Here is a 72,089-nt window from a genome sequence, read left to right on the forward strand (position 1 = left end):
CATTTGCTTCCTATATTCTCTTTGTTGCACGGTCTACAGAATTAGTTAAAGGGGTTGGCCACTATATCTTTATCAGATGTGTTGGGGACAATGTGTTGTCCATTTACTGTACTATTATATACTAGATATGACAGGTTCTGTCTTAAGGAGATACAGTAACTGCTTATGGAGGGATGTGTGACCAGACCTGTCCATCAGTGTGCGCCAGTAGACAAACACCTCACATGGGAAAGCTGCTTTTCTATTGGAGGAAACTGATGGACGGGATTGGTTACGCGCTCCTTCACCAGCAGCAATTTTATGGACAAGAGATGTGTGACCTAGGAGAAGGGCAGGGTGGCCAGTGGGGAGGTCCGAACCTCCTACTTGGGGTCCAACACAGCGTTGTTTCTTGCAGAAGTATTTGGCCACGTTAACACGTTTAATATTTAGTCAGTTTTTTACATCAATATCTGTAAGCCAAAACCAGGTGAGGAAGTTAGAGGAAAATTATAATAGAAACACATCACCCACTCCTGGTTTTGGCTTACAACTACTGAGGCAAAATACTGAATGTCTGCATGTTGCCTAAGTGTCTTTTATTACTTTGGTACAAGAAACTTGCCTGCCACAGGCGTGTTACAATGTTACAAGCTAACAGATTGGTCAGACAGTAGTGTTCAAAATAGTAGCAGTCCGATATGACTAACCATATTAATCACTGTTTTTGGTATAAATTATTTTACCACATGTCAAACAATTTACTATTTGGTGCAGTAGATTCTAAGAAAACTAACAGACGCCGCTCATGATCTGCAGGATTTTGAGTCTGTGCATTAGAATAATTAATTGAAAGGGGGTGTTCAAAATAATAGCAGTGTGGAGGTCAATTAGTGAGGTCAATCATTCTGTGAAGAAACAGCTGTGAATCGGGTGGCCCTTATTTAAGGGTAAAGCCAGGACATGTTGTACATGCATTTCTCCTTGAAAGCCTGAGAAATATGGTTCATTCGAGACAATGTTCAGTAGAACAGCGTACTTTGATTAAAAAGTTGATTGGAAAGGGTAAAACTTATAAAGAAGTGGTGCCAATGATAGGCGGTTCAGCTAAAATGGAAAGCCAAACTAGAGAGACGTGGAAGAAAACCGAAGACTACCATTCAAATGGATGGAAGAATAGCCAGAATGGCAAAGACTCAGCCAATGATCAGCTCCAGGATGATCAAAGACAGTCTCAAGTTATCTGTGAGTACTGTGACAGAAGATGTCTGTGTAAAGCTAATCTCTTAGCAAAAAGGTCCCGCAAAGTGCGACTGTTAATAAAAACAAACAAACAAAAAAAAAACCCAACATGTATGGATGCGGATACAATGTGCCAAATGACACATCAACTAGCCTAAAGAGAAATTGTGGACCGATGACAGTAAAATTGTTCTTTTTGGGTCCAAGGGCAGCAGACAGTTCAGACGACCCCCTAACTCTGCATTCAAGCCACAGTACACTCTGAAGACAGTGAAGCATGGTGGTGCAAGCATCATTATATGGGCATGTTTCTCTTACTATGGTGCTAGACCTATTTACCGCATACGAGTGATCATGGACCAGTCTGCATATATTAAAATACTTGATCAACAGACAACAACCCTAAACACACCAATAAACGAGCAAAATCTTGGTTCCAGTCTAACAAAATTGAAGTTATGGAGTGGCCAGCCCAATCCCCGGCCCTTAATCTGATAGACCACTTATGGAGAGACATCAAAAATTCTGTTTCTGAGGCAAAGCCAACAAATAATAAAAAATTGTGAGATGTCATCCAAGCATCCTGGGCTGGAATAACAGGTGCCAGAAGTTGGCTGACTATGAAACAAAGATGTGAAGCAGTTCTAAAAAAAAACTGTGGGCATACAACTAAATATTAGGTTAGTGATTCACAGGAATGCAAAATCCACACAAAAAAGTACATATTGTGAGCTTGTAAAGACAAAAGCAGACACTGCTACATTTTAGAGCCGCCCAATGTTCATTTTTTATTTTCTGCAAAGTAGATAAAAATTATATACATTTCTCTTAATGTTTTGCATTAGAAAACAGTGTGCAATGTTCCCAATGCATGGAAATAAAAACTAATATAGTGATTTTATATGCTATTATTTTGAACACTACAGTACTTAGGGATAACGGCTGTTAGAGCATAACACGACTGTCAGCAAAGTTTTCTCTGCAGATCTTTGCACTAGTAGAATAAAAAAAAAAAATCAATAGTTCTGCAGGAAACAATGCTGTGCTGGACTCCTTTTGTAATTCCAGCATGAGTAGTCCTACATTATCCAAGCACACACCAGTCCTACAGGCAGATCTCTAATAGTGATGAGCGTACATGCTCAGATAAGGTTTTATCCGAGTATACTTGGGTGATAACCAAGTGTCTTCGGCATTCCCAAAAAGTATGTTCAGGTCCCCACACAGCCCCAACACATGGAGGGATTGTCTAAGAAACCGGAGCAAGACATGCAGCCATGGGGACTCGAACATATTTTTCGAGCACACCGAAGACACTCGGTTAGCACATGAGTATGAGCACATTATGAACCTTTTTCCCCGCATTTTAAGATTAGCAACCCACTCCCTTGCTGCCAAGCGTACTAACACGACATTATGGATACCGGGAGGTAGTGGGAGGTTCAAGATAGAATCAATAGGAACTTGAAGTGTCAGGATTATCAGTAACCTCTCCTGACACTTCTCCTTTTGATTCTCTCAGTTGGTACATTATCTGAGCAGATATTTGTCCTCTTGCATGTGAACCATTTTATTTAATTTATTTTTGTCCAGTAAGTGATTTTGTGGTGTTGGTGCAGTTTAGCCAGCATTTGCACTTACGTACAGAGTCCAGCACCTGAGCTACCTGTGTTTGCCATATTACTTTTAGCGCAGCAATGTCCATCTGATCATCGAACACAAACAATTGTGTCCCTAAGTAAATGCAGTATTTACATTGTGTGACTGGATCCAGTCTTAACGGTTCCTTTAGCACAGGATTGAAACCCATTGTTTCTAGCCATAAAGACCGCTAATATAAACACGTGGTCAACATTGTTGGTACCCCTCATTTAATGACAGAAAAACCCACAATGGTCACAGTAATAATCTTACAAAAGTAATAAGTATAAAAATCTATGAAAATGAACAAATGAAAGTCAGACATTGTTTTTCAACCATGTTTCCACAGATTAAAAAAAAAAAAAAAAAATATCATGAAATAGGTCTGGACCTATGATACCCTTAATAGTGATGAGCGAGTGTACTCGTTGCTTGGGTTTTCCCGAGTATTTGTTAGTGTTCGGAGATTTAGCTTTCATCACGGCAGCTGAATGATTTACAGCTACTAGCCAGGCTGAGTACATGTGGGGGTTGCCTGGTTGCTAGGTAATCCCCACATGTAATAAAGCAGGCAAATAGCTGTAAATCATGCTGCTGAGGCGATGAAAACTTAATCTCCGAGCAGTCATAAATACTTGGGAGACCACCCGAGCAACGAGTACACTCGCTCATCACTAACCCATAACTTAATATTTTGGTGCACAACCTTTTGAGGCATTCACTGCAATCAAAAGATTCCTGTAACTGTCAATGAGACTTCTGCACCTCTTGACAGGTATTTTGGCCCACTCTTCAAGAGCAAACTGCTCCAGTTGTCTCGTGTTTGAAGGTTGCCTTTTCCAGACGACATGTTTCAGCTCTTTCCAAAGATGCTCAATAGGATTTAGGTCAGGGCTCATAGAAGGCCACTTCAGAATAGTCCAATGTTTTCCTCTTAGCCATTCTTGGGTGTTTTTAGCTGTGTGTTTTGCGTCATTATCCTGTTGCAAGACCCATGAGCTGCGACTTAGCCCAAGCTTACTGACACTGGGAAACACATTTCTCTCTAGAATCCCTTGATAGTTTTGAGATTGCATTGTACCCTGCACAGATTCTAGACACCCTGTGCCAGATGCAGCAAAGCAGCCACAGAACATAACGGAGCCTCCTCTATGTTTCACAGTAGGGACAGTGTTCTTTTCTTGAAATGCTTCATTTTTCGGTCTGTGAATGCCAAAAAGTAAAATATTTGTCTCATCTGTCCAAAGGACATTCTCCCAGAAGCTTTGTGGCTTGTCAATATTTAGTTTGGCAAATTCCAGTCTGGCATTTTTATGATTTTTTTTCAACAATGGTGTTCTCCTTGGTCATCTCCCATGAAGTACACTTTGGTTCAGACAATGACAGATGGTGCTATCTGACACTGATGTTCCTTGAGCTTGAAGTTCACCATTAATCTGTTTAGAAGTTTTTCTGGGCTCTTTTGTTACCATTCATATTATCCGTCTTGCCTTGTGCAGGCGTGTACTATGGAGGACATAGAATGAACTTCAATCCAATATTGCGGCCAGCATGCAGCCAGAGGGTAAGGAAAGGGTGAATCAAACACCCGAAAACTCCGCCCATATGACCAAAAACCGGTCCCGCCAAATTCAGGTGACAGGTTCCCTTTAACATGTTTGTCTATAATTTTCTTTCTAATCACCTGAGACAACTTTTTCCTTCGAGTCCTTGGCCCATGTTGAGTGTGATACACACCATGTCACCAAACAGCACAGAGAGTACCTGTAGCCCTATATACAGGCCCACTCACTGATTCCAAGATTGTAGACACCTGTGATGCTAATTAGTGGACACACCTTGATATAGCATGTCCTTTTTGTCACATTATTTTCAGGGGTACCATCATTTCTGTCCAGGCCTATTTCATGAGTTTTATTTTTTTTTTTAAGTTCTGTGGAAGCATGGTTAAAAAGCAATGTCTGACTTTCATTTGTTCATTTTCATAGATCTTTTATTTATGATTACTTTTTTCAGATTCAAGTTATTTCTGTGACCATTGTGGGTTTTTCTATCATTAAACGAGGGGTACCAACAATTTTGAACACGTGTGTATATATATGTAAATGCAGCTCGAGATGGTTTCAGCCAAGTTTTACAACCATCATCTTTTTCTTGAAAGCAAAGATTGGGGTGGCACTGATCTACCCATAAGTGGCATCTCTAAATAATGACTGTCGTTCTAGATCGTACAAAACATTTAAAGACCGCTATACACATCATATTTCTGTAAGAGTTCACAAGAGTGAAACTCATGTGATTTTACACTTCTGCCACTTTACAATCGCCCCAAAACCATTGGGATCTGAGACCACCACTAATCACTAAAATTAAGAAGCAGTCAGCAATGCCCTTCATTTCTGATTGCAGAAACGGTTAAGTTCAGTAGACCCAATCAGTTGAGTTCTCAAAACTCTGACCCCCCCATCAATCAAAACTTTTACACTAATTTAATGTGTTTTCAAGTTTTGCTAAATGAGCAGTACTACACTTAAGGGAATAAGTGATATGTTATCACCCGATTTACCCAAAACAATGTTCTGGGTCTATTAATGCAGATACAGAGAGACTGAGGCACATTAAATAAAATAGTATCGTTGTTGAAGCACAAACATAGCGCAATTGACCATATCCACAGTTATCCCTAATTTGTGGAACTTCCCATAAAACATGGGCTGTAAAGAAAAGTGAAAATGCAATAAATAAAATATGTCTGAGCAAAATATATGTAATGAGTCATTTTTCCATTGGAAAAACATTTAAAAAGTAAATACAGTTTTTAATAATCACAGGAAAAATGTACCTGTTTTATATATTTAAACAAAATTAAAACTTTCTTTGTCACTTCTATCTACAAGTCAAAGGTGCATCAAATATACAGTCCTTGTTGTTCTGCTGCATGCTTTTGCATATTCGCATGCTTATATAATAAATAATAAATACCAGAATCAAAATGAAGCCACAAAAGATTTCACGGTAGCTTTCCTTGTATTCGTAATCCATGTCCAAATCAGATGAAATTAACAAACTAAAAAGGAGAATTTGAGGTAACAATGGAGGGCCAGCCACCCTTCAAAAGTTTCATATCTAAAAGTTCTGGAAGTATTCAATAATTCAAGTACAGCTTGAATGTTTTCAAATGGGCCACAAAAAGGTGCAGCTTTAATTTTTTTTTTTGCTAATCCAAGAGTCGGCGTTCACAGAGTTCTTTGTATATCATCTTGCGGATACGAGGCATGTCATCTTGGGAGAACTGGAAAGGCTTTTCTTGAGCGAGGCACTTGCAGTACTGAAAAGAGCGAGAAGACGTCCGTTATTGCTAAAATATAAACCTATATAAACAAACCACCGACAGCATGAATCAGAGCCTGGCTGCATGACTGCAGTTAAGTACATTTTTTCTGAAACACACCGACATTTTAGAGACTATAGAGTTAACAGATGTGCTATGGAAGAGACCTGTCAATCATCTGGAGAAGCGCTGAGAGGAGGTGCCGGACTAGTCTTGCCTCTGGCTATGGACGGTTCCCATCAGATCTTCTAACTATATACCTGGGTGCAAATCGAGCAGCCAGGCTCGGAATCATTATGCCCGTGGTTTGGACAGATTGAATCAACTGACAGGTTCCCTTTAAATGTCATTTGTCAGCAGGATTGTTATCAAATTGTCTAAACCTGACCGGGTAAAGATCTGGACTGGAACACATACAACGCTACTGCTGCAAGTAACTGTTGTCAATCAACAGAAGCCAACCGTTTATGTGGTTGGCCATGTTGCTAAATGTGCCACGTATTCTGTATGCCATATACTGTGATGAATCCATGGCATTTGTTTCTAACTGACTGATACACAAATATTAGGTTGTTTATGGAAAAAAGGCTATAGACTTACCTGAAGCAAAAACACGCCACAGTCAAAGTCATTCTTCTGTTGTGGAATGCACTGGAAGAAAAAAAAAAAAATCTAATGTGAGAAAACACGGGTATTACACACCTGGTAATGTGTTTTTTCATGAGACATGACAGCACCCCGAGAGAGGGGATCCGCCCATCAAGGACAGGAAACCTTCAAGATAAAAGGGGCGGCTCCTCTCTCCACATCAGTTGTTTTACAGAGTACGAGAGGAACTCCGCCGGTTAGTGTACACATAAATAATACATCCTATACGGTTCTATTCACCGACACCCGAGGGAGTGTATAATACAAATAATGCACCCAGCTAATGACGTGATTAAAAGGGTGGGAATATAAGGGTGCCATCATGTCTCATGAAAAAAAAACACATTACCAGGTATGTAATACCCGTGTTTTTCCATCATACATGACGGCATCACGAGAAAGTTAGAGATTTGTATTCTTTTTAGGGAGGGATCACTGCTTGTAACACTCTTCTCCCAAATGTGAGATCAGAGGTAGCAGATTGGTCTAGCCTATAATGTTTAAAAAATGTAGACGGAGAGGACCAAGTGACCGCCTTACAGATTTGGTCGATGGTAGCATCTGCTCTCTCCGCCCACGACGTCGCCATGGCCCTCGTGGAGTGGGCTTTCAGACCCTGTGGAACAACCCTGCCTGCACTACTATACGCTAGAATAATGGTCTCTCTCACCCATCTAGCGATAGTTTGTTTTGAAGCTTTAAAGCCTTTGTTGACCTCTGGAATGAAACAAATAAAGCCCTCTGTTTCCTCCAGAATCTTGTCATTTCTAATACTGTAGGATACATATCCTGACATCTAGGCAATGGAGTCTCCCCTCTTTCTTGTTACTAGGATTGGGACAGAAAGAGGGTAGGGATATATATCCTGAGCCCTATGGAATCTCGATACCACTTTGGGGAGATATGCCGGATCTAATTTTAATACAACCCTATCGTCCATAATTTGTGTGTAAGGGGGGTCAGCTGACAACGCGTGTAAATCCCCAACCCTAGGGCCGATGTAAGTGCCACTAACAAAGCTGTCTTTAATGTTAGTACTTTATCTGATGTTGTATTTAACGGCTCAAAGGGGCTTTCTGTCAAAGCTGTCAACACTAAATTTAGATCCCATGGTGGAGGAGTAGGGGGATGGGACAGAGTCAGCTCTACTACAGGCTCGGATAAACCTCATCTCCCATCTATGGCTTGCCAAGTCACAGTTGAATAAGGCTGCTAAAGCTGAAATGTGTACTTTGAGGGTACTAACAGCTAATCCCAGATCTAAGCCCTTTTGCAGGAACTCCAGTATTGCCACCATCGGGACTTCCCCTTCCCGTATTGGCCCTGAGCTGGAGAGGAATTTCTTCCATATTCTCCCATAGATCTTGGTCGTTACTGGTTTTCTACTACTGAGCAAGGTGGATATTAAACCAGCTGAGAACCCTTCTTTCTCTAACAACGACCGTTCAAATGCCAGGCTGTCAAATGTAGCCCAGAATTCTGCGGGTGGCTGAAGGGACCCTGTGTTAGAAGGTCCTGGTCCTCTGGGAGTACCCACGGGTTCATCACTGACATCACTCTCAGCCAGTAAAACCATGGTCTTTTCGGCCAAAAGGGAGCTATTACAATCACTCTGGCCTTGTCCTCCCTGATCTTCTTCAGAACTGCTGGAATTAGACATATCGGTGGGAAGGCATACAGGAGTCCTGGCGTCCATTCTATGCTGAAGGCATCTACTGCCAACGGCCTGTCTGCTGGGATCAGGGAGCAGAACTTTTTTGTTGGCTTTTGAGGCAAAGAGGTCTACCCCACATGTGCACTATCCGTTGAAAAATGGACTTTTTTAGGGACCATTCCTCTTGCCTTAAGTGGTTCCTGCTTAGAAAGTCTGCCTTTATGTTGTCCACACCTCGAATATGCAGGGCCGATAATGAAAGGAAATGTCTTTCGGCTAGAGTCATGAGTCCCTTGGTTATGTGCATCAGTGACCGAGAACGGGTGCCCTCCTGGTGGTTCACGTATGGGACCGCTGTTCGGTTGTCTGATAGGACTCTCACATGATGCCCTGTCAAGTGTGGAAGTAACCTCCTTAGCGCTTTTTCGATTGCTAGGAGTTCCCACTCGTTTGAGGATAGATTTTTCTTCTCTTGAGCCAAGGGGTCTTGGACCCATAGTGTGTCTGAGTGAGCTCCCCATCCCCATGGACTGGCATCCGTTGTGATTACTTTGGAGGCTGTGTATGTCCAGGGAACTCCTATTGGAGATGACTATCTGTAACCACCATCTGAGTGACTGGAGTACAGAGAGCGGGTGAATGAGCTTCTGCTCTAGCTGCCTCTGAAGTTCCAGGTCGTTCTGCAGCACACACCATTGTAGTTCTCTTGCATGGAACTGAGCCCATTTTACTGCCGTATGCAGGAGGTTAGGGACCCCAATCCTTGTAACAAATCAACGTGTGCACAACCAGGGAAGGTGCACGGGTAGGTTCCCAAACCGTAAATCACAAGTAATACAAAACCCGGCACTCAACTTTTTGGTGAGAAGAAGTAGATAATTTATTGTATCCCAAAGCAAGTTTCGGTCACACAAAAGGACCTTCGTCAGTAACGTATACTGGGATAGAGTGTGAGTGCTAGTGGCTATAGAGCCTGCCAATAATGCCTCGAGTGTTGCGTTGGATATTAGGGGAAGAGAGTTTCAGCCTGAAGGATGGCTGGCATTGCAGTGTCCACCAGTGTTGACATCATACAGCGGTGGACACCGCAATGGCAGCCATCCTTCAGGCTGAAACTCTCTTCCCCTAATATCCAGCGCAACACTCGAGGCATTATTGGCAGGCTCTATAGCCACTAGCACTCACTCTCTATCCCAGTATACGTTACTGACGAAGGTCCTTTTGTGTGACCGAAACGTTTATTGCTTTGGGATACAATAAATTATCTACTTCTTCTCACCACAAAGTTGAGTGCCGGGATTTGTATTACTAGGGACCCCAATCCTGACATGGCTCTTCTTAAAGTCATCTCTGGTTTTTTTTTTTAACGTTGTCATAATCATTTGTTTGATTTTTTTCTTTTTTTCCTCTGGGAGGCGACACTCCTGCGCCACGGAGTCTACCGTTATCCCTAGGAAATTCTGGACCATTGCTGGCTCTAGTTTGGATTTTTTGAGGTTCAGTTGCCATCCTAGTGTCTGTATAGTGTCCATTACTATTCTGACCTGCTCCTGACAGTGAAAAAAGTTTTCCCCCACTATCAGGAAGTCGTCTAAGTAGGGTATTATCAGAGTATCTTTTTGTCTGAGATGTGCTGTGACCTCCGCAATCAGTTTTGTAAATACCCGTGGGGCTGTTGCTATCCCAAAGGGAAGAGCCCTGTACTGAAAGTGATGCAACTGGGACCCCATCTGAACTGCCACTCGGAGAAACTGACGATTTTGTTGTCTGATTGGGACGTGGTAATAAGCGTCCTTTAGGTCTAGGACCGCCATGTAACACCGAGGATATAGGAGCTTCACTGCTGATTTTATTGTTTCCATTTTGAAAGATGGAATTATTAGGTATTTGTTGAGGCCTTTTAAATTTATTATTATCCTCCAAGAATTGTCCGTTTTTTTAATGAGAAAAAGGGGGGAATAAAATCCTTCCATTCTTTCCTCTTTTGGAACTTCTTCCAAGATGTGCTTGTCTAGGAGTGATGTTACTTCCCCTTCCAGACTGTCTTGTTTCTCTTGGGAGGACTGTATCGGGGACTGCATGTATCTTCTTGGAGGCCAGTGGTAGAATTTTAATTTTAGGACTGATCCTATAATCTGTCGGATCCATAAGCTGGAGGAGATCCTCTCCCAGGCTGGAAGGAAGTGAGAGAGCCTCCCTCCCACCTGAGAAGGACCGTCACTGGGAGGGTTTCTTGGTGTCCCTGGGGGACTTGCCAAAATAGAAGCCTCTTCCTCCCCCTGTATCGCTTGTCCAAGTTGCTCCTGTCTCGGTCTCTAAACTGCTGCCTTAGGAATTTTCGGCCTCTCTGAAAGGAGCGCCGAAAGGGCTGAAATGGCTGCTTTGGAAAATTTTTCTTTTTATCACCGACTTTTTCCAACACCTCGTCTAATGCCGGACCAAAACAGGAAGTTCCCCTCTCATGGCAAAGAGCAAAGTTTCATCTTTGCCTGTGTATCTCCTGGCCAGCATTTAAGCCATACCGCACGGCGTCCCGTGTTGGCTAAAGCTGCTGACTTTGCTGCCAGTCTAGCAGAGTCTGCTGATGCTTCAGCTAGAAACACAGCCGCTGCTCTCATGGTTGGTAATGCCTCTAAGATAGTTTCTCTGGGAACTTTTTGTTCTACCTGTTCCTCCAGGTTGTCTATCCAAATTTTTAGGGATCTGGCTACACAAGCGGCCGCGATAGCTGGCCTTAGTGACCCTGCTGAGACTTCCCATGCTCTTTTCAGGGAACCGTCCACTTTTCTATCCAGAGGTTCTTTTAGAGAACCTAAATCCTCAAATGGCAGGGAGGACTTTCTGACAACTTTTGAAATTGCCACATCAATTTTTGGGGCTCTATCCCAAGATGAGGACGCCTCCTCCTCAAAAGAATATCTTCTCTTTAGGGAGGTGGTTATTTGGGACCTTTTTTTTACGGTTTTTGCCATTTCCCTTTTAATCAGTTCTTGTAGTTGTTCATTAATAGGGAATGACTTCCGTTTTTTCTTTTGCAGACCACTGAACATAAGTTCTTGGGCTGCCTTTTTTGCCTTCTTGTCTACCAGCCCCATGGTAGAGCGAACAGCTTTTATAAGCTTATCCGTAAGCCTCTGCTGGAAATGCATCTTCCTCCTCTGAGCTACTATCTGAGCAGCGAGCTGTATCTGAGTCCTCCTCTGACTCCGAGGAATCCCTCTGGGATGCTACTGAGGGGCTGGATCTGTCCCTAGATCTGGCATCTGTGTCGGATGTCTGTAACACTTTTACAGACCTAGAGACCTCTGACTGGATCAGAGATCTTAGGCTCTCCGTAAAGGAGGGTGTTTCCTCCGCCACTGTCTTGTTGATACACTCCTGACACAGTCTTTTACCCCAAGATGTCTTTAAAGGCTTTTTACACAAGGGACATTACTTATTTTTAGCTTTTGCCGTATATTTTTTGGGGACCTCCTATACTCCACTCCCAAATGTATGTAAGAAAAGAGGGGAGAGATGGAGATAAGAGAAGAGAAAAGAACAGACATTAGCGTGCTGGACTTTCTCACAGTTCACTCACCACTCGGACGTTTTCAAAGTACGGGTACCGGATCCGGAGGTTGACTGGTTTTCTCCATGTCAAATGAGACCAGGGACCCCTCCTTGGTTTGGCGATCCGTCCGTATGCTGTCTGAGCGGCTTCTGCTGCTGCCATGGCGTATCTGACTCTTCTCACTTGAGCGAGACCGCCTCTCCTGCACCTCTTGCTGTGGCATTAAATGTTCTGGTGAAAAGCTCTCCATCTTACACACTACCACGTAACAAGAGTAGTCACCTTCAACCTGGCCTGGTTTAGTGACACAGGGCAGCACTTCTGGTTCGTTTAAATAGATTCACTTTTTTTTTTTTTTTAATGGATCACCTGGTTGATCTTGCCATTACTGGTCGCTTCAGTGGTCAGGTGCATGTGCACACCTGTCATGATTAATTATCTGGCTGATCGTGCCTGCACCACTTCCGGTGTTCATAGATGCAATCAATCACCTGGTTGATCCTGCATCTGCCGGCCGCAAGCGCAACGCCTGCGCTGTATGACTATGCCAGAGCGCACACCCGGCAACCACTTCCGGTGCGCGCTATTTGATCCACCATTCACCTGGTTGATCCTGTCTCTGTCCAAGTGCTGTCGCCGGGTCCTGCGCGTGCACACGGCCATTATTTCCGATGCACGCTCCTTCAGCGCCCATGCGCGCTTTACTTCCAGGCGCACACCCAGCCTTTACTTCCGGTGCGCGCCGAAGATTCTGGCTCCCCTGCCCGCATCAAACGTTCCACCAGGTATTGTGCGTACCTCCATTTCCGGGTACCCGGCGCCGGCTGGAGGGAGGCTTTCAGCGCCGGGAGTGCCCACGCCACGGATGTCAGGAAGGCAACGCAGCACTTACCCTCAGCGTCCCTCAATGCTGCCAGACACTGCTCCATACTTCTCAGGTACCGACCAGGAAGGAAGAAGGGAGGGGGAGACCTGCTCTTAATTCTCGACAGGGTGGCCCCCAACCTACGAGACTTACTCAGCCCGGGCACCGATGTGCCTTACGGGCTGCATGGCCACCTTTGGTCAGCGGGGGGGGGGGGGGGGGGGGGTTGGGCGGGGTCTGGGGGTGGGCACCGTGTAATGACCTCCGAGGACAGCAGGATTTTTAATCAATAGGGGGGAAACGCCATCTGCGGCCCCCGAGGATAATCTTTACCCGGGCATTGCCTCGCGGGTTGTGGCCACGCTTCGCTCAGGGGAAGGCATGGAATACATGACCCCCGAGGCGACTACCGGTACCTGGTGACGGGTGCAGCAGACCAGCGCCTGCCCAAATCCACCCGACCCAGGTCTAGGCATCCTCTTCTGTCTTCATCAGAAGTCTTCATCTTGAGGGTTCCCCGTCAAGGACAGGAAACCAATTGATGTGGAGAGAGGAGCCGCCCCTTTTATCTTGAAGGTTTCCTGTCCTTGATGGGCGGGTCCTCTCTCTCGTGGTGCCGTCATGTATGCTGGAAATTTTTTTTTTACTTTTTACTACTTAAAAGCACAATAAGAGAATAAAATTAACTAAAAATTCTGAGTTATGACCAGATATTGTCAACTTCCCACATTGATACTGTTCTCATACAGAAAGCACGTATAGTTATAGGCATGTATATAATAGTTTTCTTGCTTTTCTTCCTATTCTCACTATAGTGAAAGGGAATAACCTCAAACCCCCTAAAAGGTGCAGTAACTTTTAGCATTAGCATAAAAGGTTGTGGAATCACAGACCCTACTTTTCCACAACAGAGAATAATTAATTTTTTTTTTTTTTGCACGTGACAATGACTGAACTTTTCACCTTTTTTACAGTAGTCTGCCAACACTGAAGAAATTCAGGATGATTCTTTTCCTTGGCTTCTGTCATAATGTACTTGAGGATGTTCTGCAGGAAATTAAAATAAATAATAAAAGTCAAGTGAGTCAACATAAACCACCTTATAAGAAATAGTTTTCCTTCCTTGTAGACAACACAACATTGGTAAAATGAATATTCTACCTTTATTGTGCACTTGTTTTGCAACGTTATGGAGTAGATTAGAGACTCCTCAGAGCCACTGCTCAAGCCCTACTGTGCCCAGAAGACCACAAGATATTGTGAAAAATGTAAACTAGACCTTGCTCATTCTCAAAGTTCAGCCAAGTTAATTTTTATCATTGACTAATTGCAATGCAGCAGTGTTCAAGCGTAATAACTCATATGTCACAGAAAAGGAACTAGGGACATTATGTAGAGCTCTTTATTGTAACTTGGTCAACCTTTTCTTATACCTTTGGGCATGCACCTGGTCACATTATAAGAGGTCTATATTCCGAGTAGCAGTAGGAATGTATGCCAGTCTGAATACGCTCCTGCCTATAGAAGAGCATATCGCTTTGCCCGAACACAGTCCAGGTCCGTAGCCTCTATCTGTGGACAGGATCTCGCATATTTCCTTATCCTCCAGCATCCAGGCTTGGCTTAAGGTACTGTCACACTAGACGATATCGCTAGCGATCCGTGACGTTGCAGCGTCCTCGCTAGCGATATCGTCCAGTGTGACAGGCAGCAGCGATCAGGCTCCTGCTGGGAGATCGCTGGTCGGGGAAGAAAGTCCAGAACTTTATTTCGTCGCTGGACTCCCCGTAGACATCGCTGAATCGGCGTGTGTGACACCGATTCAGCGATGTCTTCGCTGGTAACCAGGGTAAACATCGGGTAAGTAAGCGCAGGGCCGCGCTTAGTAACCCGATGTTTACCCTGGTTACCATCCTAAAAGTAAAAAAACAAACGCTACATACTTACCTACCGCTGTCTGTCCCCGGCGCTGTGCTCTGCTCTCCTCCTGCTCTGGCTGTGAGCGTCGGTCAGCCGGAAAGCAGAGCGGTGACGTCACCGCTCTGCTTTCTGGCTGCCCGGCGCTCACAACCAGACCAGAGAAGCACAGCGCCGAGGACAGACAGCGGTAGGTAAGTATGTAGCGTTTGTTTTTTTACTTTTTAGGATGGTAACCAGGGTAAACATCGGGTTACTAAGCGCGGCCCTGCGCTTAGTTACCCGATGTTTACCCTGGTTACCGGGGACCTCGGGATCGTTGGTCGCTGGAGAGCGGTCTGTGTGACAGCTCTCCAGCGACCAAACAGCGACGCTGCAGCGATCCGGATCGTTGTCGGTATCGCTGCAGCGTCGCTATGTGTGACGGTACCTTTAGGATTTGCGGACTGGTGAGACATCACTTGTGTGCTTCACAGATAACATCACACCAGGTTAAATCAGCTGCCGTGGAGTCAAACCCAAGAATGTGTGAGCACCAAGCATCTGGGTCAGGTGGCTTCCTAGAAACAAGTTCTGTGCACATCAAGCTGCTTTTCAACCCACTTGCATTTTGAAGGTGAAGATGGTTGCCACGTACCTCTGTACAAAATTTTAAATGTAAGCCTTGGGAGTCATAGAAAGAAATCATCTTATTTGGGATGTTCACAGCAACTAGGGCCCAGTGGACTTGTAAGTGTATTGGAATCAAAAGCAAGGTCTTCTTAAAAAGGTCCACCTAGCAAAAACAGAAAATGAACTCACTAAGTACAGCAAATCAACATAAAAGAAGAAATCGGTTATTACTCAGAAAATAATGGATGGCAGCGCATCACTGAACACTCGAAGGCTGGTTTCACACTTGCGTTTGGCTGGTCTGCGTACATCCTCCGATAAGCTCCACCTACTTCCACGTGCATCCTGCGTACCCATCTTTAACATTGGGTAGGCAGAGACATGTGTTGTATGCAGATGTGTCCACATGTAGCGTTTTGATGTGCCCGCCAATCGTACGGGAACGCAAAAAGTTGCGTTTTCGTGTGGTTGGCGGGCACGTCAAAACGCCGCAAGCGGACACATCCGCATACAACGCATGTCTCTGCCTACCCAATGTTAAAGATGGGTACAAAGGATGAATGCGGAAGTAGGCGGTGCGTGGGCGGAGATTAATGGAGGATGTACGCAGACCAGCCAAACGCAAGTGTGTACTTAGCCTAATAGAATGCGCACCTACCGCTCACTCTTCTTTCACCACATCACTGATACAAGTGGAAAGAGATCATTAAAGATACAATCTTTATTATTCACTGAAAACATTCCAGACATAAATCCACTGGTCATTGATATTACTGACTACACTCTGAATTATAACTCGCCCTTATTACCGTATTTTTCGGACTATAAGACACACTTTTTTCCTCCAAAATGTGAAAACGCCCATGGGAGTGGAATGCGGTGAATATTCTTTTCTCTTAAGTAGTGGGACACGTGACCGCCGACAGCAGCAGGAAGCTGACTGCTGACACTGTGCTCGCTATTAAAGAGCAATGAATACTCACTGCCAGCAACGCACACACAGTAAGTATTCTGGCAGCTGTCTTTCGGCTTGCAAGCAGCACATGACGTCCCTGCCATGCCCTGCTTACAAGCATAAAGCAGCTGCTGGTATTGGAACAAAACGCTGCGAGGGAACACATGAGGGTAAGTGTAATGGTTTGCTTTTTTTAAAATGATTTCTTATGGGGCCATACATACCAGGATAGGGATGAGGGAGCCATACATACCAGGATAGAGGTGAGGAGCCATGCATACCAGGATAGGGGTGAGGGGGCCATGCATACCAGGATAGGGATGAGGGAGCCATGTATACCAGGATAGGGTGAGGGAGCCATGTATTCCAGGATAGAGGTGAGGAGCCATGCATACCAGGATAGGGGTGAGGGGGCCATGCATACCAGGATAGGGATGAGGAGCCATGCATTCCAGGATAGGGATGAGGGGGCCATGTATACCAGGATAGGGATGAGGGAGCCATGCATACCAGGATAGGGGTGAGGAGCCATGCACACCAGGATAGGGATAAGGGAGCCATGTATACCAGGATAGGGATGAGGGAGCCATGTATACCAGGATAGGGATGAGGGAGCCATGCATACCAGGATAGGGATGAGGGGGCCATGCATACCAGGATAGGGGTGAGGGAGCCATGTATACCAGGATAGGGATGAGGGAGCCATGCATACCAGGATAGGGATGAGGGGGCCATGCATACCAGGATAGGGGTGAGGGAGCCATGTATACCAGGATAGGGTGAGGGAGCCATGTATTCCAGGACAGAGGTGAGGAGCCATGCATACCAGGATAGGGGTGAGGGGGCCATGCATACCAGGATAGGGATGAGGAGCCATGCATTCCAGGATAGGGATGAGGGGGCCATGTATACCAGGATAGGGATGAGGGAGCCATGCATACCAGGATAGGGGTGAGGAGCCATGCATACCAGGATAGGGATGAGGGAGCCATGTATACCAGGATAGGGATGAGGGAGCCATGTATACCAGGATAGGGATGAGGGGGCCATGCATACCAGGATAGGGGTGAGGGAGCCATGCATACCAGGATAGGGATGAGGGGGCCATGCATACCAGGATAGGGGTGAGGGGGCCATGCATACCAGGATAGGGGTGAGGGGGCCATGCATACCAGGATAGGGGTGAGGGGGCCATGCATACCAGGATAGGGATGAGGGAGCCATGCATACCAGGATAGGGATGAGGGGGCCATGTATACCAGGATAAGGTGAGGGAGCCATGTATTCCAGGATAGAGGTGAGGAGCCATGCATACCAGGATAGGGGTGAGGGGGCCATGCATACCAGGATAGGGATGAGGGAGCCATGTATACCAGGATAGGGATGAGGGAGCCATGTATACCAGGATAGAGGTGAGGAGCCATGCATACCAGGATAGGGGTGAGGGAGCCATGTATACCAGGATAGGGATGAGGGGGCCATGCATACCAGGATAGGGGTGAGGAGCCATGCATACCAGGATAGGGGTGAGGAGCCATGCATACCAGGATAGGGATAAGGGAGCCATGCATACCAGGATAGGGATGAGTGAGCCATGCATACCAGGATAGGGGTGAGGAGCCATGCATACCAGGATAGGGATGAGGGAGCCATGCATACCAGGATAGGGATTAGGGAGCCATGTATACCAGGATAGAGGTGAGGAGCCATGCATACCAGGATAGGGGTGAGGGGGCCATGCATACCAGGATAGGGGTGAGGAGCCATGCATACCAGGATAGGGATGAGGGGGCCATGCATACCAGGATAGGGATGAGGGGGCCATGCATACCAGGATAGGGATGAGGGGGCCATGCATACCAGGATAGGGATGAGGGGGCCATGCATACCAGGATAGGGATGAGGGGGCCATGCATACCAGGATAGGGATGAGGAGCCATGCATACCAGGATAGGGATGAGGGGGCCATGCATACCAGGATAGGGATGAGGGGGCCATGCATACCAGGATAGGGATGAGGGAGCCATGCATACCAGGATAGGGATGAGGGGACAATGCATACCAGGATAGGGATGAGGGGACCATATTTACCAGGATAGGGGATATTAAGTACAGAATTGACCACATTTTTTGCTCATTTTTTTGCCCTAATTTCCTCCTCTAAAACCTAGGTGCCTCTTATGGTCCCAATGCGTCTTATAGTCTGAAAAATATGGTAGTTAGAGAGAACCATAAAAAGAGGTGAAGGGCACTAGACAGCAGAGAGCTAGACAAAAGAATAATGTTCTCCCTTAATATATATTCACTACTGCTACACTGATACAATGCTACAGTGGGGGGGGGGGGGGGGGGGGGTGTCTAGGTTAACCAGTTTTCCATGGATGTGGAACACATTAATCAGTCATCACAATAAGCTACTCTGTGTCTAAATGCATATTCTCCCAGTGCATGTACAGTCCTGCTCATCAAGATTGGCACCTATGAAGTGCAAGTACATAATGTGGAATATCTCCTGAGAAAAATGAATCAAGTGAAACCATTTTTTTTGTATAGATAACTCGTGTTAGATACAAAAAGAACCAACTATAAACAATAGTTTAAAACAAAAAACAATGGGAGGGAAACATAGAAAAACCTAAAGCTTGCTGTGACACTGGCATTGGCTCCCTTTACACAAATTTAGGATAGAAACACATTTTGACTGAGCTGTGGTAAACCACAAATGAAAATCACCTGTGATCAATTATCGGTGCCCATGTGACATGAATTAGCGAATGAATGAGGACTTCATTGTTTTAAAAAGCCACATGACAGGCCCTGTTCCTTTGTCACAATGGAGACAAAGAAGCTGTCTGAGGACATCAGAACTGTAATTATAAGGCTACTTTCACACTTCCGTCGGGCCGGCGTACCGACGGACGTTGTGAAATAACTGCAAGACGTAGGCAGCGGATGCAGTTTTTCAACGCATCCGCTGCCCATTCTGCAGTCTGGGGAGGAGGGGGCGGAGTTTCGGCCACGCATATGCGGTCGAAAATGGCAGACACGTCACACAAAAAAACGTTACATTGAACTTTTTTTGTGCGTCGCGTCCGCCAAAACACAACGGATTCGTCGCACGATGGATGCGACGTGTGCCCATCCATCACTAATACAAGTGTATGGGCAAAAAACGCATCCTGCAAGCACATTTGCAGGATCCGTTTTTTGCCCATAACGACGGATTGCGACGGAGGACAAAAGACAGAAGTGTGAAAGTAGCCTTTGCAAACAAGACTTTCAAAGGGTAAAAGGCCATCTCCAAAGACCTTGGTAGCTCAGTTGCAATAGGGTGCAATGTTATTAAGAAGTTTGCCAAGTATGAAACCGTCAAGAGGAAAATTGACAAAAGAGGAAGGTTGGTGCAAATGGTGGAAAAAACATCATGTCAAACATTTAAAGACCTAAAGGCCAATGTGGAACAGTCTATGGTTTCAATAAGTACCATAATATGTACAATTAACCAAGCAGAGCTTTATGGGCGCAGGCCAATGAAGATAGAAAGGAACAACTGATATTTGCCAAATAGTATCTTGACAAACCACAATCCTTCTGGGAAAATGTTCTGTGGACCGAAGAAACAAAAACAGAGCTTTTTTGCAATGCAAAGCAACAGTTTGTTTACAGACAGCGCAATGAATCTTACAAGGAAAAGAACACCGAACCAGCAGTTAACCATGGTGGGGGATCCATAATGCTGTAGGGTTGCTTTGCTGTGTCTGGTACTGGAGGCCTTAAGGGTACCACAGGAATCATAAAATCAGTATTATCAAGAGATTTTATAGCGAAATATCCTACCCAGTGTAAGAAAATTTGGTTAGAGTCTAAGATCATGGGTCCTCCAGCAACACAATGACCCAAAGGCATACATCCAGAAGTACACAGGAATGGTTCAAAAAGACAAAATGGACTCAATCCCATTGATAATATTTGGGGTGAGCTGAAATTTGCCATTGTGAAAAAGAACCCTGCAAACATTCAAGAGCTTGAACAAACTGCAAAGGGAGAGTGGGAGAAAATACCAGCTGAGAAGTGCAAGAAGCTTACAGATTCTGAATCATTTGGAGATTGCCATCATGCCAAAGAGTGAACAACCAAGTATTAATTAGGGGTGTCTTTATGGTGGTATTCTGTCTCTTCTTTGAAATTGCAACATGTAAGTTGAAAAACAATGTTTTATTGTTGTATGACTTTGTACCACTAATTAACAAATCCCGAGGATATAATTTCTATACATTTATTTCTGAAGATATTGTATAGTCTATGAAAAAAATAAAAATAAAGGGGTGCCAATAACGGTGAGCAGCACTGTACACATCAGTAGGTTTGGTCAGTACCACATAACCAGTTTTGGGTGGAAAACACTACATACAGTAGATACTAGAGCACCAATGGTGGACTTCCCAAGGCATTGATGCAAGTTGTACAAGGTCCCCAGCCATACCATACTAAATGTATTGGACTGCAAACTCCCCCGTCCCATCCACTACTCAAACTACCCCTTCTCAATCTGCACGTTTTCCTCCAGTAAAATAACAATGGCACCCAATCAGCGCTGGCTTTACGCTCCCTGCTCTAGGACACATCAGACATCAAGAGGATGTGAGCGGCCAGCCACAGCTCTGGCTTCCTCTTGAGGTCACATCTGTCTAAAGGCACAGGGCTCAAATGACAATGTGATATAAGACCTCGGGAGAGCGAATACCAACACCGCTGAAAAAGCGCTGGCGATGAGTTTAAGTGTTATTTTACTGGGGGCAAACATGGGGATTGAATAAGGAGCTGCCCAATACCCTTTAAAGGGAATCTGTCACTCCCCCTTGGGACGTATAAAACCTGTTAATATGGACATACAGGTGATAATGTTAAAATAGTCATACTTGTATTATTAGAGCACCATTTATTCCATGGCGCTTTACATGTAAAAGGAGGTATACATAACAAAAAAAACAAGTACAATAATTTTGAAAAAAATGAGACACCGACTGGTACAGGAGGAGAGAGGACCATACTCGCGGGTGCGCACAATCTACAAGGTATGATGGATACAGTAGGTGAGTGTAGAGTTTGTCGTGCAGAGGTATGGTGGAACGAGGGGTACTACAGGTTGTAGGCTCGTTGGGAGAGGTAGCTCTTCAGGTTCCTTTTGAAGGTTTCCATGGTAGACAAGAGTCTGATATGTTGGGGTAGAGCGCTTCAGAGTAGGGGGGATGCGAGGGAGAAATCTTGTATGCGATTGTGGGAAGAGGAGATGAGAGGGGAGTAGAGAAGGAGGTCTTGTGAGGATCGGAGGTTGCGTGTAGGTAAGTACCGGGAGACGAGGTCACAGATGTATGGAGGAGACAGGTTGTGGATGGCTTTGTATGTCATGGTTAGGGCTTTGAACTGGAGTCTCTGGGAAATGGGGAGCCAGTGAAGGGATTGACAGAGGGGAGAGGCCGGGGAATAGCGGGGGGACAGGTGGATTAGTCAGGCAGCAGAGTGTAGGATAGATTGGAGGGGTGCGAGAGTGTTAGAGGGGAGGTCACAGAGTAAGAGGTTGCTGTAGTCGAGGTGGAAGATGATGAGGGAATGCACTAATGTTTTTACAGATTCTGGGTTGAGGAATGTACGGTTCCGGGAGACATTTTTGAATTGTAGTCGGCAGGAAGTGGAAAGGGCCTGAATGTGTGATTTGAAGGAGAGATCAGAGTTAAGGGGTTCTGGTTAGTAAGAGGTGATAACGGGTCCAGAGAGCTAGATCTGTGTGTCATCAGCATAGGTGATACTGAAAGCTGTCCCAGGCCGAAGGGGTAGATGGAGAAGAGAAAGAGTCCTAGAACTGAACCTTGGGGGACACCGAGAGATAGGGGATTGAGATACGGAGGTGTGGTGTGTGAGTAGGAGAAGCTGAAAGTCTGGTCTGTTAAGTATGAGGAGATAAAAGACAGGGCCAAGTCAGATGTCAAGAGATGAATCTGTATGCCTTATAACTGCAATCTTAGGCTAGGTTCACATTGCATTAGTGCAGTCCGTTCAACGCATACGTTAAACGGACTGCGCTGACGCAAGTTCCGGCGTTTGCATCGCGCTAGCGGTGACGGACCCTGAAACGCTGCAGCGTGCGTCTCAGGTCCGTCACTCAATGTCGGATGCATCGCTAGCGCACGCCCATTGTGGGCGTGCGCTAGTGATGCGTCTGACATTGCATTCAATGGCGCTGTTAACGGACTACGTTACACCGCGTTATGCCGCGGTGTAACGTAGGCCTTTAAACGGAGACACTGAACGCAATGTGAACCTAGCCTTATTAAAGAAGAATCGTTTTTTTTAATGCTAATAATTTCTTCCAGGCTCTGGCTGTGCGGTGTCTGGAATAAATCTCCACTTCCTGTCTTTATTTGCTTTGTGAACCACCTCCTCCCAACAGCGTCCCACTGCCCTGCAACACTGGAGGTCTCTGCAACGGAAGAAGCAGTGAGCCGCCTGCGCAGAAGAACAAAGAAGCCAATGCCAACAGAAGGGCGGAATAGGTACGTATAATTGTGCTACATCAGGGTGCAGGCGAGTGATCCGGGTCCTCCATTAAACGTCACAGAGCACTGTGATGTTGATTGGTTGGGGGGTACGCAAATGAAGACAGGAGGCAGAGATTACTTCCAGGCACCGCATGCTCCAGAGCCTGGAGGAAATAAAATGCGATTTCTCAGCAAGACCGCAAATATGGCATACAGGTAGGACCATATTAATACTTCTATCTTCTGTGTCCCCATATTAATAAGTTATTTAATATGTCCTATGTCCCAGGGGGTGACAGATTCCCTTTAAAGGACATGTTATGCCATAAGTGATTAAGATTTGTACACAGGGGTCATACTGTCAAGCTAGGCACATGAACCTGTATCCCCTCTACATACGGGGGACGGCTGCGTTACTAATATGTAAAGCCATGACAAGAAGTTACCAGTCAATGTGTGCGGCTAGACTGGCTACAAGCTTTGTGTGATATGACAGACAGCAAAGGTTTTTCACTTATACCCATATGTCTGTACTGCATTACAGGAGCGTCATGTCACAATAACGATGGTGGGCAGGCCTGTATAGCTGGTGCGTGCGCCACAGTCACAGGTATTGATGGTAGGCTGTGCAGCTTGCAGTTGTGACGTTACCTACCGGGGCAGTCCCTTGTGCAGCTAGAATCCACCATCAGGGCTCCAGTACCTATACAGTGTTCTGCACCTGGTTACGTTGCACTGACAAGGCCTCCTGATATGCCCAGTGTACACACATTGGGAGAAACACATTGAGGCAACAGAAAAGCCATAGTCAAGAATAATAGAATAATGACCTACAATATTAGCGGATTTATAGCTGAAATGTTGGACGTGAGCAACAAAGATTGATCTCTTTCCCCGACACATATCAATAATCATATACTGAATAAAAGAAAATTAGAACTTGCCTTTTTAGTCCATCGTTTCACCCCATCATATCCTTTGGTCACAAGTTGTTTATGAAAAAATGTGTTAAAGAAGTGAATCTGATAAAACAAATGGAACAAAATTAATATCCATGTCTGCAAAGAAAAATTGTAAAAAAAAAAATAATAAAATTTCTATTTAAAAGTAAGACAGTAATTTTATATGAATTCTGTTTTTATAAAATTGCAGTTTTAACAGCAGGAGATTCTCACTAAAGGACTAGTAAACCTGCTGCCAGGTATTCCTCCTCCATATTCACAAGCTCAGCATCATCCCTCACACGCCACTGACTGGCAGATTTCTGCTTATGCACATCGTACACAAAAAGCTGCCATCAATTGGTTATACATGGCTTAGTATTCAACTAAAACCTGTTCACAGATTCTCTTTAACGTGCGTTTTTTCACTGCATGATTATTAGGAATGAGCGTTTTGGATTGCTGAGCAGGGTACACAGGCTGCCAATCACCCAACGAAGGGGCAAAACACTAGTTTGTAGGATGAAATGATCCTTTGGCAGCAGCTTAAGAGATCATCATTCTCGACAGCACATTTCTGTGTAAACAGGACCTGTGCTGCTGAGAATAATGGTCAGCATTTGAGCAAAGAACAAACAATTACTAATAGTTCCGTGCGCATATTATCATGCCGTCTCGTTGTCTAACCAAGCTATTAAGTGACTGCCGATTGGCACATATTTGCCATTCATTGCCGGAGATCGCGTAATGTAAACAGATACTTAATCTGCAAGTTATTAACCATAAATTGTGGAAGAATTTTGCAATTCTTCACAAATACTTTGTTGCTAATCAGCTCTCCAATGTGATCATATAACGAGGAACACAGAAGGAATATCTAAAAGGCTAGACAGAAAAGAACATCCAGCCAAATACACACCTTGTCTGGTGCAGTATCCATAATGAGATCACCGTACATGTTAATGACCTAGATATAAAGAAAGAAACACTAAAAAAGGTGAAGACTTTAATGGATTACTGATTGAAATGCATCTATATGAAGACATACATGCATGTGGTTTTATTTCTCACATAGCCTTTCAGAAAAGGATTTAAAAAAGAAAGTTCATATTCGTGTTTCCAAACCTGGTCATTGAGCCACTGCTGCTCATCGAGGGTAACAAGATCATCCAAGTAGAGCGTGTGTCTATTATAGCAGATGCGGAAACCACAAGTTTTGGCTCGAAACTTTGCCATTTCCTTGCAAATGAGAGGTATCCTGAGAGAGAACACACGATGAAAGAAATGATCATCTATAACTGTGTTTATTTATTCGACGCAGGTACAAGAAGAAGCAATAGACAAGTCCCTACGAGTCTTCTAGGCTACGTCATCCTGGTGACGGGTCTAGAAGATATGTTTAATTAGTTCAGACTTACATAATGCAATGATGCCCATGGTTTGCCAACTGCTAATTCAGTACTTTTACCAACTACCAAAAATGGACCTACCATAATATTTAGTATGACTATAGCTAAATGACACTAATCGAGAAAGTGGGCAGGAAGGAATGAAGATGATGGCTAGAAATCCAGAGGTGGCCTCAACACCAAGGAATGATTTCCCAACAAGTACTTTATTCTTACAGGGGAAAACAGAAATAGGTGTGATAATCTGCATATTACCACAATATTACCACGGGATTTAATCCTGTGAAATGGTGAATTTATGGCTCCAGATTAAGGCTCAGGTAATCTAGAGGAAGCAGGTCCGGTGTCAAACACAGTAGGGCACAAGACCGCAGCGATAGTCACGTACAGAATAGAGTCATTGGCACTGCCAATTCTTCTATTGTAATGTTAAAAAAAAAAACACACAATCTGGCAGAGATCAATGGGTGAATAACGGACTACAAAGTTGTGTCAGCACTGTATCCGTACTAATGGATCCTTACTGGACATATGAACTTAGCCTAACCCCCACCGATCAACAAGTTATCACCTTTCCTGTGCATAGTAGATATGTTGTTTTCACCAGACAATCCCTTTACAGGACTATCATACAAAATACATGAGAGCAATGCAATCCAGGCGAGTACTGAACATTAAAAAAATAAAAATAAAAAATGACGAAATAGAATAAACGTCTATTTAGTTGCCCGCCTTACACCTGGGAGCAGGGAAGTGAAGCAGACAGGAAGACGCAAGTAAAGACTTCCTGTGAGGCGGACTACTAGTCTCTGGAGGGCACTCGGCACCAGAGAACTGCAGACTGCAGTAAATGGCAGGGAAGAAAGTCAATACTCTGATCATGATGTTTCCCTATTGCTGAAGATCTGCATGATGGGTATTAAATGTCACACCTGTGGGAAAAGTCCTGGTTAAAAACCTCCTTTAATCGAGTAAGGACTTCATTTTCAGTCAAAGGAATCAAACTCCCATACTTCTTCACTACTTCATTCAGAAGATCTAGAAAAAGGTGCAAAAGAAGAAGCAGATAAAATATAAGACACAACAAATCTTTATGACAGATTTACTGGGAACCACATAGTCATGTTAATGTCCAGACATAGTAAAGTTATAAAGTCCGATGAGGCCACCTGTTGTGTTTCAGAGCTACACTATCCTACTAGAGTCAGCACAGGCTTAGTGAAGTAGCCAGAAAGGCAGCACATTCATCCAAAAGCGGGGACACACTAAGCATGCATGTGTTCTGTATGGGGAGAGGGGAGGAAGACACCTCTGGAGGAGGCCAATCTCTCCCGAGAAGAAAAGAACCAGGCAAGTAAAAATCCAACAGCGGCTGTCAGGGTAAAGTACAGACCACCCTTGAAATTGGGGGGTTGTTGGCTGAGATCTATCTAATTTTTGGACACCATAATGGCGGTGTTGTATAAAAAATAAAAAAAAAAGACCTGAAACCCCAATTCTTTACGTCTTCTCTTTATATACTGCCCCTACTGGACAAGCAATCAGTAGATTTGGGTTCAATTACCATATCTATGCTGATGACACCCAATTATACACTTCTGATCCTGATTAGTGATGAGCCAGTGTACTCATTGCTCGGGTTTTCCAGAGCACGCTCAGGTAATCTCCGAGTATTTGTTAGTATTCAGAGATTAAGTTTCCATTGCCGCAGCTAAATGATTTACAGCTATTAGCCAGCGTGATTACATGTGGGGATTCCCTAGCAACCAGGCAACCCCCACATGTACTCAGGTTGGCTAGCAGCTATAAATCATTCAGCTGAGGTGATGAAAACTTAATCTCCGAACACTAACAAATACTCGATCACCTGAGCAACGAGTATATTCGCTCATCACTACTCCTAATATCACGCCTGCCTTTTTAGAAAACACCAGTGATTGTCTTACCGCTGTCTGCAACATCATGTCCTCCCTCTATCTGAAACTGAACCTGTCAAAACCTGAATTAGGCTTCTTTCACACTAGCGTTGGGCTCGGCCCGTCGCAGTGCGTCGGGCCGAGGTTACCGACGCTAGCGTTGTCTCCGCTGCACAACGGGTGCAGCGGATGCTGCTTTTCAGCGCATCCGCTGCCCCATTGTGAGGTGCGGGGAGGTGGGGGCGGAGTTCCGGCCGTGCATGCGCGGTCGGAAAAGACAGTCCGTCGGCTGCAAAAAACGTTACATGGAACGTTTTTTGCGGAAGACGGTCCGCCACAACACGGCGCAACCGTCGCGCGACGGTTGCGACGTGTGGCAATCCGTCGCAATGTGTCACGTACTGTTAGTCAATGGAGAAAAAACGCATCCTGCAAACACTTTTGCAGGATGCGTTTTTTATGCAAAACGACGCATTGTGACGGATTGCAGTTAACACTAGTGTGAAAGTAGCCTTACTCGTGTTTTCTCCCTCTACTAACCTACCTTTGCCTGACATTGCCATCTCCGTGCGCGGTTCCACCATTACTCCCAAGCAACATGCCCGATGCCTTGGGGTCATACTTGATTCCGAGCTTTCCTTCACCCCCACATCCGATCACTGGCTCGCTCTTGTTATCTGCATCTCAAAAACATTTCTAGAATTCAACCTTTTCTTACTTTCGACTCTCCAAAAACTCTCACTGTTTCACTTATTCATTCTCGTCTGGACTATTGTAACTCTCTACTAAATCGGCCTCCCACTTACCAAACTCTCCCCTCTCCAATCTGTACTGAATGCTACAGCCAGGATCATATTCCTCACCAATCGTTATACCAATGACTATCTTGTGCCAGTCATTACACTGGCTACCCATCCACTCCAGAATCGAGTACAAACTTATTACCCTTATCCACAAAGCGCTTCATGGCTCAGCACCACCCTACATCTCCTCCCTGATCTCAGCCTACCACCCTACCCATGCCCTCCGCTCCGCTAATGAACTCAGGTTAGCATCCTCAATAATCAGAACCTCCCAGTCCCGTCTCCAAGACTTTACACGTGCTGCACCAATTCTTTGGAATGCACTACCTAGGTTAATATGATTAATCCCCAATCCCCACAGCTTTAAGCGTGCCCTAAAAATGCATTTGTTCAGATTGGCCTACCGCCTCAACGCATTAACCTAACTATCCCTGGGTGGCCCATTCAAAAAACTTAAACCATAATCAGGTTCCTCGCAACATGTTCTCATACACTTTATGCAGTTAACCCCTTCATGACCAAGCCTATTTTGACCTCAAAGACCTGGCCGTTTTTTGTAATTCTGACCAGTGTCCCTTTATGAGGTAATAACTCAGGAACGCTTCAACGATTCCTAGCGGTTCTGAAATTGTTTTTTCGTGACATATTGGGCTTCATGCTAGTGGTAAATTTAGGTCGATAATTTTTGCGTTTATTTGTGAAAAAAATGGAAATTTGGCTAAAATTTTGAAAATTTTGCAATTTTCAAATTTTTATTCTGTTAAAACCCCTTCCCGACCTGTGACACAGCGTATGCGTCATGAAAGTCGGTGCCAATCCGACCTGTGACGCATATGCTGTGTCACAGAAAGATCGCGTCCCTGCAGATCGGGTGAAAGGGTTAACTCCCATTTCACCCGGCCTGCAGGGACAGGGGGATTGGTAGTTTAGCCCAGGGGGGGGTGGCTTCACCCCCCGTGGTTACAATCGCTCTGATTGGCATTTTCACTTTCAACAGCCAATCAGAGCGATTTGTAATATTTCACCTAAAAAAACTGGTGAAATATTACAATCCAGCCATGGCCGATGCTGCAATATCACCGGCCATGGCTGGAAACAGTGATGTGCCCCCACCCCACCGATCGCCCCCCCCCCCCAGCCCTCCGAACTGTGGTCCGCTCCCCTCCGTCCTGTGCTTCGCTCCCCCGTCCTCCTGTCCGCTCCCCCCGTGCTCCAATCCCACCCCCGTGCTCCAATCCAACCCCCCTGCACTGCGATCCACCCCCCGCACTACGAGCCACCCCCCCGTGCTCCAATCCACCACCCCCCCCCCCGTGTTCCGATCCACCTCCCCATGCTCCGATCCACCCCCCCGTGCTCCCCCCCACCCCATCATACTTATCGAGCCTCCCGGGGTCCGTCCGTCTTCTTTCCTGGGCGCCGCCATCTTCCAAAATGGCGGGCGCATGCGCAGTGCGCCCGCCGAATCTGGCGGCCGGCAGATTCGTTTCAAGTGCATTTTGATCACTGTGATAAAACCTCACAGTGATCAAAATAAAAAAAATAGTAAATGACCCCCCCCCCCCCTTTGTCACCCCCATAGGTAGGGACAATAATAAAATAAAGAATTTTTTTTTTCCACTAAGGTTGGGGTAAGAACTAGGGTTAGGGTTAGGGTTCGGTATGTGCACACGTATTCTGGTCCTCTGCGGATTTTTCCGCAGCTGATTTGATAAATCCGCAGTGCTAAACCGCTGCGGATTTACCGCGGTTTTTCTGCGCATTTCACTGCGGTTTTACAACTGCGGTTTACTATTGGAGCAGTTGTAAAACCGCTGCGGAATCCGCAGAAATAGGGATTTTGTGTACTCACCGTAAAATCCTTTTCTCCGAGCCATTCATTGGGGGACACAGACCGTGGGGTGCATGCTGCTGCCAATAGGAGGCTGACACTAAGTGATACAAAAAAAGTTAGTTCCTCCCCTGCAGTATACACCCTCCTGCTGGCTCTCAGCTAACCAGTTCGGTGCAAAAGCAGTAGGAGATCAATAACAATATATGAGCGTATAGCATGTCATATTATATATGAGAGTATAGCATGTCAGATTATAAAAAACAATCATAAGCTAATAACAGGGTGGGAGCTGTCCCCCCCAATGAATGGCTCGGAGAAAAGGATTTTACGGTGAGTACACAAAAATCCCTATTTCTCCTTCGCCTCATTGGGGGACACAGACCGTGGGACGTCCCAAAGCAGTCCCTGGGTGGGGACAACAACAGATCAGGCCCTGTGTAACCGCTACTTACAAGTGCGCCACCGCGGCCTCCAGAGTCCGCCTGCCCAGACTCACATCTGTGGAAGTGTGGGAATTATAGTGCTTCAAGAATGCATGCGGACTGGACGAATCCGCAAGCTTGCAGGCGTGCCTTGCTGACGCCTGGTGCCTAGAACCCTTGATAGACAGGGAGATAGGCTGACATCAAGCACGGAAGGACTCCTGGATGGTGAAAAGAATTCACCATGTTATCATGGTCGCTGAAACGGCTAAACCCTTCCTGAAAATGTCAGGAAGCCTTCCTCTACCGTCAGGAAGCCCAAATAAAACGTCCAACCTTCAGAAGGACACCGTCCTCAAGACGTACCTACTCAGAGCACTCACTTCGTCCAGAATATGGGGGATCTTATTCCATTTTGTGGACTTTTGGAAAGGCTTTCGGAAGCAGTGGAAGGAGAGTTATGGAAACTGGTACCACGGCAGAACCAGAGCATGGAGAGCGATGGCTCTTGGATCTCGAGGCCGAACCACGAACTCGAGTACATTGGCCTTCAGTCTGGATGTCATCCCACCTACAACTGGAGAGCTCCAGTAAGGACAGATCTGATGGAAGACTTCGGGGTGAAGTTCCCACTGACTTGAGGCGGAACCCTGACGGCTGAATTGGTTTGCCGTTCAGAGTTCTACTTCTGGGATATATACTGCCGAGATCACCGAATAATAGACTTCAGCCCATCAGAGAAAGTGAGGTACCTCGGTCATGGCGCCTGACCGTGGGTACCTGCTAGATGACTGACGTAAGGCACCGCCGTGGCATTATCCAATTGAATTTGGATAGGGAGACCCGCCAGAAGGCAGTGGACCTGCTGTAAGACTACCGTTCGGATCTCCAGAACAATGATGGGGAGAAGAAGACTGGCATTGGAAGTTACTAATAACCATTGAACCGGGAGAAAGGCCCTGGATGAAGAAGGAGCTCAGAGACTATTGTCTGAAAGTCTGTTTGACTTGCTGAAAACGAGCGGAGCGAAGGAAACCGTTTCCATTGTCGTCACCATTTTTGCTCAGAACTCTCTTAGCAAATCGAATGAAATGAGGGGTTGAGTAATCAAGTCCTCAGAACTCTCCTTGCGCGAGCTCCCTGTTGAAGGGCCATGACCTTGTCTCGAGGAAGAATTACCATCCTTCTAGAAGTGTGCAGGATCATCCTCAAAAAGGATATCTGCTGGGCTGGAAATGAGGAGAACTTGTCTAAGTGTAGCTGCCAGCCCAGGAGAGAAGGTATCGCAAGAGATATAGACGACTCAGCGTAGTCCTGGAAGGGCGGCTAGACAGACCAAACAGGGCAGGACGAGCACGCCTCTAGAGTGCAAGAGAAACATGACATCCGCCATGACCCGAGCGAACACTCTGGGTGCGGAAGCAAGGCCGAAGGACAAGGTTGTGACTTGAAAATGCTGTTGACGAATGGAAAGGCGAAGGAATTTTTGCAGAGGGCAAGCAACCCGAATGTCGATGGATGCCGGAAACTGCACCTTTTTCTGTTGAAGTAATGGCTGAGCAGAGGGACTCCATCCAAAGAAGGAGGACCATGTCAAAGGTTGTTAGAAGTTTGAGGTCCAGGGTCGATCTTACTTTTCGTTCCCCTGTTTGGAACCAAGATCCCTTAGATCTAGACTGTGCTGGACAATCCTTATACAATCCTATGTCAGTCTCCCGCTCAAAAGATTTGATTGGCCAGTTGTTGCTGGTGTGAATCAAGGTAGTTAAGGTCTCCAGCCAGGAGACCATTGCTCTAGCAATCCATGCGGCCGCTAGGGAGGATAGAGCGCTGGACCCGAAGCCGCAAGACGGAACGAACCAGATTTGCTATCTGACAGTCCGTGGTATTTTTAATTGATGACCCATCAGGTAGGGATACTGGTAGGTATACCACAGGAGATTCTACCCGGTTAAACTGCCCCATAGCAGAATGTGCGGCTGCATCCAGCAGGTCATAGTCTCTTGCCATCTCCTCTTTTCACGGTGCAGAGATAAAAATTAGGAACCCTCGATCCATCAACCTCTTAACAGGGAAGTGGAGAGGAATTGTCCGCCCTCTTGCATCATCCACTAAATAGTGGTGATGCAGAGGGGGGAGCTCGTATGCCAAAAAGGGTGCCTCTATATGTCCACAGAGTTCAGCTCTCCAGGTGGACAGGACAGGTTGTCTGGCGTTAGGCCTGGATGCAGAAGAGGAAACATGGAGATGACACTCCGTGTGCTCGTCTGTTGATGGTGTGGGGAGATCGGTGCCCTTTAAAGCAGAGGTCCCCAACTCCAGTCCTCAAGGCCCACCAACAGGTCATGTTTTCAGGATTTCCTTAGTCTTGCCCAGGTAATAATTGCATCACCTGTGCAATGCAATGGAAATCCTGAAAACATGACCTGTTGGTGGGCCTTGAGGACTGGAGTTGGGGACCTCTGCTTTAAAGGACCCGTCGCCCTTAAAAAACAGGCCAGGCATGGCATCCCACGTAGAGGCTTCTGTCCAGTGAATCGCTTATCTGAATTGAATGGCAAATGCTCTCGAGGGAGTTTAGTCTCTGAAGCTCTGGCAAGCTCAGGCAATATCCAATCCATATTCAGAGCCTTGTTGTCATCAAATCATTGGTGAGGGAGCAGAAAGCGAAAAACTTCCGTTTTCTAGATGCCTGTATGTTTCTAGATGCCTGCACGTTTCTAGAATACTTGCGGCCCCTGCTAGCCGACGGCTCCCATGTAGGATAGGGACCATGTATATTGGTCCTGCGAGCACTCCAAACACAGAGGGTACACAGAGGGATTCAATCTCTTGGTCCGAGAACCATGGATTGGTCAGTGAAGAATTCCACTGAGGGGAACTAGAGGATAAAGCTGGGGTCGGCGGCGGAGGGCTCCTCGGACTGATCAAGCGCCTTTAAGACCAGGGAATACTGGTCATGCACCTTTAAGACCAGGAAATACTGGTCATACGCCTTTAAGACCAGGGAATACTGGTCATGCGCCTTTAAGACCAGGAAATACTGGTCATGCACCTTTAAGACCAGGAAATACTGGTCATGCGCCTTTAAGAACAGAGAATACTGGTAATGCACCTTTAAGACCAGGGAATACTGGTCATGCACCTTTAAGACCAGGGAATACTGGTCATGCACCTTTAAGACCAGGGAATACTGTTCATGCACCTTTAAGACCAGGGAATACTAGTCATGCACCTTTAAGACCAGAGAATACTGGTCATGCACCTTTAAGACCAGAGAATACTGGTCATGCACCTTTAAGACCAGAGAATACTGGTCATGCGCCTTTAAGACCAGGGAATACTGGTCATGCACCTTTAAGGCCAGAGAATACTGGTCATACACCTTTAAGGCCAGAGAATACTGGTCATGCACCTTTAAGACCAGGGAATACTGGTCATGCACCTTTAAGGCCAGAGAATACTGGTCATGCACCTTTAAGACCAGGGAATACTGGTCATGCACCTTTAAGGCCAGAGAATACTGGTCATGCGCCTTTAAGACTGGGAATCCTGGCCATATGCCTTTAAGACCAGGGAATACTGGTCATGTGCTTTTAAGACCAGGAAATACTGGTCATGTGCCTTTAAGACCAGGTACTTCCTTACCCGGGTACTGATGTAGAGTCGATGTGCCCCTTTAATGCAAAAATACTGTCACCCCAGTGTGAGCTGGCCGGGTGGACCAAGATGGCCACCGGGAGCTGCAGAGTTGATAAAATCTTGCAGAGAGCGAGAAGCGCCAATTTGGGGGGCGGAGCCACAGACACGATGTTGAATAGGCCTAAGCCGGGGCCTAAATTTCTGTAGCCGGCGGACGTCACCAGTGGATCGTTCCAGGCAAGACTTCCAGGATGCGGCCTACAAATCGGCCGAAGCCGGGGGCTAAATTTTTGCAGCCATTCCAGAGCGTTACCTCAGAGAGGTGGGCCACAGGGAAGTGGCTGAGGCTGCCTGTCAGCATGTGAATATCCCACTGAAGATGGATCCACTCACCATTGGTGCGCGTCCCGGCATGGAGCCGCCGCGGATGGGGGTTTCAGCGCTGTTCTGTGCAGCGTGGACGGTGCAGGGATAAGCCTCAATCCATCATCCGTTTGTTAGGGAGGTGGAGAGGACCCGTCCGCCTCCTTGTGCCATCCGCTTTCACAGTGGTGGGACAGTGGGGGCTGCTCGGACGCCATAGAGAGCGGCCTCTGTACAGCCACGGAGCTCAGTCTGGGTGGACAGGGCCAGTTGTCCGGCATTAGGCCTGGCTCCAGGAGAGGATACGTGGAGGCGACACTCCATGTGGTCGCCTGCTGCTGGTGTGGGGAGATCGGGACCATGAAAGGAACCGTCGCCCCTGAAGCGAGCTCAGGCATGGCTTCCCACGTCGCAGGAGAGGGTACAGGGAGGTATACTCGCCGTGCTCGCCTGTTGATGGTTCGGGGGAGATTGGAAACTTGAAAGGAACCGTCACCCCCTTCACTCCGTTAATTAAAAAATAAAAATTTACAGAAAAGTAAACAATAAAATAAAAACGTTGGGGTCTGAAACAGACCCATGTGCCTCCTACAGACACTAAGCAAGAACTGGTTAGCTGAGAGCCAGCAGGGGGGTGTATACTGCAGGGGAGGAGCTGAGAGCCAGCAGGAGGGCGTATACTGCAGGGGAGGAGATGAGAGCCAGCAGGAGGGTGTATACTGCAGGGGAGGAGATGAGAGCCTGCAGGGGGGTGTATACTGCAGGGGAGGAGATGAGAGCCAGCAGGGGGGTGTATACTGCAGGGGAGGAGATGAGAGCCAGCAGGAGGGTGTATACTGCAGGGGAGGAGATGAGAGCCAGCAGGGGGGTGTATACTGCAGGGGAGGAGATGAGAGCCAGCAGGGGGGTGTATACTGCATGGAGGAGCTGAGAGCCAGCAGGGGGGTGTATACTGCAGGGGAGGAGCTGAGAGCCAGCAGGGGGGTGTATACTGCAGGGGAGGAGATGAGAGCCAGCAGGGGGGTGTATACTGCAGGGGAGGAGATGAGAGCCAGCAGGGGGGTGTATACTGCAGGGGAGGAGATGAGAGCCAGCAGGGGGGTGTATACTGCATGGAGGAGCTGAGAGCCAGCAGGGGGGTGTATACTGCAGGGGAGGAGCTGAGAGCCAGCAGGGGGGTGTATACTGCAGGGGAGGAGATGAGAGCCAGCAGGGGGGTGTATACTGCAGGGGAGGAGATGAGAGCCAGCAGGGGGGTGTATACTGCAGGGGAGGAGATGAGAGCCAGCAGGAGGGTGTATACTGCAGGGGAGGAGATGAGAGCCAGCAGGGGGGTGTATACTGCAGGGGAGGAGATGAGAGCCAGCAGGAGGGTGTATACTGCAGGGAGGAGCTGAAAGCCAGCAGGAGGGTGTATACTGCAGGGGAGGAGATGAGAGCCAGCAGGAGGGTGTATACTGCAGGGGAGGAGCTGAGAACCAGCAGGAGGGTGTATACTGCAGGGGAGGAGATGAGAGCCAGCAGGAGGGTGTATACTGCAGGGGAGGAGCTGAGAACCAGCAGGAGGGTGTATACTGCAGGGAGGAGCTGAGAGCCAGCAGGAGGGTGTATACTGCAGGGAGGAGCTGAGAGCCAGCAGGAGGGTGTATACTGCAGGGAGGAGCTGAGAGCCAGCAGGGGGGTGTATACTGCAGGGGAGGAGATGAGAGCCAGCAGGAGGGTGTATACTGCAGGGAGGAGCTGAGAGCCAGCAGGAGGGTGTATACTGCAGGGAGGAGCTGAGAGCCAGCAGGGGGGTGTATACTGCAGGGGAGGAGATGAGAGCCAGCAGGAGAATGTATACTGCAGGGGAGGAGATGAGAGCCAGCAGGAGAATGTATACTGCAGGGGAGGAGATGAGAGCCAGCAGGAGGGTGTATACTGCAGGGGAGGAGATGAGAGCCAGCAGGAGGGTGTATACTGCAGGGGAGGAGCGAACTTTTTTTGTATCACTTAGTGTCAGCCTCCTATTGGCAGCAGCATACACCCATGGTCTGTGTCCCCCAATGAGGCGAAGGAGAAAGAAGTGACATGCTGGGGAATGTAAACCGCTGCGTTTCCGTGCAGTTTTTCCGCAGCATGTGTACAGCGATTTTTGTTTCCCATAGGTTTACATTGAACTGTAAACTCATGGGAAACTGCTGCGGATCCGCAGCGTTTTCCGCAGCGTGTGCATATACCTTTAGAATTAGGCTATGTGCACACGGTGCGGATTTGGCTGCGGATTCGCAGCAGAGTTCCATCAGGTTTACAGTACCAAGTAAACCTATGGAAAACCAAATCCGCTGTGCCCATGGTGCGGAAAATATAGCGCGGAAACGCTACGTTGTATTTTCTGCAGCATGTCAATTCTTTGTGCGGATTCCGCAGCGTTTTACACCTCTTCCTCAATAGGAATCCGCAGGGGAAATCCGCACAAAAAACACTGGAAATCCGAGGTAAATCCACAGGTAAAACGCAGTGCCTTTTACCCACGGATTTTTCAAAAATGGTGCGGAAAAATCTCACACGAATCCGCAACGTGGGCACATAGCCTTAGGGTTAGGGTTGGAATTAGGGTTGTGGTTAGGGTTGTGATTAGGGTTATGGCTACAGTTGGGATTAGGGTTAGGGGTGTGTTGGGGTTAGTGTTGGAGGTAGAATTGAGGGGTTTCCACTGTTTAAGCACATCAGGGGGTCTCCAAACGCAACATGGCGCAACCATTGTTTCCAGCCAATCTTGTATTCAAAAAGTCAAATGGTGCTCCCTCACTTCCAAGCCCCGACGTGTGCCCAAACAGTGGTTTACCCCCACATATGGGGTACCAGCATACTCAGGATAAACTGCGCAACAATTATTGGGGTCCAATTTCTCCTGTTACCCCTGTGAAAATAAAAAAATTGCTTGCTAAAACATCATTTTTGAGGAAAGAAAAATGATTTTTTATTTTCACGGCTCTGCGTTGTAAACGTCTGTGAAGCACTTGGGGGTTCAAAGTGCTCACCAGATATCTAGATAAGTTCCTTGGGGGCTCTAGTTTCCAAAATGGGGTCACTTGTGGGGGGTTTCTACTGTTTAGCCACATCAGGGTCTCTGCAAACGCAACATGACGCCTACAGAGCATTCCATCAAAGTCTGCATTTCAAAACATCACTACTTCACTTCCGAGCCCCGGCATGTTCCCAAACAGTGCTTTACCCCCACATATGGGGGTATCACCGTACTCAGAAGAAACTGGACAACAACTATTGGGGTCAAATTTCTCCTGTTACCCTTGGGAAAATTAAAAAATTCTGGGCTAAAAATTATTTTTGAGGAAAGAAAACATATTTATTATTTTCACTGCTCTGCGCTATAAACTTCTGTGAAGCACTTGGGGGTTCAAAGTGCTCACCACATATCTAGATAAGTTCCTTTGGGGGTCTAGTTTCCAAAATGGGGTCACTTGTGGGGAGTTTCTACTGTTTAGGCACATCAGGGGCTCTGCAAACACAACGTGACGCCCGCAGAGCATTCCATCAAAGTCTGCATTTCAAAACATCACTACTTCCCTTCCAAACCCCGACGTGTGCCCAAACAGTGGTTTACCCCCACATATGGGGTATCAGTGTACTCAGGAGAAACTGGACAACAACATTTGGGGTCAAATTTCTCCTAATACCCCTGGCAAAATAGGAAATTCCAGGCTAAAAAATAATTTTTGAGAAAAAAATTATTTTTTATTTTCATGGCTCTGCGTTATAAACTTCTGTGAAGCACCTGGGGGTTTAAAGTGCTCAATATGCATCTAGATAAGTTCCTTGGGAGGTCTAGTTTCCAAAATGGGGTCACTTGTGGGGGAGCTCCAGTGTTTAGGCACACAGGGGCTCTCCAAACCCAACATGGTGTCCGGAAACAATTGGAGCCAATTTTTCATTCAAAAAGTCAAATGGCGCTCCTTCCCTTCCAAGGCCTGCCGTGCGCCCAAACAGTGGTTTACCCCCACATATGAGGTATCAGCGTACTGAGGACAAATTGGACAACAACTTTCGTGGTTCAGTTTCTCCTTTTACCATTGGGAAAATAAAAAAAATGTTGCTAAAAGATCATTTTTGTGACTAAAAAGTTAAATGTTCATTTTTTCCTTCCATGTTGCTTCTGCTGCTGTGAAGCACCTGAAGGGTTAATAAACTTCTGGAATGTGGTTTTGTGCACCTTGAGGGGTGCAGTTTTTAGAATGGTGTCACTTTTGGGTATTCTCAGCCATATAGACCCCTCAAACGGACTTCAAATGTGAGGTGGTCCCTAAAAAAAATGGTTTTGTAAATTTCGTTGTAGAAATGAGAAATCGCTGGTCAAATTTTAACCCTTATAACTTCCTAGCAAAAAAAAATTTTGTTTCCAAAATTGTGCTGATGTAAAGTAGACATGTGGGTAATGTTATTTATTAACTATTTTGTGTCACATAACTCTCTGGTTTAACAGAATAAAAATTCAAAATGTGAAAATTGTGAAATTTTCAAAATTTTCGCCAAATTTCCGTTTTTATCACAAATAAACGCAGAATTTATTGACCTAAATTTACCACTAACATGAAGCCCAATATGTCACGAAAAAACAAACTCAGAACCGCTAGGATCCGTTGAAGCGTTCCCGAGTTATTACCTCATAAAGGGACACTGGTCAGAATTGCAAAAAACGGCCAGGTCATTAAGGTCAAAATAGGCTGGGTCATGAAGGGGTTAAACGAGAGAGATATGTGACACAAAGTAGTTAATAAATAACATTTCCCACACGTCTACTTTACATCAGCACAATTTTGCAACCAAAATTCTTTTTTGCTAGGAAGTTATAAGGGTTAAAATTTGACCAGCGATTTTTCATTTTTACAGCAAAATTTACAAAACCATTTTTTTAGGGACCACCTCACATTTGAAGTCAGTTTGAGGGGTCTATATGGCTGAAAATACCCAAAAGTGACACCATTCTAAACAATGCACCCCTCAAGGTGCTCAAAACCACATTCAAGAAGTTTATTAACCCTTCAGGTGCTTCACAGCAGCAGAAGCAACATGGAAGGAAAAAATGAACATTTAACTTTTTAGTCACAAAAATGATGTTTTAGCAACAATTTTTTTATTTTCCCAAAAGTAAAAAGAGAAACTGGACACCAAAAGTTATTGTAAAATTTGTCCTGAGTACACCGATACCTCATATGTGGTCACAAACCACTGTATGTGCACACGGCAAGGCTCGTAAGGGAGGGAGCGTCATTTGACTTTTGAATGAAAAATTAGCTCCAATCATTAGCGGACACCATGTCGCGTTTGGAGAGCTCCTGTGTGCCTAAACATTGGAGCTTCCCCACATGTGACCCCATTTTGGAAACTAGACCCCCCAAGGAACTTATCTAGATGCACAGTGAGCACTTTGAACCCCCAGGTGCTTCACAAATTGATCCGTAAAAATGAAAAAGTACTTTTTTTTTTTTTTTTTCACAAAAAATTTCTTTTAGCCTCAATTTGTTCATTTCCACATGGGCAACAGCATAAATGGATCCTAAAATGTATACCTCATATGTGGTCACAAACCACTGTATGTGCACACGGCAAGGCTCGGAAGGGAAGGAGCGCCATTTGACTTTTTTAATGAAAAATTAGCTCCAATCGTTTGCTGACACCATGTCGCGTTTGGAGAGCCCCTGTGTGCCTAAACATTGAAGTTTCCCCACATGTGACCCCATTTTGGAAACTAGACCTCCCAAGGAACTAATCTAGATGTGTGGTGACCACTTTAAACCCTCAAGTGCGTCACAGAAGTTTATAACGCAGAGCCTTGAAAATAAAAAATCATTTTTCTTTCCTCAAAAATTATTTTTTAGCCCACAATTTTTTATTTTTACAAGAGTAACAGGAGAAATTGGACCCGAAAAGTTGTTGTCCAGTTTGTCCTGAGTACGCTGATACCCCATATGTGGGGGGGAACCACTGTTTGGGCACACGTCGGGGCTTGGAAGGGAAGTAGTGACTTTTGAAATGCAGACTTTGATGGAATGGTCTGCGGGCGTTTGCAGAGCCCCCGATGTGCCTAAACAGTAGAAACCCCCCACAAGTGACCCCTCTTTGGAAAATAGACCCCCTAAGGAACTTATCTAGATATGTGGTGAGCACTTTGAACCCCCAAGTGCTTCACAGAAGTTTACAACGCACAGCCATGAAAATAAAAAATCATTTTTCTTTCCTCAAATTATGTTTTTTTGCAAGCAATTTTTTATTTTCACAAGGGTAACAGGAGAAATTGGACACCAATAATTGTTGCCCAGTTTGTCCTGAGTATGCTGGTACCCCATATGTGGGGGTAAACCACTGTTTGGGTGCACGTCGGGGCTCGGAAGGGAGGGAGCACCATTTGACTTTTTGAATGCAAGATTGACTGGAATCAATGGTGGCGCCATGTTGCGTTTAGAGACCCCTGATGTGCCTAAACAGTGGAAACCCCTCAATTCTAACTCCAACACTAACCCCAACACACCCCTAACCCTAATCACAACCCTAACCCCAACATACCCCTAACCCCAACACACCCCTAACCCTAATCCCAACACACCCCTAACCATAACCCTAACCACAGCCTAATCTTAACCCTATTTCCAACCCTAAGGCTATGTTCCCACGTTGCGGATTCGTGTGAGATTTTTCCGCACCATTTTAGAAAAATCCGCAGGTAAAAGGCACTGCATTTTACCTGCGGATTTACCGGCGATTTCCAGTGTTTTTTGTGCGGATTTCACCTGTGGATTCCTATTGAGGAACAGGTGTAAAACGCTGCGGAATCCGCACAAAGAATTGACATGCTGCGGAAAATACAACACAGCGTTTCCGCGCGGTATTTTCCGCACCATGGGCACAGCGGATTTGGTTTTCCATAGGTTTACATGGTACTGTAAAGCTGATGGAAAACTGCTACGAATCCGCAGCGGCCAATCCGCTGCGGATCCGCAGCCAAATCTGCTGCAGATCCGCAGCCAAATCCGCACTGTGTGCACAAAGCCTAATTCTAACCCTAACCCTAGTTCTAACCCTAATTCTAGCCGTAACCCAAACCCTAAGGCCAGGTTCACATTGCGCTAGCAGCAGCCCGTTCAGCACATACGCTAATGGGCTGCTGCTAGCGCAAGTGCCGACGTTTGCATCGCGCTAGCGCAGATAGAGCATCTGCTAGCTCTATCTGCGCTAGCAGTGACGGACCCGGAAACGCTGCAGCCCGCGTCTCCGGGTCCATCACTCAATGACGGCACATCCCTAGCGTACACCCATTGTGGGCGTGTGCTAGTGATGCGTCCAACATTGCTGTCAATGGCGGCCATAACGGACTACGTTACACCGCGTTTATGCTGTGGTGTAACGTAGTCCGTCTAACGGACTGCTTAGACGCAGTGTGAACTAACCCTAACCCGGCAAAGAAAAGAAAAAAAAAAATTATTTTTGTCCCTACCTATAGGGGTGATAAAGGGGGGGGGTTTATTTATTATTTTTTTATTTTGATCGCTGTGATAGAACCTATTACAGCGATCAAAATGTACTTGTAACGAATCTGCCGGCCAGCAGATTCCTCGGGCGCACTGCGCATGCGCCTGCCATTTTCCAAGATGGCGGCGCCCATGCAGCAGCCGGATGGACACCGGGAGGCACACGGGAGATCGGTAAGTATGATGGGGGGGGGGAAAATCGGACAGCAGGGGGGAGGGGACCGGACAGCGGGGGGAGCGGACACGAGGACGGAGGGGAGCGGAGGACAGGAAATGACAGGACAGAGGACGGAGGGGAGGTGATCGGTGGCGGTGGGGCACATCGCGATCTCCAGCCATGGCTGATGCTATTGCAGCATCGGCCATGGCTGGATTGTAATATTTCACTAATCTTCATTGGTGAAATATTACTCTTGCTCTGATTGAAAGTGATACGCCACTTTCAACAGCCAATCAGAGCGATCGTAGCCACGGGGGCGGGGGGGAGGGGTGTTTAAGCCACCCCCCCTGGGCTAAAGTACAACTCCTCCTGTCCCTGCAGGCCAGGTGAAATTACAGTTAACCCTTTCACCCGGCCTGCAGGAGCCCAATCAGGCCATGACGCATATGCTGCGTCACAGATCGGAATGGCACAGGTTTTCATGACGCATACGCTGCGTCAAAGGTCGGGAAGGGGTTAATAGCCCTCTGTGTCTATACTGTTACATACTTAGGCAGTTATCTGGTTCATTCAGCTTTACATGAACACCCGAGCCTTACACTATGGCTGGTCCGAACAACAAAAGCAATTGTTACCATCCACCTCTTGTCTCCCCTTTTCCTATAGTTTGTAAGCTTGCGAGCAGGGCCCTCACTCCTCTTGGTATCGGTTTTGAACTGTGATTATTGTTATGCTGTAATGTCTATTGTCTGTACAAGTCCCCTCTATAATGTAAAGCACTGCGGAATATGTTGGCGCTATATAAATGAAATTATTATTATTATTGAAAGTCCCTCAACGTTTTTACTTTTCCATGACAGCACAGCAAAACACTGCTGAAGGTCAGCAGTAAAATCATTAACAAGGTTTACCTCTGGTCACTGGCATCAGCTGATGGAGGTAGAAGTCCCATCAGCCTACACCTGCTGCTGCTAATAACAGCGAGAGCAGGCCGTGTTATTCATCAGCCGACTCCTCCACTCTAAATAAATAATGTATTTTTGATAACCAGACAGGCAAAACTGACAGCTGCGGTCTGCAACTCTCAGCTGTCAGCTTTAGCAAGGTTGGTTATCAAGAATAGAGGAGTCCCCACGCTTTAAAAAAAAAAATTTAATAAATAATTTAGAGACGGCACGGGGTCCCACCCATTTTTGACAACTAGCCAAGCTAAAACAGACAGCTTGGGGCTGGTATTCTCAGGCTGGTAAGGGGCTATGGATATTGGCCCCCTCCAGTTTAAAAATCGCAGTCCGCAGCCACCCAGAAAAGGTATCTGTTGGATGTCCCGTAAAGGGAACCTGTCATCCCCCTCAGGCGTTTGTAACTAAAAGAGCCACCTTGTGCTGCACTAATGCTGCATTCTGTCAAGGTGGCTCTTTTATTTGGGGTCCCTCTCAATGCTGCAATATCCGTTTTTATAATTTTGCCCCTCATACCCGTAGTCTGTCCGGGGGGGGGGGGGATGTCTTTTTCCCCCAGACGCAAACGCCTTCCAGCCATCATTCAAAACTCCGCGCGCTGGGGGCCTCCACTTCCTTCATTAACGTCCCCATCGTGTGGTGGGAGTCGAAGGGCAGCACAAACTGCGCATGCCTGAAAAAAAACTTACAGCGCCTCCCATCTGCTGTAGATAAGCAATGAAAGGTGGTGGCCATATCTTATATCGGCCAAAACAGCTGACAGGTTCCTTTTAAAGATTTTTTTTTTGCTGGCACTGTACACGGTATGATGCAGCCTTAGGCGTAAATAGAAATCATGGGGCCCCATAGCAGAAATCCCAATCCCCCCCTCACTTCAATAAAAAAAAAAAAAACAACATTTCAGTGGAGTCACAGAAAGGCATAGCTCACAACTTTGCAGCCATTACAAAGTAATTTTGCTTTATTTGATGCCCCTTAGTGCTCTCACACAAAGACATCACCCCTTTCATGGTCACCATTAAGTATAATGCCAACAAATTTACCCTCCAAACACAGTGAATTTCTGCACAGTACCCTCCACACGCACAGTATGATGACCCTACTGTTCTCACCTGGCAAAGTATGGTGCCCCACCTATGACCCTAACACAGCCATCCGCACAATATACTGGCCCACACACTGTCCTCCATAGAATATAATGCCCTTCACACAGTAAGATGGCCCCTACACAGCCCTCCAAACAGCATAATGGCCCCCCACACAAACCTCCACACTGTATAATGGCCCCCACTAGCCATCCAAACAATATAATGCCCGCACATAGCACTGCAAACTGAATAATAGCCCTCCAGTTAACATAACATGCCCCGCATAGCCCTTCAATTACCGTAATATAACGTGCCCCGCATAGCCCTTCAATTAATATAACGTGCCCCGCATAGCCCTCCAGTTAATATAATGTGCCCCACAATGTACTCATGGTTTTAAAACAAAAACAACCCTCACCCTTCCTAGATCTCCCGCTGGTCCAGTCTGTTCAGCCTGTGGTCTGAAGCTCTGCACTGCTTGGCACAGCGGTGCGATTTAGTGATGTCATTGCGCCCGTCAAGCTGAGATGTCAGAGCCTAGACACAGAGGTGGAATAATGGAGGGAGTGGGCGGCTCCATCTTCCATTATTGCTTTGAACTAGATCAGCATCCAGGATGCCAATACAGGTTAGCCCGGTTCAGGAATTGGCATCAGATACCCCCCTCGGACCTCATAGGCGGTGGGCGCGTGATCTGCCACCATTGGAAGTATGCCATTGCTTATAGATATATATAGATCGATGTGCAGGACATATAGTGAGTAGGCCAATAATCTGTCCATGGGACAGGAGCCCTGCAAACTGCCTCCTACCTCCCAGCATCTGAAGCCCGTTATGATTTGCCTGGTTGGAGCGACGTCACATGTTCATCATGCTGCAATGAGGACATTGCTCTGGGTCGATATGGTAATACCTGCTGTTGCTGGGTTTTTTTTACTCTGTAGCCTCAGATGCTGCCTAGCAACCAGCCCGGAATCTGGGGGCGTTTCACTAGCACACAGCACCCTGAGCTGCCAATCCCAAGATGGCGGCTCCCATACACTGGGATTCTCTCAACATAATTCTTCTATTCACAGATATTATTCTTTCAAAGGTGATTTATTGCATATTTATACATGCAGCCTCCTTACTGTGATATAACAGTATGTGTGAAGGTGATCCGTCCTTTTTAAGGTTAAAACTGGATGAATTACTAAGGGTACGTTCACATTAGCGTTGCGCCGCCGTGCGTCGGCGACGCAACGCGCGACGCACGCTAAAACGCACGCAAACGCGCGCAAAAACGCGCACGTTTTGCGACGTGTGCGTCGTTTTCCGACGAAAATCGGACGCACAGAAAATGCTACATGTAGCGTTTCCTTGCGTCCGACGCTAGCGTCGGAAACGACGCACGTGGCGAAAAACGCCACCAAAACGACGCACGCGTCCCCTATGTTAAACATAGGGGCGCTTCGCCGCTGCGTCGCCGGCGGAACAGCGACGCGCATTGGCGGAACGCCAGTGTGAACGTAGCCAAAGGCTGTGTGCACACGTGGCAGATCTGGCGCGTTTGCAACGGTTTTTCTGACGGATTTGTAACAAAACTTGAAACAATCCTGATGCCAGCAAAGGGAATGAGAATCCTGAAGTGTCATGCACAGGTTGAGTATTTTTGACTTGCAGTAAATCTGCTCCATGTGAATTCTCTGTATGTTTTTGCCCTGCCTTTTTCACCATTAACCTTACTCAATCAAAAACAGGGGAAAAAAGGCAGCCAAAAGCGCACTTTTTTTGCAGCTGCGTATTTCCTGCCATGAGATGCAGAAATGGTGCAGAAATTTTACTCAGCGTGTGCACATCCCCTAAGGCTATGAGCCCACGATAGAGCAGAGTTTTGAACGCAGAGTATTTTGGCTGCATCCAGAACGCTGCGTTCTAATCACGCAGGTAAATCCGCATGCGTTCACTGAACTGTGCTGAATTACCGCATGTAATGAAGGAGTATGGGTGAGAATACGCAGTCTCCACTGCAGATAACGGACATACTGCGGCTCGGAAACCGGCAGCGTGGGGGAGTTTACGCAGCGTTAAATAGAAATACAGTGAGCATGGGATTTATAGACATCCCAACCGCTGTGCTTGTAACCTAGAACATAGTGTTATGGATCCAGCGCAGGTGAGCTGCGTCAAAAACGCCGCTATTCCGGATCGCGGGCACATACCCTTAGGGGTTAAGAACTGTACCCCTTGGAGTATTCAAAACCAGGATGATTGTTAACCCTTCAGGTGCTTAACATCATTATCTCAAAGTGGGATTCAAGCAAAATGTTGCTTTCGCTTCAAATTTTTAATTCTCACAAGCTGTAATTTATTTAACTCCCTTAAGTAGCGCCATTAATTCCACAGTGCTTTACAGATATCATCGGCACTGTCCCTATTGGGGCTCACAATCCAGATTGCCTATCAGTATGTCTTTGGAGTGTGGGAGAACATACAAACTCCTTGCAGATGTTGTCCTTGGTGGGATTTAAACTCAGGACACGAAAGTGTCATCAAAGGGAAGTGCGACCTGACTTCTGGATGGAATAGATTGAAAATTCATATGGTGTAGTGACTAGGGATGAAAATGCTCGGGTGTTAGAGTATATGGGCGTGCTCGTATATTACCGTATGTTCGAGTCTCTGTGGCTCTATGATTTGCAGTTGTTAGACAGGCAGAAGACATGTGGGGATTCCCTAACAAACAGGCAATCTGCATGTGGTCAGGCTGTCTAACAGACCAAATCATGCAGCCGCAGGGACTCGAACATAATGTAAGAGCACGCCCAGATACTTGGTTAACACCTGAGCATGCTCGGATAAGATGTTATCTCCGCACATTCGCTCATCACTAGTACTGACCTGTTTGGAACCACAGGGTGAGAAAAAAAAAAAAAAAAAAAAGGAGTTGACCTCAAGCACCATGTAAGGCCGGTTTCACACGTAAGTGGCTCCGGTACGTGAGGTGACAGTTTCCTCACGTACTGGAGACAATGACACACGTAGACACATTAAAATCAATGTGTCTCTGCACATGTCAGCGTGTTTTCACGGACCGTGTGTCCGTTTGAAAAACACGGAGACATGTCAGTGTTTGTGGGAGCGCACGGATCACACGGACCCATTAACCCCTTCCCGACCTTTCACCCCCCCCCCGTGGCTACGATCACTCTGATTGGCTGTTTAAACTGGTGAAATATTACAATCCAGCCATGGCCGATGCTGCAATATCATCGGCCATGGCTGGAAACACTGATGTGCCCCCACCCCACCGATCGCCCCCCCAGCCCTCCGATCTGTGGTCCGCTCCCCTCCCCTCCGTCCTGTCCTCCGCACCCCCGTCCTGCTGTCCGCTCCCCCCGTGCTCCAATCCCACCCCCCGTGCTCCAATCCACCCCCCCTGCACTCCGATCCACCCCCCCTCGCTCCGATCCACCCCCCCCATGTTACGATCCACCCCCTCCCCGTGCTCCGACGCGCCCCCCCCCCCCCCCCGTGCCCTGATCTCCCCCCCCCCCCGTGCCCTGATCTCCCCCCCCCTTAGGCTATGTGCACACTTTGCAGATTCCACTGCGGATTTTTCCGCAGCAGAATTCCAAAATCCGCAGTGAAAACCCGTTGCGGTTTTTACTGCGGATTTATCGCGGTATTTACTGCGGTTTCTTCTGCGGATTTTCATCTGCAGTTTTCTATTGGAGCAGGTGAAAATCCGCAGAAAAGAAGTGACATGCTGCGGAATGTAATCCGCAGCGTTTCCGCGCGGTTTTTTCCGCAGCATGTGCACTGCGTTTTTTGTTTCCCATAGGTTTACATTGTTCTGTAAACTCATGGGAAACTGCTGCAGATCCGCAGCGGTCAAATCCGCTGCGGATCCGCAGCAAAATCCGCAAAGTGTGAATATAGCCTTATACTTACCTAGCCTCCCGGGGTCCGTCCGTCTTCTTTCCTGGGCGCCGCCATCTTCCAATGTGAATTTTGATCACTGTGATAAAACCTATCACAGTGATCAAAATAAAAAAAAAAACAGTAAATGACCCCCCTCCCCCCCCTTGTCACCCCCATAGGTAGGGACAATAATAAAATAAAGAATTTTTTTTTTTTCTCCACTAAGGTTGAAGGTTGGGGTTAGGGTACGGTATGTGCACACGTATTCTGGTCCTCTGCAGATTTTTCCGCAGCGGATTTGATAAATCCGCAGTGCTAAACCGCTGTGGATTTATCGCGGATTTACAGCGGTTTTTCTGCGCATTTCACTGCGGTTTTACAACTGCGATTTTCTATTTGAGCAGTTGGAAAACCGCTGCGGAATGCGCAGAAAGAAGTGACATGCTGCGGAATGTATATCGCTGCGTTTCCGTGCAGTTTTTCTGCAGCATGTGTACAGCGATTTTTGTTTCCCTTAGGTTTACATTGAACTGTTAACTCATGGGAAACTGCTGCGGATCCGCAGCATTTTCCGCAGCGTGTGCACATACCTTTAGAATTAGGCTATGTGCACATGGTGCGGATTTGGCTGCGGATCCGCAGCGGATTGGCCGCTGCGGATTCGCAGCAGTGTTCCATCAGGTTTACAGTACCATGTAAACACATGGAAAACCAAATCCGCTGTGCCCATGGTGAGGAAAATACCGCGCGGAAACGATGCGTTGTATTTTCCGCAGCATGTCAATTCTTTGTGCGGATTCCGCAGCGTTTTACACCTTTTCCTCAATAGGAATCCGCAGGTGAAATCCGCACAAAAACACTGGAAATCCGCGGTAAATCCGCAGGTAAAACACAGTGCCGTTTAATCGCGGATTTTTCAAAAATGGTGCTGAAAACTCTCACACGAATCCGCAACGTGGGCACATAGCCTTAGGGTTAGGGTTGGAATTAGGGTTGTGGTTAGGGTTGGGATTAGGGTTAGGGGTGTGTTGGGGTTAGTGTTGGAGGTAGAATTGAGGGGTTTCCACTGTTTAGGCACATCAGGGGTCTCCAAACGCAACATGGCGCCACCATTGATTCCAGCCAATCTTTTATTCAAAAAGTCAAATGGTGCTCTCTCCCTTCCGAGCCCAGATATGGGGTACCAGCATACTCAGGACAAACTGCGCAACAATTACTGGGGTGCAATTTCTCCTGTTACCCTTGAGAAAATAAAAAATTGCTTGCTAAAACATCATTTTTGAGGAAAGAAAAATGATTTTTTATTTTCACGGCTCTGCGTTGTAAACGTCTGTGAAGCACTTGGGGGTTCAAAGTGCTCACCACATATCTAGATAAGTTCCTTGGGGGGTCTAGTTTCCAAAATGGGGTCACTTGTGGGGGGTTTCTACTGTTTAGGCACACCAGGGGCTCTGCAAACGCAACGTGACGCCCGCAGACCATTCCATCAAAGTCTGCATTTCAAAAGTCACTACTTCCCTTCTGAGCCCCGACGTGTGCCCAAACAGTGGTTTACCCCTACACATGGGGTATCAGCGTACTCAGGAGAAACTGGACAACAACTTTTGGGGTCCAATTTCTCCTGTAACCCTTGGGAAAATAAAAAATTGCGGGCTAAAAAATCATTTTTGAGAAAAGAAATTTTTTTTTTTTTATTTTCAAGGCTCTGCGTTATAAACTTCTGTGAAGCACTTGAGGGTTCAAAGTGCTCACCACACATCTAGATTAGTTCCTTTGGGGGTCTAGTTTCCAAAATGGGGTCATTTGTGGGGGATCTCCAATGTTTAGGCACACAGGGGCTCTCCAAACGCGACATGGTGTCCGCTAACAATTGGAGCTAATTCTCCATTTAAAAAGCCAAATGGCGTGCCTTCCCTTCCGAGCCCTGCGCCCAAACAGTAGTTTACCCCCACATATGGGGTATCTGCGTACTCAGGACAAACTGGACAACAACATTTATGGTCCAATTTCTCCTATTACTGTTGGCAAAATAGGAAATTCCAGGCTAAAAAATCATTTTTGAGAAAAGAAATTTTTTTTTTAATTTTCATGGCTCTGCGTTATAAACTTCTGTGAAGCACCTGGGGGTTTAAAGTGCTCAGTATGCATCTAGATAAGTTCCTTGGGGGGTCTAGTTTCCAAAATGGGGTCACTTGTGGGGGAGCTCCAATGCATAGGCACACAGGGGCTCTCCAAACGCGACATGGTGTCCGCTAACAATTGGAGCTAATTTTCCATTCAAAAAGTCAAAAGGCGCGCCTTCCCTTCCGAGCCCTGCCGTGTGCCCAAACAGTGGTTTACCCCCACATATGAGGTATCGGTATACTCGGGAGAAATTGACCAACAAATTTTAGGATCCATTTTATCCTGTTGCCCATGTGAAAATGAAAAAATTGAGGCTAAAAGAATTTTCTTGTGAAAAAAAAGTACTTTTTCATTTTTACGGATCAATTTGTGAAGCACCTGGGGGTTTAAAGTGCTCACTATGCATCTAGATAAGTTCCTTGGGGCGTCTAGTTTCCAAAATGGGGTCACTTGTGGGGGAGTTCCAATTTTTAGGCACACGGGGGCTCTCCAAATGTGACATGGTGTCCGCTAAAGAGTGCAGCCAATTTTTCATTCAAAAAGTCAAATGGCGCTCCTTCCCTTCCAAGCCCTGCCGTGCGCACAAACAGTGGTTTACCCCCACATATGAGGTATCAGCGTACTCAGGACAAATTGGACAACTTTCGTGGTTCAGTTTCTCCTTTTACCATTGGGAAAATAAAAAAAATTGTTGCTGAAAGATCATTTTTGTGACTAAAAAGTTAAATGTTCATTTTTTCCTTCCATGTTGCTTCTGCTGCTGTGAAGCACCTGAAGGGTTAATAAACTTCTTGAATGTGGTTTTGTGCACCTTGAGGGGTGCAGTTTTTAGAATGGTGTCACTTTTGGGTATTGTCAGCCATATAGACCCCTCAAACTGACTTCAAATGTGAGGTGGTCCCTAAAAAAAATGGTTTTGTAAATTTCGTTGTAAAAATGAGAAATCGCTGGTCAAATTTTAACCCTTAGGCTAGGTTCACATTGCGTTCTAATGTGAGCGCTAGCGGACAGCGTTGCACGGCGAAATTAACGCCGTGCAACGCGTCCGTTAGCGCTCACATTGCCCGCAATGTACAAGCGCATTGCTAGCGCGTGTCATTTTCGGCACGCGCTAGCGATATGCCGTTCTTTTGTAGCGCGCCTCGGACGCTGCTTGCAGCGTCCGTGGCGCGCCCGAGGTCCGTTCCCCGCTCTCGCAGATCGGGAATCTGCGAGAGCGGGGACGTTTAACGCGACATTGCTTAGCGCTAAACGGGTTGCACTAACGCAGTGTGACCCCAGCCTTATAACTTCCTAGCAAAAAAAAATTTTGTTTCCAAAATTGTGCTGATGTAAAGTAGACGTGTGGGAAATGTTATTTATTAACTATTTTGTGTCACATAACTCTCTGGTTTAACAGAATAAAAATTCAAAATGTGAAAATTGCGAAATTTTCCAAATTTTTGCCAAATTTCCGTTTTTATCATAAATAAACACAGAATTTATTGACCTAAATTTACCACTAACATGAAGCCCAATATGTCACGAAAAAACAATCTCAGAACCGCTAGGATCCATTGAAGCGTTCCTGAGTTATTACCTCATAAAGGGACACTGGTCAGAATTCCAAAAAACGGCCAGGTCTTTAAGGTCAAAATAGGCTGGGTCATGAAGGGGTTAAAGTCAATGGGTCCGTGTAAAACACGTACCGCACACGGATGCTGTCCGTGTGCACTCCGTGTGCCGTGCAGGAGACAGAGCTACAGTAAGCGCTGTCTCCCCAGCTTGTGGTGCTGAAGCCCCATTCATTTCTTCTCTCCAGCAGCGTTCGGTGGAGCGAAGAAATGAAAAATCATTTTTTTTTACTTTTTTTGTTGTGAAAATAAAGTTCCCGGTCATCTCCCCCCTCCCTCCCCCTGTGCGCTCGCCCGCTGGCATTAAAATACTTACCCGGCTCCCTCGATGCTTCCTCCAGCGTCGCAGCTCTTCCTGTATGAGCGGTCACGTGGTGCCGCTTACTAAAGTGATGAATATGCGGCTCCACCTCCCATAGGGGTGGAGCCGCATATTCATCACTCTAATAAGCGGCACCACGTGACCGCTCATACAGGAAGAGCTGCGACGCTGAGAGGATGGAAGCGCCGAGGGAGCTGGGTAAGTATTTTAATGCCAGAGGGCAGGCGCACAGGGGGTGGGAGGGGGGAGATTACCGGGAACTTTATTTTAAAAATTAAAAAAAAAATGATTTTTCATTCCTTCTCTCCAGCGAACGCTGCTGGGAAGAAGGAATGAATTCTGGATTCAGCACCCAAAGCAGGGGACAGCGCTTAACTCTAGCGCTGTCTCCTGCACGGTGCGTGTGGTACCCAGTTGGCACACGGCTGCCGCAAGTGTGCCACACTGATGTGCCACGTGAGCACACGGACACGGATAACTCCGGTACCGATTTTTCCGGTACCGGAATTATCTGGACGTGTGGGACAGGCCTAATGGATGCAGAAATCCTAAAAGTCAATATCGACCCATTAAAGCACCATTACAGCATTTCTTTTCTTTTAGCACTGGAGTGGTGGCACTAATGTTATTTCCCTGTCCACAGTAAATTTGTGTGTCCATTTTTTAAGTCTGCAAGATCGGTTTTCATACATATGTGCTAAAAAATTTACATGATCATGCATAGTTTCCTACGTTTATAATAAAAATGTATCTAAAAATCAGATGCCGTTGGATGTTCTGTGTGAGACATTTTTCATAATTTTTTTTTAACAGAATCATAGACATAATTGAGCAAGTCTCATCCTAGACTTAGATGAAAGTAGTGAATGGTGCCATCATTTTTTTTTTCCAGCTCAACACCTTCTGAATGACATTGGTCAGGGCGTCATCCAATTAAATAAAATAAATAAATGTATCGAATAGCACACGTCCAATTTATACGCTCGTCTGCATGAGTCCCCCTTACACTGACAGGAGGTGTGTAAAGTACCGCTTATGGCAGGCCCAATAGGCCACCAAGGCTGACTGACCCTGTGGTCATTATGGTGATCATGAGCACTGCATGATTGTAAGGGTATGTTCGCACGGTCAGTAAACGCTGCGGGTTGATAGTTGCGTACATCCGCAGCGGCCAGATGTTACGGCATAGTGGATGGGATTTCAAGAAATCCCCTCTCCACTATGCGAGAACGGACACCTCCGGCTTCTCTGCGGAGACAGACATGTTCCCCCATCCTGTCCTGGTATGTGTGGCTCCCCCTGTTGTATGCATGGCTCGGCTCCCCTGTCCCATTGTTGTATGCATGGCTCGCATCCCCGCACGTCTTACTCACACTCCTCGCACCGTCGCTACATCTCAGTCGTCCCAGCATTTCGTCCTGTGCTGAGTGGTCACGTGATACCGCTCATTAAGGTAATGAATATGCGCTCCACACCTATATGAGTGGAAACACGTGCATATTCATTACCTTAATGAGTGGTGTCACGTGACCGCTTAGCACAGTCAGGAAGCGATGCTGTCGCCGAGACAACAGAGATGCTGGAACGGAGAAGCAGCGATGGCGCGAGGAGGGCGAATATGATGTCACAGCTGCCAGCTCCTGCCGCTGCTCCACCGCTCCCCTTCCCCCATATTCATTAAATTTCCAATATTTTATAAATTCAAAATAGATCATTCTAAATTACTAACAAAATACAATGTGTAATGGAAAAAAAAAAAATCTAAGAATCACTGTGATATATGTTTACACATACTAGAGTTATTACCAACATCAAGTTAGACATATCCAATTAGAAAATGTTATGTGGTCACTAAAAGTAGTTTTTTTTTTTTTTAAACACACAGGGGCACATACCGAAAATACTGGATGCAACTTGTTCATCTGGGACGTAGAACATTTTCTGTCCGTTCTGTAGGCCCGGTACATCCAGCCCTTCACAAGTGGTCTGCTGCATGGGACTTTTACAGTAAGGGTGATCCAACAACTTTGCACTAAATATGTCAGAGTCTGTGCTGTCATCCAAGTCCATGGGGCAGGATTCATCTCCGTTCCCAACAACGTCCATGGAAGCATTTTCCTGACCTGCAAAAGCATCGCTCGCACACTCATGCAGTTTGTCATTAGGCAGGGGAATCTGGTCATCGTCCTTCTCGCCATGAGTGGTCGTTTCCTCCTGGCAAGAGATACAGACCTCTTTTTCGGTAAGTAAAAAGTCGTGTGATTGGTTGTTAATAACGGGCGCCTCACTTGCCTTCTTGGTTAAGGGGTCGCACCACGGAGCGGGCGCACAGAGCACAGCTTGCTGGCTGTCTTTTAAGAGGGCGGCGTTGGATGCAGCATTTCCGAAGGGAGCGTCCACGCTCGGCAGCTTGGCGTCACCTCGTAGGCAGCTTTTGGTTGGGCATTGTGGGATCTGATATAAAATTCCTGAAGTGTTATTGTTCATATCGTATGACCTCCGTCCCGCTCGTTCGTGTCTCTGAAGTTTCAACTTCAAATATGAGACGGCTTTCTTAATCCTGCTTCTCAGAGTCTTCTTGCAGCAGTTCCAAAAACCTCTCTGAAACCACATCCAGTTAAAATCCAGTAGTCTATATCTCGTCTTCTGTGCTCTGAGCTTCTCAGACTGTAATTTACCACAGGCTGCAATCTGAAAGAGTTTTCTCTGCATCATAAATAAGGGTACTCTTCCGATATTAAGCAAATTACAGCTTTTCAGCAGCCATAAGCCTCCAGAGCACGTTCGCTTCAATAAGCCAGATACTCTCCTTCCCTGACTCTTCGCTGCCTCGACGCTGCAGGCAATCTCATCCTTGACTTTCTGCACCTTGGCGATCTTCTTTGGTGGCACACTAGCAGAGTCTTGCTGGACGAGATGATTTGTGGACACAGGTCTTGGGGTCTCCTTCCCACCACAACGTTTAGTCTTCTTTGCGGCTTGCGATGGGGTCACTGGGTTGTCACATAAAGGAACCTCAGAAGAAAAACATTTTCTTTTAAGACTTTTTAACCTATCTTCTCTGACAGCGTTTTCTCCAAATTCTGTTCCCGAGATCTGACCAGCAAGTCTCTCCGGTGATTTGGCGTAACTGCCGGCAATCTGCTGGTCCTCGCGCTCATTATTCAGACAGGCATTATTCCATTTTTGGGGGAAGAGATTTATTTGCTCTTTGAAGACAAAGTTGTTAAAATCTCTGAACTGTCCTGAACATTTTGATGGCAGAACAGAAAATCGATTTTTTCGGGGTTGCAAAAATTTATGTTCTCTCATTTTTCAGCCACATAAAAGGCTTGAAGCTATCCTAAAAGACAGATAAAATGCAGCGTAAATCATCCTGACGTAAGAACAGGTGCTCATCTCTTAATATCGTCTTATATGACCATTGTGTAAAAAAAAAAAAAATGATAGATATATATATATACATATATATATATATATATATACACATATATATAGATATATATATATACATATATATATATATATACACATATATATAGATATATATATATATATAGATATATATATATATAGATATATATATATATAGATATATATATATAGATATATATATATATAGATATATATATATAGATATATATATATAGATATATATATATAGATATATATATATATCTATATCTATATATCTATATCTATATATCTATATCTATATCTATATATATATACACACACACACACATACATGCCCTTGGAAGTCATCCGTGTGCAGTCCAACATGAGCGGACACAGAAAATGCAGAAATTAAGTTCTCCGTCTTTTCATGAGAGAAAATTGGATCACACTTAGGCTACTTTCACACTAGCGTCATACGACGCACGTCGCAATGCGTCGTTTTGCAGAAAAAACGCATCCTGCAAAGTTGTCTGCAGGATGCGTTTTTTCTCCATAGGCTTGTACTAGCGACGCATTGCCACACGTCGCAACTGTCATGCGACGGTTGCGTCGCGTTGTGGCGGACCATCAGCACGTAACGTTTTTTGGTGCGTTGTGTTCGCCATTTCCGACCGCGCATGTGCGGCCAGAACTCCGTCCCCTCCTCTCCGGAGCTCACGATGGGGCAGCGGATGCGTTGTAAAACTGCATCCGCTGGCCCCGTTGTGCTGCGCTTTCACAGCATGCGTCGGTACGTCGTGTGACGCTAGTGTGAAAGTAGCCTTAGGTGACACTTGTATCAATCTCTGACAGAGGTTGATCGGAGTGACTTTGGCTTAATCGGCCTGAGTCACTGATGGAGCTGTGTGACCCGGCCTAAGGCCATGTTCACACAGTGCGTTTTTTACTGCGGAACCGCAGCGTTTTTGCCGCTGCGGTTCCGCAGCTGTTTTCCATGCAGGGTACAGTACAATGTACCCTATGGAAAACAAGAACCGCTGTGCACATGATCCTGAATTTCAAAAAAAAAGCCGCGCTGAATAGCTGCGGGAAAAAAGAAGGAGCATGTCACTTCTTTTTTCGGAGCCGCAGCGGTTCTGCACCCATAGACCTCCATTGTGAGGTCAAACCCGCAGTAAAACCCGCAGATCAAAAATATATCTGCGGGTTTTATTGCGGTTTGTGGTGCCGAACCGCTGCAGCAGGAAGTGCGGGGAAGCGGGCGGAAGTGCGTGGGCGGAGTGTGGCTGCCCCGATCCCACCCCCCAACCATGCTCCGATGCCCCACCCCCGTGCTCCGATGCCCCCCCCCCCCCCCCCCGTGCCCTAATCTCCCCCCCTTATACTTACCCGGCCTCCCGGTGTCCGTCCGTCCGGCCGTCTTCTCCCTGGGCGCCGCCATCTTGCAAAATGGCGGGCGCATGCGCAGTGCGCCCGCCGAATCTGCCGGCCGGCAGATTCGTTCCAAAGTGCATTTTGATCACTGAGATATAACCTATCTCAGTGATCAAAATAAAAAAATAGTAAATGACACCCCCCCCCCCCTTTGTCACCCCCATAGCTAGGGACAATAAAAAAATTAAGAATTTTTTTTTTTTTTTCCACTAAGGTTAGAATAGGGTTAGGGTTAGGGGTAGGGTTAGGGGTAGGGTTAGGGGTAGGGTTAGGGGTAGGGTTAGGGGTAGGGTTAGGGGTAGGGTATTTTCAGCCATTTTAACCCTAAAAAAACTTCCTAGAAAAAACACAGACTCTGCATAGAAAACTGCATAAAAAAAAAGGATCAAAAAACGCATCAAAAAACGCACCAAAAAAGCACAAAAAAAAGGACCAAAAAAAGGACCTGCGTTTTCTGCCAAGAGCTGCGGTTTCAGTCCTGAAAAAAAAAGGATGGAAATCAGGAACGTGTGAACATACCCTAAGACTCAGTGCTCTCCATATTTCCATTTACACACTCGTGTAAACCTAATCTTAGAGGCCCAGAGTGGGGTTTAGTGCAAAAAGAACAATAATTCCTACCTACTATCATCCATTAATGTGCATCTCTGGACATATTAATACAACGGGAGCATATACAATCCTGGACCACCAAATGAAAAGATGACATATCTGGTAATGCTGCGTGCGAAACTATGTGATCTAATAAAATATCAGAATGTATCGCTGCTTTCTGGTCACTTCGCTGCCAAATCATGGAATAGAACAGAAAGTCGCATCACCCCCATAATGGCCCCAAATAAGAAGGTCGCACCGCAACAAAAGCTGTATGGATGGGAAAACAAGAGGTTACCGCTGGGGGTGATCAGGGACCCCCAAGGGCCACATGAGCCCTGGACACGGCACCACTGGCTGCTCCACAAATCCTCAGCCTGACACACCAGCATGTGTGTATTAGTGGTGTAACCCATAGCAACAAGGAGACCCCCGGTGCCCCCACAGATCTCCCGGGGACACAGCACAGTCATGTATTACCTCGGCAGGGCAGGCCATGTGGCGGATCCCACTCACATCCATGATAGCACACATGTCAATACACGGCCACAGCACGGGAAGCCACCGACCACCACGGCCACCGAGAGCGTCCTAGAACGAGGGCCAGGCACGGTGCCGGTACGTGCCACACAGACCGCCGCCGCTCCGTCCGCACCGGGCTCTACGGGAGGGCACCCCCGGTACTCTCAGCACACAACTGCCCCGATCCTCCGGCTTCCTCCTGGCCAAGCACAGCACAACGCCTCCTGTACGGAGCATCACAAGGGACAAACAACCAGCACAGTGCGAACCCCAGCCGGGGAGGAACACGTGACCGCCTGAGCACTGGCCCGGGGCTGCCCTGAGCTCTGGGGGAGGGCGCAGCGAGCGTGAGCTCATACAGGCGCTCTACCAGGAAACTGTGGCCCCCGGTAAGGGAGAGGACGGTCGTGGCATACACATTCGGTATTCTCATCCCAGCCAGTCGTGAGATGGGAACACCTGTCTGTATGCAGCAGCTAAAGGTGGCCGGGGCCACGGAAATAGCCGAGCGGCTAGGCTTCGCTGTTTACGTAACCGTGGTAGAAGTAAATGCCAGTTACGTAAAACCCGTAGCACAGCGGTCCACGCTGTTTGCGTAATTCAGGAGTTACGGAAATAGCCGAGCGGGCTAAGCTAAGCTGTTTACGTAACGCTGATAGAAGTGAACGCGAGGAAAACACGTAGAACAGTGATCTACGCTGTTTCCGTAATTCAAGAGTTACGAAAGTAGCAGAGCGTCTGTGTTACGATCTGTACGTGAATATGAGTTACGGAAAAACGAGCAGGCTGTGCTAAAACTGCGAAGGACGTTTTGGAAACAGTATGCCACGCTGTTTCCGTAAGCTGCACACCTATGAGAGATACACTAACGGCGTAGCACAGATGCTCGATTATTTCCGTAACTCCTGAATTGCGGAAACAGCGTAGATCACTGTGCTATGTGTTTTCCATAATCCAAGTCACTTCTAACGGAGTTACGTAGGCAGCGTAGCGCTCCGCTATTTCCGTAACATCGGACCCTTCCAACCGTCCAGAAATTGCAGGTCAGTCGGTAAATAAGCACAGGCACTTTTTTGCTCTGTCGGTAAGAAGATTTTAAGGTGTCCGTGAGTTTTTTTAATGCTGAAGAAACGTCAATAATTTTGACTGTATTTCTCATAATTTTATAGTACCGAGTGAATGGAGCGAATGTCTTTATATCTGAATTATGGGCTGTAGACTTGTGTCGCTGATATTCATAATGATTTATTATAGTTTTCCAACGTGTCTGTAAAAAATATTGTCTGTCCGTGAGTTTTTGATAAGCTGTCCCGAAAAATACTGTAAGTGAAGTTTGGCAACCTTGCCCCGGCCGCCGGGTACACGACGCAGGGTACTCCTTATCTCAGCGGGGACCGGCTGTATGTAGTATGTATGTAGCTGGCACCACAGGGGAGCGGCCGTCCACCCCGGGCGCAGGGGCGCTACGCTCAGGATCGCCCCTGCAATAAGGTACCGTCACATTTAGCGACGCTGCAGCGATATAGACAACGATGCTGATCGCTGCAATGTAGCTGTTTAGGTCGTTGTGTGGTCGCTGGAGAGCTGTCACACAGACAGCTCTCCAGCGACCAACGATGCCGAAGTCCCCGGGTAACCAGGGTAAACATCGGGTTACTAAGCACAGGGCCGCGCTTAATAACCCGATGTTTACCCTGGTTACCATTGTAAATGTAAAAAAAACAAACACTACATACTTACATTCCGGTGTCTGTCCCCCGGCGTCAGCTTCCCTGCACTGTGTCAGCGCCGGCCAGCCGTAAAGCAGAGCACCTGTCGGGTTTTCAAGTGAACTTAGTCACAAGTACCTTGCATTCCATTACGGAGTGTTCATTGATCATCCCTTGCTACATCACTATGGGAGCCGATATACAGCTCTGGCAAAAATTAAAGGGAACCTGTCATCTCAAATTGGCGGGATATGTAAATGCCTTTTTTCCCGGTCCGATGGGCGGCGTTTCATCTTCATTTCTCCACCCCATCCATTCCTGTTGTCCACAATATGTTCGAGAATTAGAGTACTTGTCCTCCATAGTTCGCGCGTGCGCAATGCAATCTTCACTCGCGCACGCACAGTATGCTTTACCCAACTGCAGGCAAAGCCGAAAAGCATTACTGCACATGTGCCCGCGTACTATATTCCAGAACACAGCGAAATACTTCCGGGACATAGTGCGCCGGCGCATTCGCAGTAATGCTTTTTGGCTTTGCTCACAGTTGGACAAATCATACTGAGCGAGTGAAGATTGCATGGCGCACGCGCGAACTATAGAGCTTATGGGCCCTTGTAGCATTCTAAAATCCTATAAGGATATACATGTTTCCACCTTCCCGCGTTATATAGTAATGTCCCACAACTTGTACTAATGTTACACATTCTGTCCACATCCTGGTATATATGTCCCACATCCTAAGAAAGGAACCCCAAAAAGACTTTTGGTATACGAGACTCCCAGACCGTGAATGCAATAAAATGGAAAAAAAAAGCTGAGAAGGAGAATACACAAACCACTGGAGAAGCAAAAGAGAAAACCTAAGCAAGATAATATTCAGTGTGGAACTGGGACTCCAAACATCCATCTTCCGTAACCTGGAATATAGCCATCAAAGACTGCATGTGAAGCAGGTGTTGAGTCCTCTTCCGTCCCTGGCTTCCTGGATTGAGGAATCCAAGTAAATGACACGCAGCACAAAGGTTGTGTGTTCATAAACAGGGGTAGCCCCGGAGCACGCCCGCCTCACTGGGCGCTGCCCCTTCTTTATATAGTAAGAAGTTAGGCATTTACAGACATGCGCACAAGCGCTCATATTTCATAATCACTTACAAAGCAAATCTATACTAGTGAAAAGTTACAATATCTGGTATGTGGGTGAAAGGCTACAATATCAAGGAGAAATGCGCGCGTGATTACTTCTATAAAAGGAAATGTCAAGTTTGCTGTGCAGAAGCAGATTTCATCTGGGAGACAAAATGGATCCTTTGGTTCAGTCTGGTCTCCACAATTCCCCCCTTTGACATATTCTTTTATTATTTGTCATAAATTTTTGCATGAAGCTTGTGCATTTTCTTCTTTATGCGGCAGTATACTAAAATATAAAAGAAAATTAGTACGGCAATAATAAACTTTATACTCTTGCATCTATTACACAAAATTTATTTGTGCATACTGAGATACCCTTGAGTACAATCTTGAATAACACATATATGATTACAATAATCATAACTATATGTATTATGCTCTGCATAATCCCGGCAACCCACCCACCGATCCCTCTGAACCAGTTGGCTGGGTTAAGAAAAGAAAAGGTATCTGACCACCAGCTATCCTTATTCTGGTCATTGTCTTTGTCATACTGATCTCTGAGTCGTTGTACGTCCTTTAATCTAAATGTCATACTCATAGTACTATTCGGGTCTATATAATGACAGCAGGTGGGTCCAATGATTTGACACATACCCCCTTGTGAGGCAGTTAGGTAATCCAATACCAGGGTATGTTGGTTGACGACTATTATAAGCTAATTCTGTACAGCTACACTAGTGTTTAGTATATCTAATATATATCCCAGATCTGATCATCTAGATAATCCGTGGCTCTAACTAATTTATCCCACATTTGTGTTAACATAGGATAAATAAAAATGGTACTAGCAATTTTGTTGGGAATTCCCATTTGTACTATATGTGGCCTCCCCGAGGGACGTGGTGAGTTATCTGCAGCTCTTTTATATAGTGTGTGCTTGGGTACGGCTTGCATATTCACTTGTTTATTTGAAATTATGAAAGTAGCTGGGGTTAGGCGTCCTAATGTACAAGTACCCTTTATACCTACGGGAAGCCATTTATATGCTCCTTCTCCGCATATCCAAAATGTACCTTCAGGCAGATCCCATAGAGCTGAGTGCTGCAATACCAATCTGTGAGCCAAATCCACAAAACTAGATACATTTTGAAGCATACACCAAGAGGGTTTTTGTCCCAAGGGGCTACAGTACCCGGCTGCGGGATTCCCACACACATGCATTCCGTTGACATACTCATCAGATTCATTACAAACCAGGTTCCCCGGCTTACTTGTACAACTGTTATCATCACCTTGGGGGAACAACTCAGAATGTTCCCATTTTCTATTATGTATGTATCTTTCCAATACTACAGGTTTGAAAGCATCAGAGGGAGGGGCGGTTGTACTGAAACTGAGCTGTAGATTTTCTGTGGGGACCTGTCCTAAATTAGTTAATCCAGTCTTATTCCTAGGGACCCAGGCTCCACCCTTATAGGCCAAATATTGTAGATGTGTGTTACTCCCTGAGAGATTACCCTGCCACCAAGGAAATTCTACCCATCCCACAATCGGTATGGCGATTGTAGTATTCCATAGCCTAGTATTACCAGTTTGGTTGTTGGCCAGGTTGTCTGAACAATTAGGCCAAGCGAATATTTCTTCTGCTGATACGGGAACTGCTAGAAAAGGTATACTTGTGGCTGATACCGGCGAATGGGTACAGATCCAACAATCTGTCAGGGTTTGTGTATTGTTTAACAAGTCGTGCACTAATTTTCTATGATGTTGTACGAATCTATTGTTCAAAGGGGCTAAAGAATTTAGTCTTTCCCATGCCTTCGTTGTGGTTAACATTATTAACATCAATATCATGAGTTTTATACTGCTTTTTTGCAATGGCTTGCATGTATCCATGATGCCTTTCCTTCAAGCTTGACTGATGTAGGTGTTGTCAACAGGACTTGGAAGGGTCCGTCAAATCTTGGTTCAAGAGCCTTTCTGGTGTGTCTTTTTATATAGACTTGATCACCTGGTTCCAACTTGTGACTTCCTTCAGTGTTGTCAGGATCTGGAAGGGAAGCAAAAACTTGTGCATGCACCTTAGTTAATTGTTTCTGAAGATTTTGCACATAGGAAGTCAGTGATTCAATATTTAACACAAGTTGCTGTGGAAAATAACATCCTAAATTGGCAGTCCTGCCAAACAAAATTTCATATGGAGACAGTTTAGTCTTACCCCTTGGGGTATTGCGTATTGAGTAAAGGGCCAGTGGAAGGCATTCTGTCCAAGGCTTTCCTGTTTCAGCCATGGCTTTCTGTATTTTTAATTTTAAAGTTCCATTCATGCGTTCTACCTTACCAGAACTTTGAGGATGATACGGAGTGTGTAACTGACTTTCAACACCCAACATTTTTAGTACATTTTGAAATATTTCTCCAGTGAAATGAGTACCCCTATCTGACTCGATCACTTCAGGGAGACCATAACGGGGCACCAGTTCGGTAACTAGCTTTACAGCAGTGTTTTTAGCTGAAGCCTTCCGAACTGGATAGGCCTCTGGCCACCCCGAGAACATGTCCACACACACCAACACATACTCATACCCATTACTCTTTGGCAGCTGGATAAAGTCTATCTGCAACCGTTGAAACGGGTAGAGAGGTCGGACGTGGTGCTTCATAGGGGTCTTTGCTGTCTGTCCGGGATTATGTGTCAGGCATATAGCGCATGCAGCACAATAGTCTCTTGCGTAGTTGACAAAACCTGGAGCCAACCAGACTTGCTTTGCCAGTAGTGTCATTGCATTTGCAGACACATGCGTAGGGTGATGTAATCCACCAACTACTATCGGGTACCAGGCTCTAGGTAGACATATTAGTCCATTTTTCTTCCAAATTCCCTCTTGTTCTTCTGCCCCTTCCTTTTTCCACCTGTCCCTCTCCTCTTCTCCTGCATCTTCCTGTGCTTGTCTCAGTCTATCTTCAGTATTTTCTGTGAGGTTTACAGTATGGACCTGTTGTAAGGGTTTGACTGCTGCTGCTTTGGCTGCTTTATCAGCCCTATCATTTCCCCTAGATTCCCTAGTGTCGAGTCTCACATGTGCAGCTACCTTGATTACTGCTACTTCTTTTGTTTCTTGTGCAGCCTCTAAGATCTGTTTGATCAGAGAAGCATGTTTTACAGGTTGTCCTGACGCTGTCATGTAACCTCTAGCTCTCCAGATTACTCCAAAATCAAACACAATACCATGTGCATACCTAGAATCAGTGTATATATTAGCTGTCTGATTCTCAGCTATTTTTAGAGCTTCAATCAATGCTGTTAGTTCTGCTTCTTGTGCAGATTGTTTCGGTGGAAGCGGTTCTGCTTTGAGAGTTTCAGATTCTGACACAACTGCATACCCTGTATGGAAGTTACCTGTGTCATCTGCAAACCTACTACCATCTATAAACAGCTCTAAATCTGGATTTTGAAGTGGTGTTTCGGATACATTGGGTAAGCCTACCGTTTCTTGTAAAATGAGCTCTGTACAATCATGTGTATCTGTAGGGAAAAAATTTGCGTGTGGATCAGTGTCCTTATTCCCCCCTTTAGACTCGAGAGGTAGCAGTGTAGCTAAATTGAGAGTCTGAAGCCTTGCAAATGTGATAGTAGAGGGGAGCAGCAAAGAACACTGCAGCCGCAAATGTCTGGCCATGGAAATGTGTTTTGGTTGGACCTGGTTTAATATCCCATAAACATCATGTGTAGTTTGAACTGTGAGTGGATGCTCTAGGACAATTTCTGATGCTTTGTCCAACAATAGTGAGACAGCAACAACTACACGTACACAGGTTGGCGCTGCTCTAGCTACGGGATCTAACCTTGCTGAAAGATATGCAATTGGTCTTTGTTTCCCTGCATGCTTCTGGGTAAGAACTCCTGTAGCATGGGAATCAACTTCTGCAGCCATAAGCTGAAATGGTTTGGTGTAGTCTGGTAGCCCTAACGCTGGAGCTGAAACAAGGGCATCTTTTAATTGTTGGAACGAAATCTGACCTTCTTTTGTCAACAAATAAGGTTCACTTTTTACACAGTCATACAGTGGTTGCATTAGTTGACTAGCATGTATAATCCATTGTCTACAATGAGACACTATTCCTAAAAATGCTCGTAGCTGTTTATGATTTCTAGGCTCATTCATCTGTCTTATTGCTTCAGTTCTTTGAGGTGTAAGATGCTTTTTACCTTGAGAAATGCAATGACCTAGAAAGACCACTTTGGTCTGACAAACTTGTAGCTTTTGTCTATTCACTTTACACCCTTCTTTTTCTAGGAAACATAGTAAACTCACAGTGGACCTTTCTGCAGTTTCTAGATCTGGGCAGCAAAGTAGTAGGTCATCCACATACTGCAAAATTACTACCTGTGGTTCGGGTTCAAACCTCTGAAGGACTGTTTGTAGGGCATTTGAATAAAGAGTAGGGGAGTGTATCATTCCCTGTGGAAGGCGTGTCCACGCCAACTGTTTGCCCTTAAATGTAAATGCAAACAAATGCCAACTGTCTTGGTGTAAAGGAACCGAGAAAAATGCATTTGAAAGATCTATTACAGTAAACACTTGAGAACTGGCTGGTATCTGTGATAGTAACGTATGAGGATTGGGTACAACTGGGGTGATTGGATCTAGAACTTTGTTTATTTCTCTTAGATCATGTACCATACGATATTTGGGCATAGAACCCTTATCAAGAGTTCTCTTCTTGACTGGATACAGAGGAGTGTTAGCAGGTGATTGTATCTCTACCAAAACCCCTTTCTCTCTATATCCCTCTATCTGTTTTGTAATCGCTAGTTCCTGCTGGGCACTCACAGGGTATTGTCTGACCTGTGGGAGAACAGTTCCTGGTTGCACAGATAGTTTTACAGGAGAGATATGCAATAATCCCACATCAGTGTCACCCTGTGCCCACAGTGTTTCTGGGACCGTTGAGAGGTCTAGATCTGTGGTGTACTCTTTTTCTTCAGTATAATCCTCAAAAGCCTGAATTCTGACATATTGTTCTAATGTTTCTGCATCATCAGGGATAGTCAGCATGACTGTGCCATCTTCCCTAAAATTGATGTTAGCTTCTAATTTCTTCAAGACATCAGTTCCCAACAAACATGTTGGGGCACCTCTGGCATACAAAAATCTGGATGCAAAACATTTAGGTCCTAATGAGACCTCTAGGGGCACAGTATATGGTAGTGTTCGAATTACCCCATCATAACCCTCAGCAAAAGTTGTTTGTTGTGAAATATCTTCCGGGTTTGGAAGAAAATCTTGATTCAAAATTGAGGAAGTTGCACCTGTATCTATTAAAAATGGAATCTCTCTTCCCCCCACATTCACCTGTATTATAGGTCTTCTAGCTGGTAGGGAAGTTTGTAACACATTGAGTCAATCTGAGTCTGGTATGGGACCATCCACTATGGATGTCTGTTGGATGTCTGAGGGCTTATTCTTTGGTACAAATTTTCCTGATTTTATGTCTGCCTGCTTCTTTCTACATTCTTTCTGGAAATGTCCTGGTTTCTTGCAGTAATGACAGGGAAAATTATGTCTTGCCCTTCCACCTGTTGTGTTTGCTTGCGCTATTCTGACAGGCTTATGATTTTCTCTTAAATCCAACTCTATCCCTACGGCTTTTTGCCTGGCCAAGTGTGGGTCTTCCAAGGTTCTCCAATCAGGAGTTGCAGCCTTAAGTTTTTCCTTTACTTTTGGAGACAATCCATCTATAAAGGTTTTTGTAATTAACCTCATCATTCCTGGAGCGGTTAGATCTATTCCTTCATCTCTAAAATTATTCTCTACCCCTAGATAATATTCATCTACCGATTGTCCAGGTCTCTGAGCCACCACTCCCGTTGTTCCTCTCTGCCTCTGTTTCTGCCTCATGAAAACTATTAAATGGTCTACAAATTGTGTTCCTGATTCTATCGTTTGTAAGGCACCTTGTCCCGCTTGTCCCTCTTGTAGCTCCTGTCCCACCTGTGGCCTGTGTCCCTGTAGATGTGTTAGCAGTTCCTGGAAGAGACCAGGAGTCATTTTCATTCTACATAATTCCTCTCCATCTGCCCAGACTCCTGCATGAGTCTGCATAATTTGCTGTATATACTGTGCGAATCTAACTGGGTACTGGGTAGGATCTGGTGCATTATGTAGAAGAGACATTCCTTCAGCGGGGGACCAAGGGAAGTATTGTCGGGTTTGGTGATATCTAGTTGCCATTGCTCCATCTACACCAGTTTCTCTGAAGGGTTTCGGTACTATCCTAACAGGAGCTAACAATTGATGACCTCTGGGGGCCCCACAGGCAGAACATTCAGTTCTCCAGTCTGGATTCTGCTGGCCACAATTTTTGCACACCCATCCTTCCACCCCATTTAACCCAGGATATAAATTTGGTTTGGTTTGTCCTCCTTCAGAAGGTACAAATGGTTGAACATTCGGATCTAGGTAAGGAGGAGGAACTGAATGAGTCGTGGCACAACATTTTCCCGTACCCATACTCCATTTGGAAGTGTCTGGATCATACTTCCAATTCTCCTCTTTAGCTGTTTTTGAGACCTTTATCATACAGTGTATGATTTCTTCCCACCCATTGTCTTTGATAATTCCACCTCGTTCTTTACTCAGTCTTTCCCATTCAGTGCTAAACATAAGTGCTTCTGAAATTCCCAATTTTTCTCTTACCCTTCTGATCTGCCTTCTGACTGTCTTTCCACATCTTTCCTGTATGATATCTTTTGCTTCTACTTGTCCTAAGACGGATTTTGTCTGTTTATTTCCCATTTTTCTTTTCAATAATAGCTGTATCTACCCTAGGTGACGTTTGGACAACCACCTCTCTGGAGTGATGTCTCGTTGCCTTCTCTCCTAGGGAGCTAAGATATTGAAGGGCTGATCTGCTCCGTTCTTTCTAATGTGCAGAATAAACTTGATTCCTACAATGCACGCAAACAGGATCAGCAACACCAAACAGATCACCAAACTCTCCGTCTCTGTTATCATACTTGTCCCAGGCTCATGGACTCGTGTCCTGGGCTCATTCTATCAAACTCTTATCCAAAAATGAAGGAACAAGTTTCTCAAAGAGAGTCAAGCATGGGCGGAGGTCTCCCCGAAAGGACGCAACCACATGACCCAGTTAGGCTGACTTCACTAATAAGACTTGTCCTAACAATTTCGGCTTATTGTTCTACGTACTTTTATCCTTCTTTCATAACATGCCACAACCTTCACACTTGTTCACACACTGCCAGGGACAGGACTCATAAATCTATACAATATGGTAACCCGAGTTTTATAGGTATCTACTCACTACTAGACTAACCCAGCGTGACACGGCTCGTAGAGATCTTTCGGATAATACAGGGCAGATAAAAGAGAACTAATAATGTCTCTTACCTGGCCAGGTTTTTCAATTCATTTGCCGTCCATTATCCCAGATCTCCGTTGTCCGTATCCGCAGGTGAATCTCGAGTAGACACTCTCGCCTCGGGTCCCTGTTTCGGGCGCCAAGAAATGTTGAGTCCTCTTCCGTCCCTGGCTTCCTGGATTGAGGAATCCAAGTAAATGACACGCAGCACAAAGGTTGTGTGTTCATAAACAGGGGTAGCCCCGGAGCACGCCCGCCTCACTGGGCGCTGCCCCTTCTTTATATAGTAAGAAGTTAGGCATTTACAGACATGCGCACAAGCGCTCATATTTCATAATCACTTACAAAGCAAATCTATACTAGTGAAAAGTTACAATATCTGGTATGTGGGTGAAAGGCTACAATATCAAGGAGAAATGCGCGCGTGATTACTTCTATAAAAGGAAATGTCAAGTTTGCTGTGCAGAAGCAGATTTCATCTGGGAGACAAAATGGATCCTTTGGTTCAGTCTGGTCTCCACACAGGTATACAGGTGCAGTAACGGTCTGAGGCAGAGCAAAGGTTAACAGAGGGGTTTAATATAACAGCGTTACTCCACACAGGGAGAGAATAAATGGACGGAAAGATGATAGAACTGTGTTTGATTACCTTGGGGGCAACAGATATATGGGATAGGGGAGAGTTCAAAAGTATCAAACTTATCGATCTGGCATTGATGAGGAGCAGTCTCTGAGATGATGGTGGTGGCGTCCCGGCTGGTTCGCTTCAAGAATCCGGCATTGTCCTGGTCCGGAAGGGGTCCTGGGTCCCAATGTCGTCGATGGTCCTGGGATGTCCTCTCGCGGGTCCTGGGTCCAAGAGAAGATACGCTGGAGAGGAGAAAATCCTTTCTTTACACACTGGCACAGCGCTGGAGTATGCGGGAGCGGGTATGTCAGGCAGCCACACTCTGTTTGCGGCCTGGTCGTCTCGTCGTGCGCCTTCTGTGGTCTGGTCGTAAGGAAGGGTCACTTACACTCAGTGGTGTTATGGGAGTCAGTGCTGTCAGCAATCTCGGGAAGTGTCTCCGCCTGAAGTCTCCTATAAGCTTCCTTAGGCCCCTCTGGCTTGGGCCTACTCTGCACTGACTATCCAGCACGGGAGGGCTCACACTCTGCCTCCGCACACTACAGCTTCCCGCCACTGAACCCGTTCCCGGTTTTACAATGGCCCTCACAGTCCCTTGATCTGAACATCATTGAAAATCTGTAGCTAGACCTCAAAATAGCAGTGCATGCAAGATGACCCAGGAATCTCACAGAACTGGAAGAGTTTTTTAAAAGAAGAATGGATGAAAATCCATAAAACAAGAATACAGTATACTGAGCTAGATCTACTTTCAAGTTCAGTACGGCAATATGCAACAGTGCACGGTAATTGTGGCCCGCTCAAAGTTACGGACTATGCATGCTGATTAGTGGCATTGCTGACTGCCTGACAAATTTCTACCTATTGGGCATGTATCCCTGACGCGTGTTTCACCGGCATCCCGTCTTTTTCTAAGGGTTAGCCCTTTATGTGCATATAAAGGATAAGCTTGGTTTATGATTCAATGTAGCCAAGATTTTTCATTCTAATGAAGTGAAAATTAATATGACCTACATTTTATTTTATTTGAATGTCATGTGGTGGTTGGCTGTCATGCCTGTCAATCGTGACAGTTTGTATAAATATTCTGTTTGTACGGCCTACCCTGCCCTTAGAAAAAGCCAGAATATCAGCAAAACGCACATCAGGGACACATAGGTAGAAATTATATATATTCCAGCTTTTAATTGCATTGTATGCTAACAAATTTTTAATATATTCCTTTTGTGACATCAGTTATTTCCTGTATGTATGTACATTTTATATTATGGTTCTTCTGTGTAATCTTCTACTATATAATTGTCTAAGGGTCACTTCCATCTTTCTGTCTGTCTATCTTTCTGTCTGTCTGTCACGGATATTCATTGGTCGAGGCCTCTGTCTGTCATGGAAATCCAAGTCGCTGATTGGTCGTGGCAAAACGCCCACGACCATTGCCACGACCAATCAGCGACGGGCACAGTCCGGCGGCAACATGGCCGCTCCTTCCTCCCCGCAGTCAGTGCCCGCTCCATACCCCCCTCCAGTCAGCACTCACACAGGGTTAATGGCAGCACTAACGGACCGCGTTATGCCACGGTGTAACGCACTCCATTAACGCTGCTATTAACCCTGTGTGACCAACTTTTTACTACTGATGCTGCCTATGCAGCATCAATAGTAAAAAGATCTAATGTTAAAAATAATAAAAAAAATAAAAAATCATTATATACTCACCGTCCGTCGGCCCCTCGGATCCAAAACAGGCCTTTCTCGCGACTCTCTGGTGACCGCTCCATGCATTGCGATCTCGCGAGACCGCTACGTCATCATCTCGCGAGACCGCAATGCACTCTTGAGACTGGAGCGTGCGAGGAGCGTTGGTAAATGCTTCCTGGCTCCGGGGCCAACGGAAGGTGAGTATATAACTATTTTTTATTTTAATTCTTTTTTTAACAGGGATATGATGCCCACATTGCTATATACTACATGGGCTGTGCAATATACTACATGCGCTGGGCAATATACTACGTGGGCTGTGCAATATACTACATGCGCTGGGCAATATACTACGTGGGCTGTGCAATGTACTACGTGGGCTGTACAATGTACTACGCCGGCTGTGCAATGTACTACGCCGGCTGGGAAATATACTACACGGGGTGTGCAATATACTACACAGGCTGTGCAATATACTACGCGGGCTGTGCAATATACTACGTGGGCTGGGCAATATACTACGCGGGCTGGGCAATATACTACGCGGGCTGTGCAATATACTACGCGGGCTATGCAATATACTACGAGGGCTGGGCAATATACTACGCGGGCTGGGCAATATACTACGCGGGCTGGGCAATATACTACGCGGGCTGGGCAATATGGTACCCGGGCTGTGCAATATACTACGTGGGCTGTGCAATATACAAATCCATGAGGGCGGAGGGCACCGCTGAATATATAACTGTTGGGGCTCACCGTGGACTTGGACACATAGCAACTAAACCCATAGAGAAAGATCAAGTCCACACGGAAGGGAGCACCACAACCATATGTAAAAAATACAAAATCTTTTAGTAAGCTTTTACAAAAAATAATACAACACACAAAAATATACATCACACAGAAAAACGGATAAAAACATTACAAGTGCAACAACAGCACAAATCTTGTACACAAGTCATATCCTAATATGATAATGTAGGAAAAGAGTGACAACCCACATCCCCAACTACTCCAGCATGGTCATACAATACAATATAATGGCCTGTGGTATAACCATATACAATGTGCTTAGTATACAAAAACAATTAGTTATATATACATGGTTCACAGATCAAAACAACACAACAATATGAGCAAATAAGTGTAGACCTGCTACTATCACAGTACCATATAGCCCTACAGGTATCAATAGAAAACAATGGACCCCACAGGCAAATAAAGATCAATGCCTAAACGGCCTTTACCCAATGCAGCCATGATAAATGAAGGGACCACAAAGTATGATAAGGTCCTGCATGTCAGAAAAAGAATCAAATACATACATCATGTGGGATCCAAATGTTGAGATCAGGCTAAGGCTGTGCTATATACTACGTGGCTCTGCTATATACTCCGTGGGCTGTGCTATATACTCCGTGGGCTGTGCTATATACTACGTGGGCTGTGCTATATACTACGTGGCTGTGCTATATACTACGTGGCTCTGCTATATACTACGTGGCTCTGCAATATACTATGCGGGCTGTGCAATATACTGCGTGGGCTCTGCAATATTTTGCGTGGGCTGTGCAATATACTGCGAGGGCTGTGCAATATACTGCATGGGCTGTGCAATATA

The 72,089-nt window shown here is 46.0% G+C and overlaps 1 protein-coding gene across 1 annotated transcript; it reads right to left on the bottom strand.

Annotated features, from left to right (window-relative positions):
- Positions 1 to 5,480: 5,480 nt before the first annotated feature.
- On the bottom strand, positions 5,481 to 58,398 carry SENP5 (SUMO specific peptidase 5). The gene is made up of 10 exons (XM_069727227.1): positions 57,869 to 58,398; positions 53,857 to 55,304; positions 26,216 to 26,321; positions 25,000 to 25,132; positions 24,794 to 24,841; positions 23,878 to 23,955; positions 15,468 to 15,605; positions 13,877 to 13,960; positions 6,794 to 6,844; positions 5,481 to 6,190 (listed from the first exon to the last, which is right to left on the bottom strand). Exons 2-10 carry the CDS (start codon positions 55,271 to 55,273, stop codon positions 6,080 to 6,082), a joined length of 2,166 nt encoding a protein of 721 aa, XP_069583328.1. The 5' UTR covers positions 55,274 to 55,304; positions 57,869 to 58,398; the 3' UTR covers positions 5,481 to 6,079.
- Positions 58,399 to 72,089: the final 13,691 nt, after the last annotated feature.

Source organism: Ranitomeya imitator, chromosome 5 (assembly GCF_032444005.1).
Source record: "Ranitomeya imitator isolate aRanImi1 chromosome 5, aRanImi1.pri, whole genome shotgun sequence".
Classification (NCBI taxonomy): Eukaryota; Metazoa; Chordata; class Amphibia; order Anura; family Dendrobatidae; genus Ranitomeya; species Ranitomeya imitator.

Excerpts from the sequence above, each read along its gene's own strand:
- SENP5 (XM_069727227.1), bottom strand. The coding sequence starts at position 55,273 with ATGAGAGAACATAAATTTTTGCAACCCCGAAAAAATCGATTTTCTGTT. Across the intron at positions 25,133-26,215 it reads AACCAGGACTTTTCCCACAG|GATACCTCTCATTTGCAAGG; the intron begins GTGTGACATTTA and ends GTTCTCTCTCAG. Across the intron at positions 6,191-6,793 it reads GTGGCGTGTTTTTGCTTCAG|TACTGCAAGTGCCTCGCTCA; the intron begins GTAAGTCTATAG and ends CGCTCTTTTCAG.